This window comes from Pristiophorus japonicus, chromosome 4, assembly GCF_044704955.1.
Source record: "Pristiophorus japonicus isolate sPriJap1 chromosome 4, sPriJap1.hap1, whole genome shotgun sequence".
Lineage (NCBI taxonomy): Eukaryota > Metazoa > Chordata > Chondrichthyes > Pristiophoridae > Pristiophorus > Pristiophorus japonicus.
Window position 1 is genome coordinate 185,924,577 of NC_091980.1, and position 72,089 is coordinate 185,996,665.

The 72,089-nt window shown below is 44.7% G+C and overlaps 2 protein-coding genes across 6 annotated transcripts; both read right to left on the reverse strand.

The window, feature by feature from the left end:
- Positions 1–789: 789 nt before the first annotated feature.
- LOC139263194 (serine/arginine-rich splicing factor 5-like) lies at positions 790–9,018 on the reverse strand. Of its 4 annotated transcripts, none has more exons than XM_070878910.1 (9): positions 8,918–9,014; positions 8,616–8,799; positions 7,213–7,356; positions 6,694–6,764; positions 6,486–6,590; positions 5,492–5,561; positions 3,024–3,097; positions 2,457–2,567; positions 790–1,294 (listed from the first exon to the last, which is right to left on the reverse strand). In XM_070878910.1, exons 3-9 carry the CDS (start codon positions 7,333–7,335, stop codon positions 1,075–1,077), a joined length of 774 nt encoding a protein of 257 aa, XP_070735011.1. In that variant the 5' UTR covers positions 7,336–7,356; positions 8,616–8,799; positions 8,918–9,014; the 3' UTR covers positions 790–1,074. The 4 variants fall into 4 exon arrangements, 3 of the variants coding, with proteins under 3 accessions (XP_070735011.1, XP_070735013.1, XP_070735012.1); XM_070878912.1 differs by having other exon boundaries at positions 8,599–8,799; XM_070878911.1 differs by lacking the exons at positions 8,616–8,799; positions 8,918–9,014 and adding an exon at positions 7,873–8,199.
- Positions 9,019–56,889: 47,871 nt separating this feature from the next.
- LOC139263191 (serine/arginine-rich splicing factor 5-like) lies at positions 56,890–69,564 on the reverse strand. Of its 2 annotated transcripts, none has more exons than XM_070878896.1 (8): positions 69,479–69,564; positions 66,693–66,830; positions 65,307–65,377; positions 65,096–65,233; positions 64,018–64,087; positions 62,137–62,210; positions 61,316–61,426; positions 56,890–60,932 (listed from the first exon to the last, which is right to left on the reverse strand). In XM_070878896.1, exons 2-8 carry the CDS (start codon positions 66,813–66,815, stop codon positions 60,632–60,634), a joined length of 888 nt encoding a protein of 295 aa, XP_070734997.1. In that variant the 5' UTR covers positions 66,816–66,830; positions 69,479–69,564; the 3' UTR covers positions 56,890–60,631. The 2 variants fall into 2 exon arrangements, with proteins under 2 accessions (XP_070734997.1, XP_070734998.1); XM_070878897.1 differs by having other exon boundaries at positions 69,460–69,529.
- Positions 69,565–72,089: the final 2,525 nt, after the last annotated feature.

Genomic DNA, 72,089 nt, shown 5'->3' on the forward strand with positions numbered 1-72,089 from the left:
TGTTTACAAGTAAACCATACAGACTAGGTTCAATTCCCACTATTATTGAGCTTAATAAGGGCACAGCAATTGGCTTCATCAGTTCTCCTGTTTCCACAACCTTACGGCAGTCCAATGACCCTTGCTAGAACAAAAGCAAAATACTGTAGATGCTGGAAATCGGAAATAAAAACAGCTAGAAAGTTGGGGGATAAGAGTCAGGCTCCGCTGTGATGGAAAGGACCTAAAAGAAGCATAGACCTACTTAAACAGGTTTTGTTTGAGCCTGTAAATGCAAGTAAGCCAGTCACATTAAAATGATTCTATATATGTCAATTTGTGGAGTTTTAAATGCCTAGTTTGTCATTGTAAAATAACAAGACATTTCAAAGATAACAAATTCCTACACATTGTAGCAACTGAATGTGGGTGGGAGAGGAGGTGGAATGTAGATGAAATTTTAAAATTTGTCGTCATGACTAGCCACTTACAACAAGGATTGATTCTGTACAATCATTTTGGTAGAATTTTATAATTAAGATTTTGAGAGACAAATACACAGCAGGCCAATCAACAGCTGAGAAAAAGAGGTGCAACACCTGAACTATTACCTTTCTCTTTCATTGCTAAAGATAGTTACAGCATTCTCTTAAAATTTCAGATTCCCAGCATTGGCATAAGTTTTTATTGTCATCTTCACTTTTGGATCCTAGCACCAGTGTCATTTCTTAAGAGCACCAGTGTTTGTGAAATTCTGATGCCCCTTAGTGCAAAAGTTCAGACACATGAAATGTGAAACCCACAACAGAGTAGTAACTATGTACAATCTTTATTTAAAAGGAGTACATAAGAGAAATGTAATTTACACCATTACATTTAATACCAAAAGTAAAAAAAGATTTGGATTCATTGCCAAAGAAACCAATGTCAATGAAGAAATAAATGAGCAATTCAACTCTGCAAGTGACAAATTAAATGAATACAGCTCAGTAAATGTAAGTACTGCAGTTTTAACAAATTTAAGATTTGCGTTCCTCAAATTCATTCCTTTACATCAACTTTCACTCACTCTAGTAAAAGTCCACATTAACATGCTTAGTCTGTACTATCACCAGAAGGTGATCGTGTGCGTGATCTTACATGATCCCCAGATGCCATAGAGGAATGGCCTCTCTGCTCCTTGGCAGGAATAGGTGATCTACTCTCCGATCGGGATTTGCTGCGGCTCCTACTCCTGGAACGACTATAAGACTTACGGCCCCTGGAACGAGATCTGGAAGAGCTTCGACTACGGGAACGAGACCTGCTACGAGACCTGAAAAGAAAAAGCAATCAAAACTATGAATGGTCAAGTACAAACACTATTTTACTACAACTAACTCTAGAAATATGTTTTGAGTTTTGTTTCAATTCAGTTCTATCCAGTTCACATCCAACCAAATGTTCCTGATTTGGCATACGATAAGAGTAATAGAGGCTTTACAAAAAGCTGCCATAAAATCAAACTATTAGCATAGGCTGTTCAACTCAAACTTTTGCTTGAGAGTTCAAGCTATAACCAGCTGTTTTTAATTTTTTTATATATATAATATATATATTATGTGTGTGTGTATATAAGCACTCAAGCCCAAAAATGGTACAAGCTGAGTTAGTTAATAATCAATTATGCAGATTGGGTGACCGCTTTGCAGAACACCTTTGTTCAGTCCATAAGCGTGACCCCGAGTTGCCGGTCGCCTGTCATTTTAATTCTCTGCTCCAACTGCACTCGGACATCTCTGTCCTCGGACTCCTGCACTGTTCCAATGAAGCTCAGCAGAAGCTAGAGGAACAGCACCTCATCTTTCATTTCGACACTTTACAGCCTTCTGGACTCGACATAAGAGTTCAACAATTTCAAACCATAACCCCTGCCCATATTTTTTTTCTCTTTCCTCTTTTTTGTTTACAAACTCCACCCCTTTTTTTCCTCTTTCAAGGCAGCTGGTGATGATTCCTTAATTCATATCCCATCTAGACTCATCTTTTTTTTTTTCTTAACTTATGCCATTACCATCTCATTTTGGCCCATCATCCCTTTTGTCTCTTAAATCTCTTCTGTCTTCCACCCGATCACAGACCTTTCCTTTTGTTCTTTGCTCCCCTCCCCCCTTTCAGGGCCCCAGCACTTCCTTAAGAATCTGTTACATCTTGAACTTTTGCAGTCCTGATGAAGGGTCACAGACTTGAAACATTAACTGTTTCTCTCCACAGATGCTGCCTGAGCTGCTGAGATTGCCAGCACTTTGTTATTTCAGATTCCAGCACCTGCAGTATTTTGCTTTTGTTCTAGTTAATAATCAAGATTCTCTATCTTATAAACTTTTAAAATGGTGAATTAAGCCCACGATTCGTGGTTTCAATGTATTTCAAGTTTATTTGGGATTGAGGATCAATCTATGCAACAATAATCCTGAAATGCGCCCTGGGGTAATTACCTGCGCTGTTTACGTTCTTCAACCACCCTGATCTTTCTTCCATTGAGCTCTGTGCCAGAGAGCTTCTCAAGAGCATTCTTCACATCACTGTAGGATGCAAATTCAACAATTCTAGGGAAAGGAAAAGCAGAGTAAATTTTATTAAGTTTGTAATCACCAAGATTGGGCTTCCTTTCTTAGCATAATACCCAGAGAAATGTCCAAGTTTATTCAGAATGGCCAGGGCAGAAACCAGATGAAGCAGTACAGTCGTAAGTCAACTGTGCAAATGTTAAGATTTCTTTACAAAGGTTGCCAGAGCAATATGACATACTAATCATTTATTTCAAAACCATTTAACTAAACAGCTTTCCACAACTGTCCAGGTGTGGTGAAACATGAAACTTTTTAAAGATATGTATCATAAAGCTGAATATGATCTTAGTAATTGGTCTGCATCGACTCCCAAACCAAAGGTTCATCTCTCTGACAGTTTCACAGCAGCATTAGTAGAGATTTCTAACACTTCCTTTCCCCACCCAGCAACAAATTTCAGGCTGCAGCTATTTAAAACTTCTTGCAACTTACCCTTCATTCATTTTGTGCCTGTGTGCATCCGCAAAAGTAACTTCTCCAGCCTGTCTCATGAAATCTTTCAGATCCTATGCAAGATCAAATCAGTTAGGTAAATCAAAGCATAGTAACATATTTCTTTATTAATTTCCAATGTACATCACTGGAAAAGCAAGCAAAAAAAATTACATAAATCTAATTTCATCAAAATTTGTATTACCTTCCTGTACAATTCCCTAGGCTATTCAACCAGCCAAATGTAACAAGTGTTCGCAGAGGCACCACGACTGAAGACCAGATGGTTCTCTTCACCACCTGCTTGACTGACACTACCCAGTCGAGGCGAGCCTTCCCGGACATCACCCTCCCTTAAAGGCAGACTCTGGCTTTGCCATAGGAACGGGGATTGCTACTCTTGCGCCGTGACCAAGGACTTCTCGCCTCACTCCAATCGAGCTTCCAAACAACCCTACCAGCGAATTTCTCCCAATCGAGGACCTCGCATTTTACAGCAGGCTCTCAGAACTCTCGACTTTAGGACACCTTGTTATCATTTTCAGGGACGCAGCAAGGTAAATGGCACTAAACCCAGTGCCCACCAGTGTTGGTCAGACCACCACAACAGAGATTTAGATCACCAATTGACAAAGGTAGGAGCAGATTGGCATTTCAACTAGGCCCAAGAGACCAAGGCACAGCGATTAGGAAAACCAACGGCACTCCACGTCACAAGGCCAACGACACGAGAGGCTGGTAAATAAAGGTTTTAACACTTGGTTAAATTTCAAAAACACAAAAACTGAGTGAACACACAATTTAGTTTCAAGGTTAGTAGGCAATCAAGGTTATTTTTTTTTTGTATTTAAAATTAGCTACTCAAGTTAAAGGAGCAGTACTTAATTTTGGAAGGCAATTAAAGCTTAACCCATTCTTTTATAGGATGGGGCCTTCTGTTTTATGTGGATTACCACATTTTCTTTTTCCCATTGAGGCCAACTATAATTTTTTTTAAACACCAAGACAAAGCCAATTATACTCCAAAAATAAAAAGGGAATGAAACGAAATAACAAGTCTCAAGTATTCCCTTCTTCATAATGATGGTGAACTTAATAATTCCCTAACCCAAACTTCTTCCACTTCTGTCAAAGTTGCTGACTCTTTCTGGAGTGCAGTTCTTCAGGTACTGGTAGTACCCCAGCTAACCATTTCTTATGAAAGCCTGGACAAGTGTTGGCAAGCAATTAGATCATGGATCTTTGGGTGGGGGGTGGGGGGTGGCGGGGGGTGCTTATATCAAAGCCAATCCCCCATCAAGTTCTCACACATCTACACATGCACTTTCCAGAAGTCAGAAGTGACTACAGGACCAAGAACCCTGACTCCCCCACCCACTCTCTAGACTAACAGCAGACGCCAAAGGTCGCCTTACTCGATGCCCTGGCTGAGATCATCTAACTTAACGCAGACCAGGTATCTTCATCGGTGTTGCTTAAAAGCACACGACATGATAACCTTCCATAATGAGCCCTTGGGTCAAAACATAAAAAATAGGAGCAGGAGTGGGCCTTTTGGCTCCTCAAGTCTGCTCCACCATTCAATAAGATCATGGGTGCTCATAACATTTTTAAATGTTGTTTCTTTAAGGGGAAAGAACTCAGCTTGGTACACGGAAGTGGAAAAATCCTTAAAATACCACAGGACTATAAACAAGTTGAAAGTCAGAATCACTGCTTTCAAAAAGATTAAAGAAAAGGAAGCACATATGGACTCCTATATAAAAATAAGAGTTTAAACCTCCCACTTTACCTTAGACCCAGACATTGACATTAAGTATAGCACCTTTGACTGCAGTTTTTCAATTTATGGAATAACTTGGCGAAATTATAACTATTATCAGTCAACTGTAGATAACTGGTAACACTTTATTAAGAGTCATTTTCACAATAAAAGGTCACATTATATTAAATATAAATCAAATGGACATTTTAGAATTGTTGCATATGTTTGGAGCAAATTTGGTGACTTTTTTTTAAATTTAAAAACTCCCACTCTAGTTTATCTTTGTCAGCAGCTCAAGTTGTTGTACTATTCTGTCACAATTAGTCACATTACATATAATGTTTCCACTGCTGGCTAGTTACGTGTCTTTTGGAAGGAACTGTTCTGACACATTTAATGCCAACTTGTTGGGAACCACTTCTTTTTGTTCTCCTACATCATGTTACTGTGATTCTTTGTAATTTTACATTTCTTGGACATTTTTTTGAGTGGTTCTTTATATTCGGTTGAGATTAATTGTTTGAATGCAACGTTTGTGGCAAAGATACAGTATTACACCTGTGCCCTACACTGTAAAATGACTCTTAAGTTAACCTTGAAAGCTCTACTTACAATTAAACAGTGCCAGTTTCATTGCATTTCATTTGTTTTAACAAATTACACAAAAGTAGTCTCACATAATTAGATATTACATGCAACATACCTGCCAGCTAACTCTGGAAGACAAGTTCTCAACAATCACTCTGTTTTCTGTACGAACTGGAGGCCCATTTCTGAAAAGGTTAATAAATTATGATCTGTGCATTAGAGAAGCTGATTCAACAGGTATTTTGTTCTGGAGACACCTCGGTAAGCAAATATTAAACAGAACACAAGATTTTCTGCTTTTCTGTAGTTCCCACTATTTTTAAAAACACTAGGATTAAACATTTTCGCCACCCTATACAACTCAAATACATGAATTTATTTTTATTTAAGATACTGAATAAGGCTCAAAGAGAGTCTTATTTTCAGTTGATGAATCATGCATATTATTCAATAAGAAAAGTTTGAAGTTTATCAATGAGTAATATTGATTGACCCTTTTTTTGCCCTGCAGAGAACTCCGCTTTCAAAAGGATATATTTATGTTGTTGTCACCCCACACAGCATCGCTGATGGGTCCGTGGGAACAAGCAACCCTATCTAGTGAGAGCCTTGAGACCGCATGTCACCAGGCTACTCAATTAAAACAACTTAGCTCTTTCTGTATTCATCCAACATCGAGTGTTCAGTTTCTAGTAGTCATTTGAGCAAGAACCAATGTTTTTGTCCTCCTATTCCAGAGGATTGTAAAAGTAACAGTTATAGCCGCCACAACGGAGATCAGCATTTCCAAGGATCTTTCACATCCATGTGGCTCAGTACCACACTAATCCTTGAATGATCACAAGCAACATCTCTACTTTGCTAACTGACAAATGAATATGGCACTCAATTTAAACATTGGGCAAAAATGTTTGGCACTTACTATTTTTGAACCAGAACAGCATAAAATCAGGTAACAAATTCAACTCGTCAGATGTGAAATTAAATTCGGTGCATTATAATTAATGTCAACCAAAATCTACTTAAATAAACTGATTTTACATACAAGACAATATTTGTTCATGTTACTGTAATATTCTCAATTTAAGAAAACAGGTCAATGGACTCACCTTCCTGCAGTGCGTTGATAGCTTTGGCTAAAGCGACCTTGATACCGTCCCCCTCCTCCTCCTCGTCCTCCCCTATTGCGTGCTCTGGCATGCTCAACCGTCACTCTGCACAAACAAAATGCTCATTTATGTAGCTGAAAGTATCGCACAACAATTACCAGCCTTCTAGTTTATTTTGGGAATATGGAGGTGGGAATGGAGCGCTTACCTTTCATTACACAACTCTTTTCCATCCAGTTCATAAACTGCATCCTCTGCATCTCTGTAATCTTCAAACTCCTGAAGACAAAACAACAGATTTGTATCTTGTCCAAATGATTTTTGTGCTCAATAGTGGAGATTTTAAACCTTACCTAGCAGCAAACTAATCCCAAATTACTGGATAGGCTTCATACAAAGGATTGATGGCAAAATCACATTTCTACCTGTATGGGGAGGAGCAAAAGGCTTCAGCTACTCATGCTAGTAGTGTCTACACCTCTGGTTGTTATCTCTGCTTTTCACAGAAAAAATTACAAGGACTGAAGACAGGTTTAGGTTTGCACCTCCAAAGAAGAGCTGCCTCACCAGAAAATCAACAGTAACAAAATCACATTCACCATACTAATCTGTCACTGATATCAAGTTAGGAAAGCATTGTAAATATTCAATTGGTTACAGGAGGAGTTAAGTCACTCAACACACACTAACAATTACAACTTACCTGTGCATTTTTTTAAAAACTTACCACAAATCCAAATCCATTCTTCAAATCAATTTCCTTAATTCGTCCATATCCTCTGAAGAATCTCTCCACATTTTTTTCAGTGGCGTAAGGGCTCAGTCTGCCAATGAATACCCGGGAACTCATCTTTGCTGACCTAGAATACAACTGTCAAAACAAACAATAAAGTCGAAGCTGGCCAACACAACTTGCATTTGTATACCTGTAGCACCTTTAATGTAGAAAGACATCACAAAGCACTTCAGAGGCACAATGGTAATAACAGACAGAGCCAAAGAGGCAGATTTTAAAGAACATCTTAAAGGAGAGAGAGGCAAGGCAGTGTGTTTAGGGAAAGTGCATTGGCAGATAAAGACATCTGAATGGAGTGGTGAAAGGATGAGAAGCCACAGTTAGAGACATGATGCGTTCAGCGGATGGGGGGGATGTTACTGCTGTAGGTTACAAATATAGGAAGGCGCAAGGCCATCAAGATTTAATCACGAGAATGAGAATTTTAAATGAGATGTTGGAGGATGGGGAACCAATGTAGGTCAAGAATAGAGTTAGGGATGAACGGGACTTGGGTAGCAGAGTTTTGACAGAGCTGTAAAATACTTTTTTGAAACTGGAACACACAACAGACATACGTCAATCACTTCCCTCACTCCCTTCAAAACTCACCAGCTATACAACATCCAAATTTGTGCAAGATTTCCTTACTGCTCCTCTATCCTGAACAAAAAAAATACTGTTCTGCTTAAAAACCAAACTTTTCTGTAATTTAGAAACATTGATTTTAAAGTTATACAACTCAAATTGTTGATCTTTTAGAAAATTAAATGGCATATTTCTGAGCCTATCAGCCCTGAAATTTTGTTCAAATATATTTTAGGGATAAAGTAAACGAATTCTTTTAAATTACGTATTTCTGATCATTTTTTCTTTTGTCAACTCAAATTAGATTCTAATCAAATTCAAAACAGAAGTAACACCACAATCTACACCAATTCTCCCTCCAATCCCCCCTCACTCTCTCTACCCCCATCCCCCAGACAGAAGCTTTGTTATTTGTATTTAAAACGGGCCAAAAGTAGCCGCGACGAGGGGTTGAGGAGCGGCCCTGGTTTCCCCGGCTGCAAACAATCGACGGGCAGACAGCCCAGCGCCTCTTGCCCCGCGCGGGCGCCAGTCCGGCAACCGCCCAACAATAAACGCCGCCAGCTGAGCCTCGGCGCCTGCAGAGATGATCGGACCGTTGCTTCTCCCCCACCACTCTGCTCTGCTCCGGATCTGGATCTGGATCTGGGCCTCCTAGGCCTGGATCTGGGCTTGGGCTTGGGCTTGGCCCGGCCCGCTACCTTTCTGATTATTTTAGCGACTGGCTGTGGAAACGACGCGGTCGCTTACCCCGAAAGCTAGCTCACCTCAAAATGGAGCCCGACCGTCCGCACGCAACCAATCCCGCAACGACACTGTGCCGTCACTTCCCGGATGCTAAGCAACGAGTTCTCCCGAGTGGGCCATCACCATGGGAACCGCCGCCGGGGGAGGGCGTGTGATGAATCGTTTCGGCTCCCCCAGTCCTCAGAGGTCCAGCTGCAGCGTGCTCTGCACAGGGTAAAAAAACACACACACAACACGGTGAGCCATTGCTCCGCCAGCCCCCAACTAAACAACCGAACTGCTCTTCTGCTAGCGCAATTTCCTTCATCACTTTCAGCCTCACCATCTCCTCGGATCTCCAGCGCGACTCCCACATCTGGTCCACTGGCCCAGCTTCCTCTCTTATGTCAATCACTTCTTTCTTTGTGCCTTCCCCTCCGACAAAGCCCTCTAGTGAGACGAACTCCAACTCTACGCGAGATTTCCCGACTGCTCCGATATCCAGCACCCCTCCACCCCTCAAGGAAATACAAAATACAATATAAAGTCTAATTGGACTATCCAGCCTGCAACCTTTCCCCTCGCAATCTTTGTGTCCATTTTACTGATACTACTATGGCCATTTCTCCTCCTCGCACCTTTTATTGTTTCTACTAAGCTCCAAATATGCTGCGTCACATGCTTTTAATCCTTATAATGAAATCAAGATTCATTGCACCATCTCCGAATCTAACTGGCTACTTCCCAGGATTTCAAAACTATGAAACTTCTAACTTACTTCACTTTTCTCTTCCTACAATATATAAGCTTTAAACCCCAAACTTGGTATCACCTAAACATTGCTTTGTGATTCACCTCGTCTTCTACTTTTTTGAATCTTCGTAGTGCTCGGCACAGTGGGCCTTATCACGTCACCATGGCTCCATCAACAAAATCGCCTACTTTCACTTCTGTAACATCACTCATCTCCTCCCCACCTCAGCTCAACTGTTGCTGAATGCTTATCCATGCCTTTGTTACCTCTGGACGTAACTATTCCAATGCTCTCCTGGTTGGCGTCCCATCTTCTACCCTCCATAAACTTGAGCTCATCCAAAGCTCTGCTGTCCGTATCCTAACTCACATCAAGTCCCATTCACCCATCGCCTCTTTGCTTGCTGACCTACATTGGCTCCCGGTCTGACAATGCCTCAATTCTACAATTCTTATCCTTGTTTTCAAATTCCTCCATGGCCTCACTCCTCCCTATTTCTGTAACCTCCTCCAGCCCTACAACCCTCCAAGATCCCTGTGACCCTCTAATTCTGGCCTGTTGCACATCTCTGATTTTAATTGCTCCACCATTAGCGGCCTTCAATAGTCGAAGCCCTAAACTCTGGAAAACCTCTCCACCTCTCTACCTCCTTTGGGAGGAGAGGTGGAGAGGTTTACCTGAGCTCCTTAAAATCTATTTCTTTGACCAAGCTTTTGGTCGCCTGTCCTAATATCTCCTTATTTGTGCCTTGGGATATTTTACAACATTAATCATCATCATCATAGGCAGTTCCTCAAAATTGAGAAAGATTTGCTTCCACTCTAAAAGTGAGTTCTTAGGTGACTGTACAGTCCAATACGAGAACCACAGTCTCTGTCACAGGTGGAACAGACAGTCGTTGAAGGAAAGGGTGGGTGGGGAGTCTGGTTTGCCACATGCTCCTTCCGCTGCCTGTGCTTGCTTTCTGCATGCTCTCGATGACGAGACTTGAAGTGCTCAGCACCCTCCCGAATGCTCTTCCTCCAATTAGGGTGGTCTTTGGCCAGGGACTCCCAGGTGTTGATGGGGATGTTGCACTTTATCAAGGAGGCTTTGAGGGTATCCTTGAAACATTTCCTCTGCCCACCTGGGGCTCGCTTGCTTTGGGAGTCACGTGTTGGGCATGCGGACAGTGTGGCCCGCCCATCAGAGCTGGTTGAGTGTGGTCAGTGCTTTGATGCTGGGGATGTTGACTTGATCGAGAACACTGACATTGGTGTGTCTATCCTTCCAAGGGATTTGCAGGATCTTGCGGCGACATCATTGGTGGTATTTCTCCAGCGATTTGAGGTGTCTACTGTATATGGTCCACGTCTCTGAACCATACAGGAGGGCGGGTATCACTACACAACAATTTGTCATTACAACATTAAAGGCGCTTTATAAATGCAAGTTGTTGGTTTCTCAGTTTTAAATTATTATTGTGCTCTGCACTGCAGCTGGACCTCAATCATTACGTACAGAACATTAACCAGGCTATAATTTGATACAGAATATCATATTTGGTACAGAATAACACATCCAGTGATTGAGATAACATTGTAATGTGGAAGAACAAAGCTTGGAGTGCGTTCGTGCCAGGCTTCAGACGTGGTAATGTTTTGTAACATACATCAGGCTATGATTTTTTTAAATAATTTGTACACACCTAACAAAAAACATTTTTTTTGAACAAAAAGCAAACAGACATAAATACAAACATTTTTATACAATGTTCAGCAAGAAAAGCTGTGAACATTGTGCATTTCGGCTGTTAGTTACGAATCTCCAGAACTTGCTGATCGATCCTGCCCTCTTATTTTTAAGAACTTGCTGGATTTGCACATTAATTGTCCATTAAACTGGCCGCAGAAAATTAGGGCTGGAACTTATCAGTGTAAGTATCTTTTTTAACAACGTGATAATTGTTAATGCAATGCCAATCAACCTCACAGGTCCAGAAAGGGAACAATTTAAACTGTCCAATTTTATTTCTGCATGTAGTAAATTGTTATTGGAGATTTTTAAAATGTCAAATTTAAATGTAATTTTTTTTCTTACTTTTCCTTTCTTCCCCTTTTTTCTCTTTCTCTTGATCCAATCCAACTTTCCCTCTCTTTATTTCTCTTACTGTACCTAATTTGACTCTAATTCTTAGGAACATTGGAACAGGAGTGGACCATTTAGCCCCTCAAGCCTATTCCGTCATTCAATGAGATCAAGGCTGATCTGTATCCTAACTCCATCCACCCGCCTTGACTCCGTATCCCTTAATACCCTTGGCTAGCAAAACTCTGTGGGAAAGAGTTCCACACTTCCACCACCTGTAGAAGTGTTTCCTAACCTCTCTCCTGAATGAACTGCCTCTGATTTTAAGGTTATGTCCATTTATCCTGGACTTCCCCCACCAGTGGAAAAAGTGTCCCTCCATCTACCCTATCAATACCTCTCAAAATCCTAAAAACATCAATAAAATCATCCTGTAATCTTCTCTGTTCCAGGGAATACAAGCTTAGTTTATGTAATCTCTCCTCATAATTTAACCTTTGGATCCCTGGTAATATTCTGGTGAATTTGCGCTGCACTCCTTCCAAGGCCAATATATATATATAATATATATATAGAGAGAGAGAGCCCTAGTGAGACCACACCTGAAATATTGTGTACAGTTTTGTTCTCCTTACCCAAGGAAGGATATACTTGCCATAGAGGGATGGAACAAAGGTTCACCAGACTGATTCCTGGGATGGGGGGTTGTCCTATGAGGAGAGATTGAGTAGACTAGGCCTATATTTTCTCGAGTTTAAAAGAGTGAGAGGTGATCTCATTGAAACATACAAAATTCTTACAGGGCTTCACAGTGTAGATGCTGGGAGGATGTTTCCCCTGGCTAGGGAGTTTAGAACCAGGGGTCACAGTCTCAGAATAAGGGGTTGGCCATTTATGACTGGGATGAGGAGAAATTTCTTCAGTCAAGAAGGTGGTAAATCTTTAGAATTCTCTACCCCGGAGGGTTGTGGTGCCTCAGTCGTTGAGCATATTTAAGACAGAGATTGATAGATTTTTGGATATTAAGGGAATCGAGGGATAATCAGATAGTACAGGAAAGTAGAATTGAGGCAGATGAGTCATGATCTTATTGAATGGTGGAGCAGGCTCGAGGGGCCGAATGGCCTACTCCTCCTATTTCTTATATCCTTTCTAAGGTGTGGTGCCCTCCTCTTTATATTCTAGCCCATTAGATATAAAAGTTTACATCCCATTAGCTTTTTTAATTATTTTTTGTTCCTGACCACTACATTTTAGTGATCTGTGTACATGGATGCCAAAGTCTCTTACCTGCATTGAAATCTATCTGCCAGTTTTGCCCATTCACTTAATCTATCAATGTCTCTTTGTAATTTTATGCTCTCATCTACACTACTTACTGCATCACCAATCTTTGTGTCATTGGCAAACTTGTATATTTGGCTCTCTATTGTGTCATCTAAGTCATCAATTAAATATAGTGACGAGTAGAGGCCACAGCACTTACCTTTGCGGGACATCACTAGTAACTTCCTTCCAGTTCAAGTACATACCCATTATCCTTACCCTCGGTCTTCTAGAGCCTAACTATCTCCTAAGCAGGTCAATAATTTGCCTTCAATTACATGAGCTTTAATTTTAGCCAACAGTGGGACCTTATCGAATGCCTTCTGGAACTCCATATAAACTATATCCATAGGCATCCTATCTGCTACTTTTGTTACTTACTCAAAGCAATTGCCCATTCTAATTCACCCTCTTTCTCCGTCGTGTCTTTGTTTCTCAATCCTTAAATCTCACTGGTTAGGGAATTACACTGTTGGCCCTGCCGTTCACTGAGGTCCCAGATGCTCCGTTGCCCTCGTCGCACCGTTATCAGCTCACACTTCCAGCAAGTTATCCTTTTAGATGTCAACTGTGGCTCTGTAGGCAGCACACTCACCTCTGAGTCAGTAGGTTGTGGGTTCAAGTCACACTCCAGGGACTAGAGTACATAAACCTGCAGTGCTGAGGGAGTGCTGCACTGTCGGAGGTGCCGTCTTTCGAATGAGACATAAACCAAGGCCCCGTCTGCTCTCTCAGATGGACGTCAAAGATCCCATGGTACTATTTTGAGGAAGAGCAGTGGAGTTATCTCTGGTGTCCTGACCAATATTTATCCATCAATCAACATACCAAAAACAGATTATCTCATCATTATCACATTGCTGTTTGTGGGAGCTTGCTGTGCACAAAAATGCTGCTGTGTTTCCCATATTACAACAGTGACTACACTTCAAAAAGTACTTTGTTAGTTTTAAAGCACTTTGAGATGGCCAGTGGCCGTGAAAGGCGCTATATAAATGCAAATCTTTATTTATAATAAAGAAAAGGGTGCAGTCAGTCAGTCAGCAGTAACAAAGCCACCAGAGGGAGCATCAGAAATCAAGTGATGATCAAAAGTGTCAACTGCCTTCAGCTGTCAGTTGAAGATGAGGACTTTAGTGAGTATGCCAAAAGGGGGGGGAAAAAAAAAGGGCCTTGTAAATGTCTGGAGTGTCACCCAGGTCGGGTGGCACCGTTTAATGTTTTATGTTTTGCAGGTGAACTCCAAAAAGAGTTTAGTGAGTATGCCAAAAAAAAAACTTTAGTGAGTATGCCCAGAATCTGAAGCAGTGACATCTCTTACTCTCTGATATCTCATAAATTTATTTCAGGATTTCATACTGTTTTGAGCATTCCAATGATGAAGGCAAGGCTTTTAATACTCAGATTTGAAAAACAGAAGAAAGGTTATTTTGTGTGTACCCTAAAATGATACTGTACTTTATGATTTGACCAATATAAAGGGATTTATTTTGTGAAATACTACAGGGCATATTTTGCATATTACAGAGTTTAATTTAAAACAAGCTATATGAATATAATAAAATATATATTTAAAAATCAGCACATGCCATTGCTCATAAAAGCAAATCTTCCATACTATTGTTCATGATGAGTCAGAAAGACATGCTGTTTTCCAAAACAATGGGGTATTATCAACTAAGTGTGATAGAGAAACTGTTACAAGAAGTGTGAAACCAGAAATGCACACTATACACAAGACTTGTAATATCTTATAGATAGATACAAGCAAACATTTGGAGAACTAATTTCTCCTTGTGGAGGAAGTCTCATGCATACTACTAGAGCAGGTACATAGAAACATAGAAAATAGGTGCAGGAGTAGGTCATTCGGTCCTTCGAGCCTGCACCACCATTCAATAAGATCATGGCTGATCATTCACCTCAGTACTCCTTTCCTGCTTTCTCTCCATATCCCTTGATCCCTTTAGCCGTAAGGCCCATATCTAACTCCCTCTTGAATATATCCAATGAACTGGCATCAACAACTCTCTGCGGTAGGGAATTTCACAGGTTAACAACACTCTTGAGTGAAGAAGTTTCTCCTCATCTCAGTCCTAAATGGCTTACCCCTTATCCTTAGACTGTGTCCCCTGGTTCTAGACTTCCCCAACATCGGGAACATTCTTCCTGCATCTAAACTGTCCAGTCCCGTCAGAATTTTAAATGTTTCTATGAGATCCCCTCTCATCCTTCTAAACTCCATTGAATAAAGGCCCAGTCGATCCAGTCTCTCCTCATATTCAGTCCAGCCATCCCGGGAATCAGTCTGGTGAACCTTTGCTGCACTCCCTCAATAGCAAGAACATCCTTCCTCAGATTAGGAGACGAAAACTGAACACAATATTCCAGGTGAGGCTTCACCAAGGCCTTGTACAACTGCAGTAAGACCTCTCTACTCAAATCCCCAAACTATGAAGGCCAACATACCATTTGCCTTCTTCACCGCCTGCTGTACCTGCATGCTAACTTTCAATGACTGATGTACCATGACACCCACGTCTCGTTGCACCTCCCCTTTTCCTAATCTGCCATTCAGATAATATTCTGCTTTCGTGTTTTTGCCCCCAAAGTGGATAACCTCACATTTATTCACATTATACTGCATCTGCCATGCATTTGCCCATTCACCTAACCTGTCCAAGTCACCCTGCAGCCTCTTAGCTTCCTCCTTACAGCTCACACCACCATCCAGTTTAGTGTCATCTGCAAACTTGGAGATATTACACTCAATTCCTTCATCCAAATCATTAATGTATATTGTAAATAGCTGGGGTCCCAGCACTGAGCCCTGCGGCTCTCCACTAGTCACTGCCTGCCATTCTGAAAAGGACCCGTTTATCCCGACTCTTTGCTTCCTGTCTGCCAACCAGCTCTCTCTCCAAAGCAATGAACAGTCACAGTAACTTGCTGCAACAAGTAACTGCATAATAACAATAGACTGGTATGGCCGATGTTTGATCTATCATGTCCTTCGATTAGGCAGGAAAACGACCAGTTCCACCAAGGGCCGAGGTTAATGGCCGCCTGCAAAAAGAGTGCAGCATTGGTATTTTGGTGCCTGCTAATTTACATGAGTGCAGAATCTCTTGTGCATTGCTCTCTTTCCAACGGTAACCTCAGCAGGAGGCCGAAGGTCGTATCTAAAGGATCGATGTGGTGCTCTCGGACAATATGCTGTTTGGGATCATTTGGTGACGGCTTCTGGCTTTTGCTGGGTCAGGAAGTATCAAGTCCGCTGATGGCCCTTGTAGGGTTGGAGCATTGTCCATTGTGGCACATTAGGAGGCATTTGTTTGTCCACGGCTCCCCTCTGACTTTCTCACACATTTGTCTGGGTCTTGAATGGTATCCACAAATGGGTACCAGACTGCTTAGTACTCCCACCTTCGCTGGTTGCCATGGGTCCAAAGATGTTTCACCCAGATGTTTGCTGTGTGGAGGTTTGTACTTCACCCTGGTGCTGGAGGGGGATGGGGCTACACCGTCTTGCAGCTAGCAGTGACAGTGCACTAGCCTGTATATCGCACAGGGGATTCATTCCCTGTGAGTGGGACTTAAAGCACAGGCTCAGATCTGGAGGAACTGTGACTGGAAACACCTTTTGGCAGATGTTGTTAAACCGTTGCATGAGAAATCAATTGAAATTCATATTTTAAAAAGGGGAACACGAACCTCTTGGTCAGGAGTTTACTGGTGTATATCGTGCAGAAGAGAGTGCAATTATATTTTTAACAATAGCAGACTTTTGATGAATTTTTGCTGAGAATATGGTGTTAAGCCTTTTAAAAGCATACTTCCATACTTTGCGTATTATTTTATCAGTTCCTAAACTAGAAAACCCAATGTATAAAATTTAAGAAAATGGAGCTTTGATTTTTTTTCCTGAGATTATTACAACTGTAGTACAGTTATAGTTTATTTTCAAAGTATTTGCCTCCTGCAATGTTTGACCGAGGGGAAGATTTGATGCATCTCATTGGAAGCAGTTTTCACTCCAATTACATAGTCTGAGCTCCCCATAGTTACCAGTTATTACAGTAACTGTTTACTGCATGGTTTATAGCTCGCTGCTGCTTTCTCCAAACTCTACACACTGTCAACGACTGCCGCACAGGCGTGCTTTGGAAAAGGCGGTAAAAGGAACGGTGAACTTCAAAATGGATGACCGTGCGTCAATTCAGCGTTGTATGCTGATTGACATCATGCTCCTGGTAATTAAAATAGTTGCAGCGAGCGCAGGCAACGGCAACACTGTCGACCTGCACAATATGGCGTCTGCCGTGTTCCACGCGGAAGTGGGCGGAAGCGAGGCAGCTGTCATTTTTTCTACAAAGCCAGCCTTAAAGCATTGAATTTCTAGACCTTATAGCCCGTGCATGAATTCTTCAAGGATTACATTTATTGATTTTGAACATGGTGGAAATTCTGCACAAATTAAAAGATACTGAATCAATTGTTTAGATTGCAGATCTGGTCTGAAAAATAAATGGCTCAATTTCATCATCAATACTATGATCAGCTTGGTCTAAGAAAGAAAGACTTGCATTTATATAGTGATGTTCAGAGAGATTTAGGTGTCCTCGTACAGGAAACACAAAGTTAGAATTCAGGTACAGCCAGCAATTAGGAAGGCAAATAGCAGGTTGGCCTTTATTGCAAGGGGATTGGAGTACAAGAGTAAGGAAGTCTTAGTACAATTGTTCAGGGCTTTGGTGAGACCACACGTGGAGTACTGTGCAGTTTTAGTCTCCTTATCTGAGAAAGACTTGCATTTATATAGCACCTTTCACAACCACCAGATGTCTCAAAATGCTTTACAGCCAAATAAAGTACTTTTGGAGTGTAGTCACTGTTGTAATGTGGGAATGTCTTTATTTAAATCCATATTAGGTCATACCATAGTATTTTATGCTACGACCACATTCCCTGGCCAAAGACCGTCCGAAGTGAAGGAAGTGCATCCAGAAGGGCGCTGGGCGCCTCGAGTCACATCGCCGAGTGCATGCAGAAAACAAGCGTAGGCAGCGGAAAGAGCGTGCGGCAAACCAGTCCCACCCTCCCTTATCATCAACGACTGTATGTCCCACCTGTGGCGGGGACTATGGCTCTCGTATTGGACTGTTCAACCACCTAAGGACTCATTCTAAGAGTGGGAGCAAGTCTTCCTCGATTCCGAGGGACTGCCTATGACGATGATAATGAAGATGATGACATTCTCTTGATGCCCTATTGCTGTTTTTTTTTACTTCATACCATATTAATCACATACTTCTGATTTAGTGTGCCTGATGCTCTTAAGATCAACAACTCCAATCTGGTCTGGTGCCTCTGAACAAAATTCTGCTCACAAAACCAACTCAGGCAGAGAGACAGTAACATCACTTGTAGTTACTATGGAATAAATATGCTAAGTTTGGCCTGTTTCATAGTCTTAGTGTGTTGTCAGTGATTTCAATGCTAAAAAAGTTAAAAAAGACTGGAAAAAATAAAAGCATTAATCCTCCTAGTGGCTCATATAATGAATCCTCGTTGAGTGCAAACAATACATATTGAAGAAAAAAGATTTGCATTTATATAGCACCTTTAATGATCTCAGGACATCTCAAAGCGCTTTACAGCCAATGATGTACTTTTGAAGTGTAATCTGGTGTAATATTCTCAATATGTTTCCACATTGAAACATTATTGCAAGCCTGCGGTGAACATAATATATTTGACTACAGTGATATAAAGTATTTCCCACCTTCAATATCGTGTATTATAAAACATTAAGTAATTTTGGCAATAATTATCTAACACCACTGTCATTGCCAGCAGATACGCATTTCTTGATTATAGATACTCAAGTAGAGCTTGGACTGAACAATCTCAGATTGTCTTGATACTTGCAGGCTCTATTCAAATTGATGTTCTCTGTTTCTGCTAAGTGAGATCAAAGGCAATTGCTGGGCAGGTTGCTGCTGTTTACTGGTGTGCAAATGGTGAGCTCTTCCTTAGTGTGCCAAACATAACCAAGTCAATGGATGATCAATGAGAGAAATGGCAAGGAAAATGGACAGCCGAAGCCACCACTTTTCAGCTCTATAAATAATGTTATCAAGAATCAAGTCTACCAAGGAAAGCACTGAAATTGCAACACAGCCCCCAATGAAAGAAGCAATCAAAACTCAGAAGAAAATGATAATTGATCAGCTGGAAGTTATTCTCCAGGAGGTGAAAGAAGTGGCAAAAGAACTCGAGGAGGTAAAGTGATTTCTGTTTGAACAATTCCCCCCAAACCAGTTGCAAAATAACCACACAGATCATTCTAATTATACTTCAATACAAGGAGCAGGAGGCCTGGGTATAGATAGCGAGTCGGTTGCAACTTGCAACAAGGAGCAGCTAGGGTGAGGGGGCGGGTGAGAAGGAAATGGGGAGGAGGCGGGAGAAGCAGAGAGGATGGGAGGAGAAGAGGGAAAAGGGGCAAGGGAATAGGTGAGGAGGTCAAAAATTCCTTAGTTGGGAGGGTGAGGAGTACAGATTTTGAGGGGCAAACTCCAGAACACTATTCAGTACAGGGGAGGGCAGAGGAGGCTGGACTCTTACACAGCTGGGTCTGTGGCTACATCCTGTCATGTATTCATGCCAACAATGTTATAATGTACTGTAACACTGAATGTACCTGCACCCTGTATACACCTTACCTGTACACCAGAGGGTGCTCACCTCTTGGTGTCCTCACTCTAGGAGCGGCAATAAAGGACTACAGTCTTCACAGTTTAAGTGCCATACCCCTGCCTCATGGAGTCATTAACAGAGTGCCTACATATACAATAACTGGCGACGGGGTCACGAACTATATGCACAACATGTCGAATCTCAGCAACTTCCAACAATTCACCGATGGGGAAGATTGGGACGTCGTCGTGGAAAGGGTAGAACACTTCTTCATCGCCAACGACGTGGATGGGGACACACCGGCCACACTGGCAAATAAGTGCAGGGCCATCCTGCTTAGTAGTTGTGGGCCCACTATCCATGGCCTTGTCAGGGACTTGCTAGCCCCAGCGAAGACAACAACCAAGTGCTATGGGGAACTCGTAACCTTAATACAAGAGCATCTAAAACCCAAAGAAAGCATCCTCACAGCCAGGCACCGGTTTTACACTCACCAGCGACCTGAAGGCCAAGAAATTGCTAAGTATGCTGCAGATTTAAGAAGATTGGCTGCACCATGTGATTTTGGCGACCACCTTACCGAAGCACTAAGGGCCATGAGGACCTCCTCCACAAACTGCTCTCTGCGGACATCACAGTCACCCTGCAGAAGGCAATTAAAGTGAGCCAAGCCTATATGATTTTGGTCGGCGACTCCAAGCGAATGATGACGTACACCCAGGACTCTAAACTAACGAGCGCAGTGAACCGAATGATGACTTTTAAAGGCAGAAATGCTGCCCCGAGACCCGCAACCCTGAGTCCGCCACATGGGGCCAACCGGCTAGCCCCATGCTGGTGCTGTGGAGGAAACCACAGGGCCCACTAGTGCCGCTACAAAGACTATACCTGCAAAGGCTGCAAGGCGAAAGGTCACCTTCAGAGAATGTGCAGAAAAAGCTTTACTCACCGCGTCGCTGAAGAGTTGGCTGATCACCTGGGCTCTGACACAGATGAAGACGAAGCTGCTCAACCTCTGGATGAAGAGTATGGAATTTATACCTGCTCCACTGAGAGTTCCCTGTAGAAGATGGAAGTAGACATTAACGGAGTTCCAGTTCTGATGGAGATCGACACAGAGGCGAGCCAGTCTTTGATGAGCCAGACTTTGGATCAATCCAGCCAAATGACCAAAACTGTCTCCTGTCTAGGCGAAGCTGCTCATCTACACCAAAGGCAAAATCCCAGTCATTGGCAGCATGGACGTCAAGTTCTCCCAGGGCAGCGTGATGAACAAGCTCCCCCGTGGATCGTTTCCGGCGATGGTCCAACGCTGCTGGGAAGAAGTTGGATGAAGCAGGTCCAAGTTGGTCAAAGTGACGACGGCCTCCGGGCTCCAGCAATCGACATCCCACACAGTCCCGAACTTGGATCCATCGCTGCACCTAGAAATCCTACCGTCCAGCTTGACTGCGTGGCGACAACTCCACAACACCGTGGCGAGATCACCAAAACCGAACGTCCAGACTTCACCTTCCGGGCCATGGCAGGACTCCAAGGAAAGAAGATCGCGAAAAAAGTGGATTCCCGATGTCTGTGGCTGAACCCGAGAAGGAAAAGATCACCACAGCCGACCTGGAGGAGAGCGAGAAGATGCACCACGAGGCGAAGAACCTAAAATCAAAATGGCTGCGACCAGACCACGAGGGGCAGCGTTGGAGGAGCGACACATGGCACCGAGCAGCGAACCGGATTGGAAGGCCCCCTTAAAGGAGACCGGTAACCCAAAGAAATTAAAGGGACAGTTTCAATCTAAAGATGACAAGAACTTTAAAGTTAAAAGTGCAGTTAGCAAATGCAGGTATGCTAATGTAACGTTGATGCCGGAGTAACTGATGAACAAAATGTAATGAATGCTTATGTAAGTGATGTTAAAAACAAGTTTGTAATGTTAAATGATGATGATAGAAATTTTTAAATGACAAATGTAACCATGTATGGAGACACCGAGATACAAGAAAGTGATGTAAACGCTGTTAGTAACAATGTAAAGAGAGATAACAGTGTAGATTTGACTAAGTATGATCAGAGCCAATGTGTCTTGTATGCATGAAGTAGACTGTTAAAGGACACTGAGTTCTACAGGTACAATGTAAATGCCAGAGGAATCCCCCCGTGGAAGATCCCCAGGTCCAACGGGCTACCTGACCATGTAGCCTGGACTTTTGGGACAAATGTGATGCCCCAGCAAGGGCTCACGCACACCCAGTGGGAGCAGACCCACTGCAGGGACAGCGGTCAATAGCCACTACCACTGGCAACCTGCCCCAAATCGGCCCTACAACCCCTGGCCACCAGGGCCAACATCAGAAGCGAGAGGCCAGTACCCTCCAGCTTCCCTGGCGGACCCTGGGATTACCAGACTTTCATCACCAATGGAGGACAAGGAACCCACACAATCCTGTGGCCCTGCCCACCACCACTTACCCACTCTACAGAGTATGTACCCTACCCACTGCACTGGCTCCCCCACTGAGGGATCCCACAACAGTGACACCCACATGGTCTGTATGTGAGGGGGTGGGGGGGGAAATGTATGAGGCCAGCCTCAAGCACAGGGATCACACCTGGCACCCACACAACCACCACAACCTCCCACAGCCCACTACTGATCACCTCCCCAGGTCGTGGCAATAAGGACTTGAAAAATGCTTCGGGGGGAGTGTTGTTATGTATGCATGCCAACAATGTTATGATGTACTGTAACACTGAATGTATCTTCACCCTGTATTCACCTCACCTGTACACCAGAGGGTGCTGCTGCTGGAGACCTAACGGTCACCTGTACATTCAAAAGGGAGTTAGATGAAGTCCTTACTACTCGGGGGATCAAGGGGTATGGCGAGAAAGCAGGAAGGGGGTACTGAAGTTTCATGTTCAGCCATGAACTCATTGAATGGCGGTGCAGGCTAGAAGGGCTGAATGGCCTGCTCCTGCACCTATTTTCTATGTTTCTATGTACACTGCAGGTAACCCAGTATAAAAGGGAGCACTCCTCTTGGTGCCCTCACTCTAGGAGCTGCAATAAAGGACTACCGTCTTCACAGTTTAAGTACCATACTATCTGCCTCGTGGAGTCATTAACAGAGTGCCTACATATACAATATATCCAAAAATTCTGAGAAAACTAGGGGAACAAATAATAGTGGCCATAATGATATTTAGGGTTCTATTAAGAGTAGATGTGTGCCAAAGAACTGGTGAATGGCCAATGTAATAACCTGGTTTCAAAAAGGGAAATAGTGCTAACCCACGTAATTACGAACCAGTTAGTTTAAAATCTGTAATTGAGAACATTTTTGAATATTTAATTAAAGTTGAAATGACTAAATAGCTAGGTAAATGGAAAATAATTAGAAACAACTAACCTGAATTTCAGAAAGGAAGATCTTGCTTGACAAACCTGATCAAGTTCTTTGAGAAGGTTACAGATATGATGGATGAGGGAAATCAATGGATATAAGAACATAAGAAATAGGAACAGGAGTAGGCCATACGGCCCCTCAAGCCTGCTCCGCCATTCAGTAAAAGCAAGGCTGATCTGATCATGGACTCAGCTCCACTTCCCCGCCTGCTCCCCATAACCCCTTATCCCCTTATCGTTTAAGAAACTATCTATTTCTGTCTTAAATTTATTCAATGTCCCAGCTTCCACAGCTCTCTGAGGCAGCGAATTCCACAGATTTACAACCCTCTGAGAGAAGAAATTCCTGATCTCTATTTTAAATGAGCGGCCCTTATTCTAAGATCATGCCCTCTAGTTCTAGCCTCCCCCATCAATGGAAACATCCTCTCTGCATCCACCTTGTCAAGCCCCCTCATAATCTTATACGTTTCGATAAGATCACCTTTCATTCTTCTGAATTCCAATGAATAGTGGCCCAACCTACTCAACCTTTCCTCATAAGTCAACCCTCTCATCCCTGGAATCAACCTAGTGAACCTTTTCTGAACTGCCTCCAAAGCAACTATATCCTTTTGTAAAGATGGAAATCAAAACTGCACACAGTATTCCAGGTGTGGCCTCACCAATACCTTATGTAGCTGTAGCAAGACTTTCCTGCTTTTATACTCCATCCCCTTTGCAATAAAGGCCAAGATACCATTGGCCTTCCTGATCACTTGCTGTACCTGCATACTATCCTTTTGTGTTTCACGTAACGTACAAGTATCCCCAGGTCCCACTGTACTGCGGCATTTTGCAATCTTTCTCCATTTAAATAATAACTTGCTCTTTGATTTTTTTTCTGCCAAAGTACATGACCTCACACTTTCCAACCTTATACTCCACCTGCCAAATTTTTGCCCACTCACTTAGCCTGTCTATGACCTTTTGCAGATTTTTTGTACCCTCACACATTGCTTTTCCTCCCATCTTTGTATCGTCAGCAAACTTGGCTATGTTACACTCAGTCCCTTCTTCCAAGTTGTTAATATAGATTGTAAATAGTTGGGGTCCCAGCACTGATCCCTGCAGCACCCCACTAGTTACTGATTGCCAACCAGAGAATGAACCATTTATCCCGACTCTCTGTTCTCTGTTCGTTAGCCGATCCTCTATCCATGCTAATATATTACCCCCAACTCAGTGAACTTTTATCTTGAGCAGTAACCTTTTATGTGGCACCTTGTCAAATGCTTTCTGGAAGTCCAAATACACCACATCCACTGGTTCCTCTTTATCCACCCTGTTCATTACATCAAGAAAGAACTCCAGCAAATTTGTTAAACATGACTTCCCCTTCAATAATCCATGCTGACTCTGCCTGACTAAATTTTGCTTATCCAAATGGCCTACTACTGCTTCTTTAATAATGGACTCCAACATTTTCCCAACCACAGATGTTAGGCTAACTGGTCTATAGTTTCCTGCTTTTTGTCTGCCTCCTTTTTTAAATAGGGGCGTTACATTTGCAGTTTTCCAATCTGCTGGGACCTCCCCAGAATCTAGGGAATTTCAGTAAATTACAACCAGTGCATCCACTATCCCTGCCGCTACTTCTCTTAAGACCCTAGGAGGCACACCATCAGGTCCAGGGGAATTATCTGCCTTTAGTCCCATTATCTTACTGAGTACCACCTCCCTAGTGATTGTGATTGTGTTAAGTTCCTCCCCCCTCCCCCCCCCCCCTATAGCCCCTTGACTATCCACTGTTGGAATATTGTTAGTGTCCGTAAAGACTGATATAAAATATTTGTTCAGAGTTTCTGCCATCTCCATGCTCCCCATTACTAGTTCCCCGGTCTCATCCTCTAAGGGACCAACATTTACTTTAGCCACTCTTTTCCTTTTTATATACCGATAAAAACTCTTGCTATCTGTTTTTATATTTTGTGCTAGTTTACTTTCATAGTCTATCTTCCCTTTCTTAATCATTATTTTAGTCATTCTTTGCTGGCTTTTAAAAACTTCCCAGTCTTCTGTCCTCCCACTAGTTTTGGCCTTGTTTTTAATTGAATGGTGAAATGGGCAAAATGTACCAAATAGAATTAAATGGCAGTACATTTTGGATTTTAAAAAATTGTTTTCCTTGAATATCAAAGAAGTAAGGACAAGTATAAAAGAAAGTTAAGGATAACTAAAGCTAGTATTAGGGATGCTAAAAAGACACTAGAAAAATGATGGAACAGCGGTTTTCACTTATAGAAACATAGAAAATAGGTGCAGGAGTAGGCCATTCGGTCCTTCGAGCCTGCACCACCATTCAATAAAATCATGGCTGATCATTCCCTCAGTACCCCTTTCCTGCTTTCTCTCCATACCCCTTGATCCCTTTAGCCGTAAGGGCCATATCTAACTCTCCCTTGAATATATCCAACGAACTGGCATCAACAACTCTCTGCGGTAGGGAATTCCACAGGTTAACAACTCTCTGAGTGAAGAAGTTTCTCCTCATCTCTGTCCTAAATGGCCTACCGCTTATGCTAAGACCATGTCCCCTGGTTCTGGACTTCCCCATCATCGGGAACATTCTTCCCACATCTAACCTGTCCAGTCCTGTCAGAATCGTATAAGTTTCTATGAGATCCCCTCTCATCCATCTAAACTCCACTGTATAAAGGCCCAATTGATCCAACCTCTCCTCATATGTCAGTCCAGCCATCCCGGGAATCAGTCTGGTGAACCTTCGCTGCACTCCCTCAATAGCAAGAACGTCCTTCCTCAGATTAGAAGACCAAAACTGAACACGATATTCCAGACGAGGCCTTACCAAGGCCCTGTACGACTGTATTAAGACCTCCCTGCTCCTATACTCAAATCCCCTAGCTATGAAGGCCAACATACCATTTGCCTTCTTCACCGCCTGCTGTAATGCCAACTTTCAATGACTGATGAACCATGACACCCAGGTCTCGTTGCACCTCCCCCTTTCCTAATCTACCACCATTCAGATAATATTCTGCCTTCGTGCTTTTGCCCCCAAAGTGGATAACCTCACATTTATCCACATTATACTGCATCTGCCATGCATTGGCCCACTCACCTAACTTGTCCAAGTTGCCCTGCAGCCTTTTAGCGTCCTCCTCACAGCTCACACCGCCATCTACTTTAGTGTCATCTGCAAACTTGGAGATATTACACTCAATTCCTTCATCTAAATCATTGGTGTATATTGTAAAGAGCTGGGGTCCCAGCACTGAGCCCTGCAGCACTCCACTAGTCACTGCCTGCCATTCTGAAAAGGACCCGTTTATCCCGACTCTCTGCTTCCTGTCTGCCAACCAGTTCTCTATCCACATCAGTACATTACCCCCAATACCATGTGCTTTGATTTTGCACACCAATCTCTTGCGTGGGACCTTGTCAAAAGCCTTTTGAAAGTCCAAATACACCACATCCACTGGTTCTCCCTTGTCCACTCTACTAGTTACATCCTCAGAAAATTCCAGAAGATTTGTCAAGCATGATTTCCCTTTCATAAATCCTTACTGACTTGGACTAATCTTATCACTGCTTTCCAAATGCGCTGCTATTTCATCTTTAATAATTGATTCCAACATTTTCCCCACTACTGATGTCAGGCTAACCGGTCTATAATCACTTGTTTTCTCTCTCCCTCCTTTTTTAAACTGTGGTGTTACATTAGCTATCCTCCAGTCTATAGGAACTGATCCAGAGTTGATAGACTGTTGGAAAATGATCACCAATGCATCCACTATTTCTATGACCACTTCCTTAAGTACTCTGGGATGCAGAATATCAGGCCCTGGGGATTTATCGGCCTTCAATCCCATCAATTTCCCTTACACAATTTCCCGCTTTATAAGGATATTCTTCAGTTCCTCCTTCTCACTAGACCCTCGGTCCCCTAGTATTTCCAGAAGGTTATTTGTGTCTTCCTTCGTGAAAACAGAACCAAAGTATTTGTTTAACTGATCCGCCATTTCTTTGTTCCCCATTATAAATTCACCTGAATCTGACTGCAAGGGACCTATGTTTGTTTTCACTAATCTTTTTCTCGTCACATATCTATAGAAGCTTTTGCAGTCAGTTTTTAATGTTCCCAGCAAGTTTCCTCTCATACTCTATTTTCCCCCTCCTAATTAAACCCTTTGTCCTCCTCTGCTGTATTACAAAATTCTCTCAGTCCTCAGGTTTGCTGTTTTTTCTGGCCAATTTATCTGCCTCTTCCTTGGATTTAACACTATCCTTAATTTCCCTTGTTAGCCACGGTTGAGCCACCTTCCCCGTTTTATTTTTACTCCAGACAGGGATGTACAATTGTTGAAGTTCATCCATGTGATCTTTAAATGTTTGCCATTGCCTATCCACCGTCAACCCTTTAAGTATCACTCACCAGTCTATTCTAGCCAATTCACGTCTCATACCATCCCCAAGTTCAGGACCCCAGTCTCTGTATTAACTGTGTCACTCTCCATCTTAATAAAGAATTCTACCATATTATGGTCACTCTTCCCCAAGGGGCCTCGCACAATAAGATTGCTAATTAATCCTTTCTCATTACACATCAGCCAGTCTAGGATGGCCAGCCCTCTATTTGGTTCCTCGACATATTGGTCTAGAAAACCATCCCTAATACACTCCAGGAAATCCTCCTCCACTGCATTGCTACCAGTTTGGTTAGCCCAGTCAATATGTAGCTTAAAGTCGCCCATGATAACGACTGTACCTTTATTGCATGCATCCCTAATTTCTTGTTTGATGCTGTCCCCATCCTCATTACTAGTTTGGTGGTCTGTACACAACTCCCACTAGCGTTTTCTGCCCTTTGTTATTCCGTAGCTCCACCCATATAGATTTCACATCATCCAAGCTAATGTCCTTCCGTACTATTGCATTAATTTCCTCTTTAACCAGCAACGCCACCCCATCTCCTTTTCCTTTCTGTCTATCCTTCCTATATGTTGAACACCCCTGGATGTTGAGTTCCCAGCCTTGGTCACCCTGGAGCCATGTCTCCGTGATGCCAATTACCGTATATACTCACGTATCATGCGACTTTTGAAGACCTAAATTGTAACCTAAATTTGGGGGGTAGCATGATACGCGAGATACAAAATTTGTGGGTGTGAAGTGCTGGCCAAGATTAGGCTGTTAGGCTGTTAAGCAGACCGTATCCACGCTGAATCTCGGCAGGTATCTCCTGGGCTGGATTGCAGCCTCTATTGTCACTTGTACTGTATCTTTGCTGTGGTCTCGAGATCGCCACCCACAACTCCCTCTGAAGTTTGCTGCATTATTAGAGGCTTTAACAATCAAATCTCCATCTATCTCAGCCCATGCTTCTTTTACCCGCAAACACAGTAGAGGCAAATCCGGAGCCTTCATATTCCCTCCCTTCGTAAATGATTTCTCTCCTTCCATCATCCAGTCATTCCATTTCTTTCTTATATTGTCTTTAAATGGCTTATTAATGGATACGTCAAGTGGCTGAACGACACTAGTCAAGCCAGCTGGAATGATTGCTATATCGGTGTTCGATTCGCAAACAGCTTTCACAACAGAATCCACTCGATGTTTCATGATTCGGTTGTTAAGGTCTGTATTCGATCGTTGTTATGTGTTAGGGTACTTGTTACGTGTTGGGTACTTGTTAAACTTGTTTGAAAGCCTAGCCTAGTGGCATCTGGTATCTCAAAAAAGTGACTCGCATGATACATGAGATATATGATAAAATCATGTTTTGGGGACGAAAATTTAGGGGTCGCATGATACGCGAGATCGTAGGATACGCGAGTATATACGGTACATCATATCCGTTAACTGCTATCTGCGCAGTTAATTTGTCCACCTTATTCCAAATACTCCTCACATTGAGGCACAGAGCCTTCAGGCTTGTCTTTTTAACACCCTTTGCCCCTTTAGGATTTTGCTGTAATGTGGTCCTTTTTGCTTTTTGCCTTGGGTTTCTCTGCCCTCCACTTTTACTTTTCTTCTTTCTATCTTTTGCTTCTGTCCCCATTCTACTTCCCTCTGTCTCCCTGCATAGGTTCCCATCCCCCTGCCATATTAGTTTAACCCCTCTCCAACAGCCCTAGCAAACACTTCCCTTCGGACATTGGTTCCGGTTATGGTAGAAATCATAAAACCATTAAAGATTACATTGTTCTGTTGATGGATTTCCAGGGCAGGTTAAATAAGAAGATAAAAATATGGTCAATGAGGAAAATATTTGCTTAGTATTAATTTTCACTTCGGGAGATAGAAACATAGAAATTTACAGCGCAGAAAGAGGCCATTTCGGCCCATCGTGTCCACGCCGCCAACAAAGAGCTGCACGGTCAGCAGCCCTAAATATTACATATGAGCACACAGCCCAACCAGTCTGCCTCACACAACTGCGACACTGCTTATACTGAAACATTCTACACTCCATCCTAACCGGAGCCATGTGATCTCCTGGGAGAGGCAAAAACCAGATAAAAACCTGTCATGTTTGTAACCTTCACATAACTGTAACCCTTATGTAACAACACTGTACACTGTATACACCCGAGTAATGCACACCTTGACCACAGGGGATGTACTTGTGGGAGACACTCCTCACCTAGTCATCCAGGTATATAAAGGGAGGTCCCACGCAGGGTCAGCACACACTTCTTGGTCCTGGAAATAAAAGTTTCAGGTCACGTAGTGACTTTGTCTGCAGTACATGCCTCGTGTGATTCTATAGTAAGGTGTAAGGTCACCACATTTGACGATGAGAAACGGGAATCAACGACCCATGAGGATGGCCACCGGTAGCACAGAGGAACAGTACTGTGTTGGTGAGGGCTGGGACGATTTCATTGAGAGGCTCCAGCAGAGCTTTGTCACGAAGGACTGGCTTGGAGAGGAAGCGGCTGGCAAGCGGAGGGCGCATCTACTGACCAGTTGTGGATCCAAGACGTATGCGCTGATGAAAGACCTGCTCGCACCCGAGAAGCCGGCGACAAGTCTTTTGAAGAGCTCAGCACTCTGATCGGTGAGCACCTCAAACCGGCAAGCAGTATACACATGGCCTGGCACCTTTTACAGCACAGAAGGAGGCCATTTTGACCCATCGTGTCCATGCCGCCAACAAAGAGCTGCATGACCCTTGGTCAGCAGCCCTAAATGTTACATATGAGCATCCAGCCCAACCAGTCTGCCTCACACAACTACGACACTAGAGAGGGACGTAGAGAGGGACAAAGCATATCGGACTTCGTTGCAGACCTTCGGCGTTTGACCAGCCTCTGTAAGTTCAGAGACGCCTGCAGGGGGGAGATGTTAAGGGATTTCTTCATTGAGGGCATTGGTCATGCCGGGATTTTCAGGAAGCTTATTGAGACCAAGGACTTGACTTTGGAAAGGGCAACTTTGATAGCTCAGACCTTCATGGCAGGGAAAGAGGAGACCAAGATAATTTACGCGCGCAGCCCTGGTTCCAACGTGGCGATGGACCAGGGAGTTAACATTGTTAACGAGACACAGAACCCCGCAGGTAGACAAGGGAAATTCGACACCGCCCAGGCAGCAACAGGCTCTCGGGTGGGCCGGCAACAGAGACAATGGCAGGGGGATCGGCAGTTCACGCTATCACAAGGGACAATGCGTCCCGGGATGGGACCATTGACACTCATCAACAGAGTGCTCAGGAGTAATCAAAGAGACAATCAGAGAGGAATGCCTGTTAACAGTTCCTTTGTTCACAACAATCTCAGCTCATGCTGGAGGTGCGGTGGCAAACATGCTGCGAGAACCTGTAGGTTTCAGCAATTTATCTGTAGAAACTGTAACTTCAGTGGACATCCGGCCAGAATGTGCAGAAAGCCAGTAGCGAGGCTAGTTTACGAGGTAGAGGAACCAGACGAGGGGTCTGCAAGGCAGGGTGATGCTTGGGGCAAAGCTATGGACGCTGAAGTCCAGCGGGTTCAAGTGGCAGGCGTCCACAGCTCGTATACCAAAACGCCACCTATGATGATGAAAGTTCTATTAAATGGCATCCCGGTACGCATGGAGCTGGACACAGGAGCCAGCCAGTCACTTATGAGTGCCCAACAATTTGAAAAACTATGGCCACTCAAAGCTAACAGGCCCAAACTGGAACGCATTGACACACAGTTACGGACGTACATCAGAGAGATCATCCCAGTACTAGGCAGTGCAAATTTGGTGATCACACACAATGGATCAGAGAACCGGCTGCCACTCTGGATTGTCCCGGGGAATGGTCCCACGCTCTTGGGGAGGAGCTGGTTAGCCGAGATGAACTGGAAATGGGGGGATGTGCATGCCATTTCATCTGTGGAGCCAAGTTCATACTCACAGGTCTTACAGAAATTCGAGTCACTTTTATAACCAGGTGTCGGGACTTTTAAGGGCACCAAAGTAGTGATACGCATTACCCCGGATGCCCGACCAGTGCACCAGAAAGCCAGAGCCGTGCCGTATGTGATGCGTTAGGGAATTGAGAGTGTGTTGCACAGGCTGCTAAGAGAGGCATAATTTTGCCTGTTGAATTCAGTGACTGGGCAAGCCCCATCGTTCCTGTCCTTAAAGCGGATGGCTCAGTCAGGATTTGTGGCGACTACAAGACCACCATCAACCGACTGTCACTACAGGACACAGGACCAATACCCGCTTCCATAAGAACATAAGAACATAAGAATTAGGAACAGGAGTAGGCCATCTAGCCCCTCGAGCCTGCTCCACCATTCAATAAGATCATGGTTGATCTGGCCGTGGACTCAGCTCCACTTACCCGCCCTCTCCCTGTAACCCTTAATTCCCTTATTGGTTAAAAATCTATCTATCTGTGACTTGAATACATTCAATGAGCTAGCCTCAGCTGCTTCCTTGGGCAGAGAATTCCACAGATTCACAACCCTCTGGGAGAAGAAATTCCTTCTCAACTCGGTTTTAAATTGGCTCCCCCGTATTTTGAGGCTGTGCCCCCTAGTTCTAGTCTCTCCTACCAGTGGAAACAACCTCTCTGCCTCTATCTTGTCTATCCCTTTCATGATTTTAAATGTTTCTATAAGATCACCCCTCATCCTTCTGAACTCCAACGAGTAAAGACCCAGTCTACTCAATCTATCATCATAAGGTAACCCCCTCATCTTCGGAATCAGCCTAGTGAATCATCTCTGTACCCCCTCCAAAGCCAGTATATCCTTCCTTAAATAAGGTGACCAAAACTGCACGCAGTACTCCAGGTGCGGCCTTACCAATACCCTATACAGTTGCAGAAGGACCTCCCTGCTTTTGTACTCCATCCCTCTCGCAATGAAGGCCAACATTCCATTCACCTTCCTGATTACCTGCTGCACCTGCAAACTAACTTTTTGGGATTCATGCACAAGGACCCCCAGGTCCCTCTGCACCTCAGCATGTTGTAATTTCTCCCCATTCAAATAATATTTCCTTTTACTGTTTTTTTTCCCAAGGTGGATGACCTCACACTTTCCGACATTGTATTCCATCTGCCAAATCTTAGCCCATTCGCTTAACCTATCCAAATCTCTTTGCAGCCTCTCTGTGTCCTCTACACAACCCGCTTTCCCACTAATCTTTGTGTCATCTGCAAATTTTGTTACACTACACTCTGTCCCCTCTTCCAGATCATCTATGTATATTGTAAACAGTTGTGGTCCCAGCACCGATCCCTGTGGCACACCACTAACCACCGATTTCCAACCCGAAAAGGACCCATTTATCCCGACTCTCTGCTTTCTGTTAGCCAGCCAATTCTCTATCCATGCTTATACATTTCCTCTGACTCCGCGTACCTCTATCTTCTGCAGTAACCTTTTGTGTGGCACCTTATCGAATGCCTTTTGGAAATCTAAATACACCACATCCATCGGTATACCTCTATCTACCATGCTCGTTATATCCTCAAAGAATTCCAGTAAATTAGTTAAACATGATTTCCCCTTCATGAATTCATGCTGCGTCTGCTTGATTGCACTATTCCTATCCAGATGTCCCGCTATTTCTTCCTTAATGATAGTTTCAAGTATTTTCCCTACTACAGATGTTAAACTAACCGGCCTATAGTTATCTGCCTTTTGTCTGCCCCCTTTTTTAAACAGAGGTGTTACATTAGCTGCTTTCCAATCCGCTGGTACCTCCCCAGAGCCCAGAGAATTTTGGTAGATTATAACGAATACATCTGCTATAACTTCCGCCATCTCTTTTAATACCCTGGGATGCATTTCATCAGGACCAGGGGACTTGTCTACCTTGAGTCCCATTAGCCTGTCCAGCACTACCCCCCTAGTGATAGTGATTGTCTCAAGGTCCTCCCTTCCCACATTCCTGTGACCAGCAATTTTTGGCATGGTTTTTGTGTCTTCCACTGTGAAGACCGAAGCAAAATAATTGTTAAAGGTCTCAGCCATTTCCACATTTCCCATTATTAAATCCCCCTTCTCATCTTCTAAGGGACCAACATTTACTTTAGTCACTCTTTTCCGTTTTATATATCTGTAAAAGCTTTTACTATCTGTTTTTATGTTTTGCGCAAGCGGAATCTTTTTGCCACGCTGGCAGGCGACAAGCTGTTCACCAAGTTGGACCTCACTTCGGCCTACATGACTCAGGAACTGGCTGCAGAATCCAAGCTTCTGACCACCATCACTACGCACAAGGGGCTATTCATTTACAACAGGTGTCCGTTTGGCATTCGTTCAGTGGCCACTATCTTCCAGAGGAACATGGAAAGCTTGCTCAAATCCATCCCTGGAACAATCGTATTCCAAGATGACATCCTAATCACGGGTCGAGACACCAAGGAACATCTCCACAACCTGGAGGAGGTGCTACGCCGACTGGACCGGGTAGGCTTGCGACTAAAGAAGTCCAAGTGTGTGTTTTAGCCCCAGAGGTCGAGTTTTTGGGCAGGAGGGTTGCCGCAGACAGGATCCGGCCCACCGAATCCAAAACGGAGGCGATCCATCGTGCGCCCAGGCCCGGAAACACATCAGAGTTGCGGTCATTTCTGGGACTATTGAGCTACTTCGGGAACTTTCTGCCAAACTTAAGCACATTGTTGGAGCCGCTGCACATGCTCCTGCGTAAGGGTTGTGAATGGTTTTGTGGGGACTGTCAAGGACGGGCTTTCAATCGGGCGTGGAATCTGCTTTGTTCTAACAAGCTGTTGACCTTGTACAATCCCTGTAAGAAACTGGTTTTAATGTGTGATGCATCCTATGGGGTTGGGTGTGTGTTGCGGCAGAGTAATGATGAGGGCCAACTCCAACCTGTGGCTTATGCCTCCAAGTCGCTCTCCCAGGCAGAACGGGGATATGGGATGGTTGAAAAGGAAGCACTCGCATGTGTTTACGGGGTGAAAAAGATGCACCAGTACCTTTTCGGCAGAAACGGACCACAAACCGTTAACATCCCTGTTGTCCGACAGCAAGGCTGTCAATGCCAATGCGTCAGCTCGCATACAGCGGTGGGCTCTCACGCTGGCTGCATATGACTACACCATATGGCACCGGCCAGGCACGAAAATTGCACTGACGTGCTCAGCAGGCTCCCACTGGCGACCACCGAGGGGGCGTCGGAGCAAAGCGCGGAGATGGTCATAGCCGTCGAGGCTTTCGACACCGCAGGCTCACCCATCACAGCCCGCCAGATCAAAATCTGGACCAACAGAGATCCCCTCCTATCCTTGATTAAGAAATGTGTCCTGACCGGGGATTGAGCACCCGCACACGGAGCGTGCCCTGAGGAGGTCAGACCGTTTCACAGACGGATGGACGAGCTCTCCATCCAAGCCAACTGCCTGCTATGGGGCAGCCGGGTAGTCAAGCCCCAGAAAGGAAGGGAAGCATTCATCAGGGAACTCCACAACGAGAACCCCGGCATCGTGTATGGTGGCCGGGAATTGACTCAGACCTGGAACACTGGGTTCGCAAGTGCACGACATATGCTCAGCTGGGAAATGTCCCCAGGGAGGCCCCACTCAGCCCGTGGCCCTGGCCCTGGCCCACCAGGCCATGGTCATGTATTCACGTAGACTATGCGGGCCCGTTCATGGGAAAAATGTTCCTGATTATTGTCGATGCATACTAGAAATGGATGGAGTGCATCATATTGAATTCGTGCACGACATCCACCACCATGGAGAGTCTGTGTACGGTCTTTGCGACCCACGGCTTGCCAGACATCCTGGTTAGCGTCAACGGCCCGTGTTTCCCTAACTATGAATTCCAGGAGTTTATGTCGGGTAATGGTATCAAAGACGTCAGGGCAGCACCATTCAAGCCGGCTTCCAATGGACAGGCGGAACGTGCGGTCCACGTCATAAAACAGGGCATGCTCCTGATTCAAGGACCCTCTCTTCAGTACTGCCTATCGCGCCTCCTGCTGGCCTATAGGTCCCACCCGCATTCGCTCACAGGAGTCCCGCCCCAGGAATTACTCATGAAACGCACGCTTAAAACACAGCTGTCCCTCATTCATCCAGCCCTGTCAGACATTGTTGAGGGCAAGCGCCAGTCCCAAATCGAGTGCCATGATCGCAACTCAGTGGGAAGATGCATAGGAATCAATGACCCTGTATTCGTTCTCAATCATGCTTTGGGACCCAAGTGGCTTGAGGGTACCGTAATTGGCAAAGAGGGGAATAGGGTCATAGTGGTCAGACTTAACAATGGGCAGATATGCCACAAACATCTGGACCAAGTAAAGAAAAGGTTCAGCATGGACACTCATGAGATGTCACCCACACCACTGCCAGTGAACGAGCAACAAGGACATTCACCAACATGCACAGTCCCTGCGGCCAGCCCGGACAGGCGACAGAGACGCATGCCAAGGCCCAACCACCAGAGCCCCAACTGCGGCGCTCCACGAGAGAGCGTCGACCGCCTGAAAGACTCAATCTTTGACCCAAAGACGTTGGGGGAAGGTGATGTCATGTTTGTAACCTTCACCTAACTGTAACCCTTATGTAACAACACTGTACACTGTATACACCTGAGTAATGCACACCTTGACCATAGGGGGTGAACTTGTGGGAGACACTCCTCACCTGGTCATCCAGGTATATAAAGGGAGGTCCCATGCAGGGTCAGCACTTCTTGATCCTGGAAATAAAGGTTCAGGTCACATAGTGACTTTGTCTGCAGTACATACCTCGTGTGATTCTATAGTAAGGTGTAAGGACACCACAAAACCCAGGTCAATTTAGGGAGAAAAAATCTGGGAAAATTCCTCTGCAACCTATCCAGGCGATCAAAACTAGTCCACCCTGGCCGTATTAGATTCCCTGCAGTACTTACCATTATATCTGCGCCATCCAAAAAAGGTCATCCAGACTAATCCCAGTTGCTAGCTCTAGGTCCATAACCCTGCAGGTTACTGCACTTTAAGTGCCCATCCAACCATCTCCTAAAAGTGGTGAGGGTTTCTGCATCCACCGCTCTTCCAGGCAGCGAGTTCCAGATCATCACAACCCTTTGCTTAAAGAAGCCCCCCCCACCACTCAAATCTCCTCTAAACCTTCCACCAACCACCTTAAAACTATGCCTCCTCGTAATAAACCCCTCCACCAATGGAAATAGGCCCTTACTATCCACTATGTCTAGGCCCCTCAATATTTTATGCACCTCATTGAGGTCTCCTCTCATCCTCCTCTGTTCCAATGAGAACAAACCCAGCCTATCCAATCTGTCCTCGTAACTAAGATGCTCCATTCCAGGCAGCATCCTAGTAAATCTCCTCTGCACCCTCTTTAGTGCAATCACGTCCTTCCTATAATACGCCGACCAGATCTGCACGCAGTACTCCAGCTGTGGCTTAACTAAAGTATTATACAATTTAAGCATAACCTTCCTGCTCTTATATTCTATGCCTCAGCTAATAAAGGCAAGCATTCCGTATGCCTTCTTAACCACCTTATCCACCTGGCCTGCTACTTTCAGGGAATCTGTGGACTAATGGTGGAGCTGTTGGAGGCGTGGCCTATTCACTTGGAGCTGGGCTGCAGTGAGAGAAGGAGCTCCCTGCTGTTGCTCCTGCCTGGAAGGCCTTTGTGAGCCCTGTGAAACAGCCCAGGAAGAGGAGGAAGGGGCTTACTACAATTCCAATTCATCCAGAGGGAGAGGAGGAGAGCAGAAAATTCAACAACTTCATTACTTCTACAAAGAGTTGGAGAGAGGGGAAAAAGAACAACTATCCAATGTGGAAGGATGGAAAGACTTCATCATCAAAAGGTGGGTGTATTGGTGCATTCCCCGAAAGACTTTGTTTTATTGGTGGGGGGAGAAAAGAATATTTCTTCGAGGCCCGGAACATCGCGGGGTGTGTGTGTGTTTGGAAGTGTGTGTGGGGGTCTTGCTTACAGCTAGGCCCCACACACCACTGAAGCACCCCTCCCCCATTGCCTAGCCTGGGATAGCTGGAGCTACCTGGCTGAAGAATCATTAATTACCCTATTTAACATCGTTGGGAGTGTGTGCCTGGGTGGCTCCAGCTGCCCCAGGTGAAGACATCTTCTCCCCCCACCCGAAGACCATCTACAAAGACTGTGTTTTTTGCCATCTGGGGAGTGCACCCCAAGAAACACCCACCCATCGCTGTGAGGGGAGACCTGCCCTCGCAGCTTCCCTCTTTCCCATCCCCCCTCTCTCTTTCTCTCTCTCTCTCTGTCTCTCCCCTCTCTCTCTGAGAGCCCTTTCCTCCTAATTGAAAAAAAAACAATTAAGACAACTGAGCAGAGGGAGCAAGGCCCCTCCCTAATTGTCAACTAGGGGAGAGGTGTGCCTCATTGTGAGCTCCTCTGCTCATACATTTAAACGAGGCCAATTTAAGAACATTAAGGCCTGTGACTTTGGGGTGGGTGTAGCCCTTAATGGGACCCCGTGATGGCGACCCCATCCACGCCGGTGGCAGGGCCAGCTGAGACGTACGCGCAGGCGGCGTCCACATCCACGGCGCCTCCTGCTGCCCTGCCACCGTTCAGACTTACAACAAAAAAACACGGGGTCAAGAGCTACACTCACCCCACAATGAGCATTGAGGAGTGCGTGCGGGCGATGACTGGGGTAGTCGGCCCCTCGGCCATTGTCGCAGCCTCCAAGATGTCTGGGAAAGCCGTGTTATTCCTGGGGTCGGAGCGGGCGGTGTCCCTGGCCCTTGAAAAGGGGCTCACGGTGGGCGGGACGTTCCTGCCGGTGGACCCTCTCGAGGCCACCGCGCAGAGGGTCATCCTTTCTAACATCCCGCCCTTTGTTCCCGCTGGGCTCCTCCTCCCTCACCTAGACCAACTGGGGGAGGTAAGGTCAGGGATCAACCCCATACCGCTCGGCCTCAGGGAGAACAGCCTGCGCCATGTGTTCTCCTTCCGCCGCCAGCTTTTTGTCCGGCTGGCGCGGGAGGAGACAACGGAGGGTAGTTTTAATGTGGTGCACGAGGGGACTGCCTACCGCGTCTTCTGGACGTCGGACAGCGTGTGGTGCCATGCCTGTAGGGAGGTGGGGCACGTTCGTAAGAACTGCCCCGCCTCCAAGGCCGCCAAACCACCGAGGGCGGCCAAGGCTGGCGCCGCCGCCACCCCTCCCCCTAGTAGCATCCGCGTGCCGGGAGCCATGGGTGCGCAGGCATCGTCGGGGGCCTTTGTTTTCACGGCCTCTGGCGGGGGGGGAGGGAGAGCGTCCGATCGGAAAGAAGGCGCGGAGGAAGGCGAAACATCTCGAGACGGGTCCCCTCAGTGCGCCAGAAAGTTTGATCACCGCGCTCAGCCCAACCCAGTCATCGGCGAGCGCGGGGTGCCCTGAGCCCGTGCCCGAGCCCTTGACCAATACCGCAGAGGGGCTCGGGCGCGGGCAAGATAAGAAAAAGGGGGGAGTGGAGCGGGAGGCCTCGGCAGACATGGAGGTCTCCCTGCCTCCACGCACTCCCAGGAACAAAAGGAGGTGCTGCTCCAATGAGGCGGAGGGGGAACAACATCCCTCCATGGAGGAGTCGGTGCCCGCCGCGTGTCCCACGTCCCCCACCAGCGCCCCCAAACTGCGCCGTAGGCAAGAGAAATCTGTCCCCGGGGAGGGTGGGGCAGTCGAGGCTGCTCAGCCTCTGCCTCCCGGGGATGGCGTGGAAGATCTGCCTGTCGTGGGGGGCGCGGGGCCAGTGGAGGAATGCGTTGCCGCCGGGTCGAGCATCCCGGGGACTGAGGCGGGCGGGGCCGAAAAGGCCGAACCTGAGCCCGCCCAGCCTTTATCCACCGGGAGCTGGCGGCGGGGAGGGGGAAGAACACCAACCCTCGCCCCCTACTTTGGAGCTGGGGGACTGGGTAGACCTGGAGAATTTCCTAAACCAGGTCTCTCCGTGTTCCCCGGTTCCTGGGGCGGAGGAGGAACCCCTTCCGCTGTCGCTTCCCGACCCAGCCCAGTGGGGACTCCTCTGCCGACGATCCTGGGGGTGGGATCGGGGTGGAGCCAGGGCCGGATGCTGTACCTCATGCGGTCGACGGGCCGGCTGCTGGCGGCGACCTCCCGGAGGGGGACGGGGACTCGGTGGGGGACGAGGGAGAAGATCTCGAGTCCATCGCCGCTGAGTCTCCCATCATTCCTGTAAAGGAACTCCGGGACTTTTTGGTCCAGAGCCAGAGTCGCCGCAACCGAGCCCATCTGGCCTTGGAAAGATGGTTCGAGCCGGGGCTGCTCATCGCGTCCGTCCGCGCCGCCACTAAAACCATGGCCGCGGGCGGGCCCTTATCAAAGGCGCAAGGCCTTGATCTGCGCCGGCCCAAAAGGTTCCTCGCTGGGCTGCTGAAGGAGTCGAGGTCAACAAACGACAATAGGTTAGGTAGAGGTTGCACTATGCTTTTGTCATGAAGATAACCATAGCCAGCCTCAACATCAACGGCGGCAGAGAGGCACGCCGTAGATTTAACAATTTTTCGCTCCTGCGGGAGGGGAAATATGCGGTGTGCTTCCTGCAAGAAACCCACACCATTCCGGGAGATGAAGCCACGTGGCTCCTGGAATGGCAAGGAGAGGTCCGCATGAGCCACCTCACCGCCACTTCTTGTGGGGTGGCCATCTTGCTGGCCCCGCATTTTCAGCCAGAGATCTTGGGGGTCGAGGAGCCCGTGCCAGGCCGCTTGCTGCACGTCACGGTTTGCCTGGGGGACGTGCCGCTCATCTCGTGAACGTGTATGCCCCTCAGCCCGGCCCGCAGCAAACGCGCTTCTTCGAAGAAGTGTCCGCTCTTCTTGGCTCCGTCGACGTCGGCGACTGCATTGTCCTCGGGGGGGATTTTTACTGCACCCTCGAGGCGAGGGACCGCTCCGGTGCCCCGCAGTGCATGACGGCAATGGAGAAGTTGAGGGACCTGGTCGGGTCCTTCGACTTGGTGGATGTCTGGCGAAATCTCCACCCCGACTCCAGCGCCTTTACTTGGGTGAGGCCTGGAGTAGGATGGTCCAGAATCGATCACCTTTACATGTCTCGGGCGTACGTTTCCTGCGTCCCGGCGGCCTCCATGCGGCCGGTGCCGTGTTCGGACCACCACCTGGTATGGGCGGAGCTCGCTTCGCTCCACGCGAGGACGGGGTCCGCGTACTGGCACTTTAACAACCAGCTGCTGGAGGACGAGCGGTTCCAGGACTCGTTCCGTCGATTCTGGTCCGACTGGAGAAGGAAGCAGGGGTGCTTCCCCTCCTTGAGGCTATGGTGGGACGTGGGCAAGGCTCACGTCCGCGTCTTCTGTCAAGAGTACGCGAGGGGGTCGACCAAGAGGCGGGCGGCCAGAGTCGGGCGCCTAGAAAAAGAGGTGCTCGACCTGGAAGCCCGTCTCGGTCAAGTCATCCAGGACCCGGCCCTGCGGACGGTGTACGAAGCGAAGAAGGCCGCGCTGAAGGACCTGCAGCTCGTCGGGTCCCGAGGCGCGTTCGTGAGGTTGCGGATCCGGTTCCTGCGGGATCTGGACCACGGCTCCCCCTTCTTCTACTCGCTGGAAAAAAGACAGAGTGTCCGTAAGCAGCTCTTGACGCTGCTGGCTGATGACAGCTCTCTCGTCTCGGATCCGCAGGGCGTCAACAACAGGGCCCGTGAATATTACGGGGCTCAGTTCTCTCCGGAGCCGTCCAGCGAGGAAGCGCGTAGAGTTTTGTGGGAGGACTTGCCGAAGGTCAGCCCGGAGGGCGCCGAAAATCTGGAAGCTCTGCTAAGCCTGGCGGAGCTGACCGGCGCCCTCGACCGGCTCTCGAGGGGAAAAGCCCCGGGGCTAGACGGGCTGACCGTGGAGTTCCACAGGGCGTTCTGGGATGTCCTGGGGGGCGACTACGCGCGGGTCCTGGGGGAAAGTCTGGCGACCGGGGAGATGTCCCTCTCTTGGCGCAGGGCAGTCATCGTCCTGCTGCTTAAGAAGGACGATCTCCACCTCCTTAAGAACTGGCGCCCGGTCTCCCTCCTCAGCACGGACTACAAAATCTTCGCCAGGGCGATGTCTGCTCGCCTTGGCGCCGTGCTGGACCACATGATCCACCTCGACCAGTCCTACACGGTCCCGGGCCGGACAATCCACAATAACATCCATCTGGTCCGGGACCTCCCATCATTCCCAGGAGGCTAGTCTGTCAGTCACCTTCCTATCTCTCGACCAAGAGAAGGCGTTCGACAGGGTGGATCACGACTATCTGTTCGGGACTCTGCGCGCTTTCGGGTTCGGGACGCATTTCGTCGCCCGGATCCGACTTTTGTACACTGCCGCGGAGTGTCCGATTAAGGTTAACGGGTCCTTGACGGCGCCCCTTCACTTTGGGAGAGGGGTGCGCCAGGGATGCCCCATGTCCGGCCAGTTATACGCCGTTTGCGTGGAGCCTTTCCTGCGCCTCTTGCGGACGAGGTTGACGGGACTGGCTCTGCAAGGGCCGGGCGTGGAAGTCGTCCTCTTGGCTTACGCCGATGACGTGCTCCTCACGGTAGAGGATCCCTGAGGATGCGTGTGTGCCAGGAGATTTACTCGGCCGCATCCTCTGCCAGGATCAACTGGGAGAAATGTTCCGGACTCCTGGTGGGTCAGTGGCTGGTGGACTCCCTGCCGGAGGAGCTCAGGCCTTTTGCCTGGAGCACGACCCATCTCCTCTATCTGGGAGTCTACCTTAGCCCCGACGAGGAAGCCTGGCCAGCGAACTGGCAAGAGCTGGAGGCCAAGGTCGGCGCTCGCCTAGGGCGCTGGACCGGACTGCTCAGAGTGCTGTCCTACAGGGGTCGAGCGCTAGTCATAAACCAGCTGGTGGCTGCCATGCTGTGGTACCGGCAAGTCACTTTGACCCTCCCCCTGCGTTTGTCACCAAGATACAGAAGAAGCTGATGGACTTCTTCTGGAACAACAGGAAGCACTGAGTTTCCCGCTTGGGGAGGGCGGTCAGTCGTTGGTGTGCGTCAGCGCTCAGCTCGCGACTTTCCGTCTTCAGACCCTGCAGAGATACCTTTACATCGAGCCCCCTCCTAGGTGGCGTGCTCTGGTGACGTATTTCTTCCGCCAGCAGCACGGCCTCAACTACGACACGCAGCTCCTGTTTGTGAGCTCGGGGGGCGTCAGGACCGCCTTCCAGGGGCTGCCTGTCTTTTACAAGGAACTCATCAGGGTCTGGAACAAAGTCTCCACCAAGCGCAGCTCTCCACCGGCTGGAGTGGCGGCTGTCCTGCAGGAGACGCTGCTCCGGAATCCGTACCTCCACGACCGAGGTTTTAGGTGGCAGTCGGATGAAAGGGCTGTGGCTGGTGAGGTGACCAGGGTCAGGGACCTGCTCGATGGCGGAGGAGCGGGCTGGATGGCGCCAGACGCGCTGGCGCGGTGCCTAAATTCGGCCGACGTCCGCCATGCAGCCGATGCCATCGAGTCGCTAAAAACAGCTCTGGGCCGTGACTCTGTTAGGTGCATCGAAGAGGCTCAAGCACATGGGGAGATCCCGTCCGAACTGACCCCCATCTGGACGGAATTCCTCATCGGCGCCAAACCCCGGAACCTCCCTTGGGAGCCGGCGCCTCATAACTTGAGCCGCCTCGGGGAAATCCCCTCCGTGCCTTTCAGTTCTGCGCGGAGGGGTTTCCTGTACGGGCTGCTCCTGCACACTCTCAACTTTGCCATCCTCGCCTGCCGTCCGGACACGCCATGGCGTACCATCTTGCCGTCCGGAGGAGGCGGGGGTCCCCGATGGAGGGCACTCTACGCGGGAGTCCTCCCACTATTTATCGGGGACTTGGCCTGGAGGGTGGTGCACGGAGCAGTGCCGTGCAATAAATTTTTAAGCCGGTTCACGGGCTCCCAGGCCGCCTGCAATTTCTGCGATCTGGAAGAGTCTGTGTTCCATGTTTTTATTGAATGCACGAGGTTGCAGCCCCTGTTTTATTATTTAAAGGGGCTGCTCCTGAAATTCTGGCTGCACTTCAGTCCCACACTCCTGATCTTTGGGCACCCTGTGCGGAGGGGAGCGGGTAGGTCCGAGGGCCTCCTCGTAGGACTGCTCCTGGGCACGGCCAAGGGTGCCATCAGCCGGTCCAGGCAGCGGGCGGTTGAGGGGGTCGTTCAGCCTGACTGCCTGCCTCTCTTCCGCGCATACATCCGCGCCAGGGTGTCCTTGGAGATGGAGCACGCGGTGTCCACCGGTACACTCGCGGCCTTCCGCGAGAGGTGGGCACCAGAGGGACTGGAGTGCATCATCACGCCCGGCAACCAAATTTTAATTTGATTTTATGTTTTAAAGTTTAATTTGTTTTAATTGCCGGTGTTTTTTAGTGTCCCCCTCCCCTTTTATAGGGGGCACTTGGAGAAAAAAAATATATGATTTTAGTGCCCCCAAAAAAACTTCAAAAAAAACAGAAACACAAAAAAAAAAAGGGCCTTGAAAATGTTTGGTGTGTCCCCCAGACCGGGGGGACATGATTTAATGTTTTAGTTTCCTCCCAAAAAGAGTTCTGTGGACAAGCACTCCAAGGTCCCTTTGTTCATCTACACTATTAAGTGCCCTACCGCTTAATGTGCATACCCTTTCCTTATTAGCCCTCCCAAAGTGCATCACTTCACAGTTCTCTGAATTAAATTCCATTTGCCACTGTTCTGCCCACCTGACTAGTAGATTGATATCCTCCTGCAGCCCATGACTTTCCTCTTCATTATCAACCACACAGCCAATTTTAGTGTTGTCTGCAAACTTCTTAATCATACTCACTATATTCAAATCTGAATTGTTAATATATACCACAAAAAGCAAGGGACCCAGTAGTGAGTCCTGCGGAACCCCACTAGAAACATCCTTCCAATCACGAAAACATCCATCAATCATTACCCTTTGCTTCCTTCCTCCAAGCTAATTTTGGATCCAACTTGCCACTTTGCCTTGGATCCCCTGGGCTTTAACCTTCATGACCAGTCTACCATATGGGACCTTATCAAAGGCTTTGCTAATGTCCATATAGCACTATCCTCATCAACCCTCTTGATTACCTCCTCAAAAAATTCAATCAGGTTAGTCAAACACGATCTTCCTTTAACAAATCCGTGCTGACTGTCCCTAATTAATCCTTGCCTTTCCAAATGTAGATTCATCCTGTCTTTCAGGATTTTTTCCAATAATTTTCCCACCACTGAGGTTAGGCTGACAGGTCTGTATTACTCGGCCTGTCCCTTTCTCCCTTCTTAAACAAGGGTATTACATGAGCAGTCCTCCAATCCTCCGGCACCATGCCCAGATCCAAAGAGGACTGGAAAATGATGGTCAAGGCCTCTGCTATTTCCTCTTTTATTTCGCTCAACAGCCTGGGATGCATTTCATCCGGGCCTGGGGACTTATCTACTTTCAAAGCTGCTAAACCCCTTAATACTTCCTCACTCACTATATTTATTTCATCCTCCTTGATAGCAGTATCTGCATTGCCCCTTTCCTTTGTGAAAACAGATGCAAAGTATCTGTTAAGAATCTTACCAACATCTTCCGCCGCCACACAAAGATTACCCTCATGGTCTCTAATAGGCCCTACCCTTTCTTTAGTTACCCTCTTACTCTTAATATATTTATAGAACGTCTTAAGGGTTTCTTTAATTTTACTAGCCAAGAATTTCTCGTGCTCTTTCTTAGCATTCCTAATACCCTTTTTAATTTTGCCTCATAACTTTTTATATTCCTCTAAAGATTCTATAGTATTTAGCCATTGGTATATGACATAAGCATCCCTTTCTTTCTTTATCCTCCCCTGTAAGTCCCTAAACATCCAGGGGGCTCTAGAATTATTATTCCTAACCTTTTTCTTTAAGGGCACATGTTTGGCATGAGCCTTCTGGATCTCCTCCTCGAATGACTCCCACTGTTCCGACACTGATTTACCCACAAGTAGCTGTTTCCAGTCTACCATGGCCAAATCACTCCTTAACTTAGCAAAATTAGCTTTTCCCCAATTCAGAACTTTTATTCCAGGTCTGTCCTTGTCGTAATCCATAACCAACTTGAATCTGACTGAATTATGGTCACTGGCACCCAAGTGCTCTGCCACTAATACCCCTTCAACCTGCCCAGCTTCATTCCCCAAAACTAAATCCAAGACCGCCCCCTCTCATGTTGGGCTTGCTACATACTGACTAAAACCGTTCCCTTGAATGCATTTCAAGAATTCCACACCCTCTATATCCTTCACACTAAATTTGTCCCAATCAATATTTGGCTAGTTAAAATCCCCGACTATTACTGCCCTATGGACTCCACAGCAATTTGCCTACATATTTGCTCCTCTATCTCCCTCCCACTATTTGGGGGTCGATAACATATGCCCAGTAGTGTGATCGCCCCTTTTTTATTTTTCAATTCGACCCATATGGCCTCATTTGATGATCCCTGTAACATATCATCCCTCCTCACCGCTGTAATAGTTTCTTTAATCAGTAACGCAACCTGACCCCCCTTTTTACCCACCTCTCTATTTTGTCTAAAAATCCTGTAACCAGGAATATTGATCTGCCAAACCTGCCCCTCTTTCAGCCATGTTTCTGTAATGGCTATAATGTCATACTCCCAAGTGTCTACCTGTGCTCTTAGCTCATCTGCCTTATTCGCTATACTCCTTGCATTAAAGTATATACCATTCAGCACAGGAAGACCTCCTTGCTTACTACTTACTAAGCCTTGTTTCCTCTGTCTTAGATATTCGCTTTCTAGATTCCTACTATCCAATTTCTGCTTTACTTCCTTCCCTTCTGAATTTGTTCTCAGGTTCCCATCCCCCTGCCAAGCTAGCTTAAACTCTCCCCAACAGCACGAGCAAGATATTGGTCCCGGCGCTGTTGAGGTGCAACCCGTCCGGTTTGTACAGGTCCCATCTCCCCCAGAAGTGGTCCCAGTGCCTCAAGAATTTAAAGCCCTCCCTCCTACACCAACTTTCCAGCCACGTGTTCATCCTCTTTACCCTTCTATTCTTATACTCATTAGCACGTGGCACCTGTAGTAACCCAGAGATTACTACCTTTGAGGTCCTACCCTTTCATTTTCTTCCTAGCTCCCTGAATTCTTCCTGTAGGACCTCATCCCTCATTTTACCTATGTCATTGGTCCTGATATGGACCACAACCTCTAGCTGTTTACCCTCTCCACCCCCTCCCCAGAATGCTCTGCTCTGTGACATCCTTGACCCTGGCACCAGGGAGGCACCAAACCATTCGGGAGTCACGTCTACAGCCGCAGAAACCCCAGTCTGTTCCCCTAACTATAGAATCCCCTATCACGAGAGCTCTTTTATTCTTCATCCCTCCCCCCCTGTGCAGCTGAACCACTCGTGGTGCCTTGAAATTGGCTCTGGCTGCACTCGCCAGAGGCACCATTGTCCTTACCTATACTCAAAAGTGAATATCGGTTTGAAAGCGAGATGGATTCCCGGGGGGACTACTGCGCTACCTGCCTAGCACACTTACTACGTCTGATGGTCACCCAATTCGCCTCTACCTGCATGCCTTTAAACTGCGGGGTGACCACCTCCTGAAACATGCTATCCACGTAGCTTTCAGCCTCGCAGATGCACCACATTGATTCCACCCGCTGCTACAGCTCTGAAACAGGGAGCTCGAGTAGTTGAAGCTGGAGACACATCCTGTACACATGGTTGTCAAGGCTGCATGAAGCATCCAGGACATCCCACATGCCGCAGGATGTGCACTCCACGGGACTGATATCCCTCTAGTTAGACTTATCTAGTTTAAAATCTAATTAAAAAGAAAGAGAGAAGAGAGAGATATTTACCAACTCACCTCACCGATCTCTGATCTCCAGAACTCACCGACCTCTGTGACCTCCCAAACTCACCGACCTCTGTGGCCTCCCGACCTCTCAGACTCCTGACCTCCAGACCTCTCGGACTCAGACTTCCGAACCTCTCGGACTCCGACCTCCCGACCTCTCGGACTCCGAACTCCCGACCTCACAGGGTCTCCTGACTCACCGACCTCCCGACTCGTTCACCTCAAAACTCACCATTATGGTACAGTCCCAAGAGTACTAGATCTACAAATTCACAAGTGGTCCCAATAACACCTTTATCCAAATCATTAATGAAAATGATGACCAGGGATAGTCCTTGTGGAACTCCATTTGTGACCAGGCCCCATTCAGATGCACTTTCATTAATGATAACCCTACAGCTACTAGGATGGTGGCAGTCTTGTTAATGTTGTAAAACTAGATTACCTAAAACCTTCAACAAAGTGATGCATATAAGGTTACTTGAAATGATTAGTTCACATATGGAATATAGGATGTCATTCTGGATAGGAAACTGGTTGAAATCTAGTAGCTGTTTTGGAGACCATTTGTATATTTGCAAATGACAGAAATCTCTGTCCAGCTTTCTCTTGGATGATCGTTCTCTCAATTTGCCTGTGATTTGTTCCCAATCTCTCTGTGCACAATGATATCTGAGTCTTTCTCTCTCTCGCACCCTCTTACCGCCTCTGTGTTTGTCATACAGATCTCTTATCTGTCCGTTAATGTGTCCCTTAATCTTTTGTTGCTGTCCCGGCAAATATTTATAAATTGGGCATACCGGCAAGATCATTGCATAATAGAATAAAAGGCTAGCAGTAGAGAAATGTTAATTTACTTCTATATATGGTGAGCAGGCAGCAGTATTGAATTTAGTTCCTGTCTGGATGAACCTCTGTAAATTATTCATTTCTCATATTAAATTGTAGACAAAAAATTAATAATTCAGCAGCCAGGGAAAGAAATGTTATAACAGTTTAAAATGAAATTAATCTGACTGGGAGAAATACCACAAAGCAGACATAAAACAAATGGTGGGTGACTCCTGTCACAGCACCACCATGAGGGCTGAAAGGCAACAACAGGAAACTATAATGGTAATTTTAACAGGTGTTACAACTTCGCCATTAAAATATAACCAGGCGTTACTTCAGGCATTACCATGTGTCACAGATGTAAGTTGACAACAGGAAGTCTGCACACACTCACAAGAAAATTAATATATTAGTAGATCTTTCTTGGTGTTGCTCCCAGTGAATCCTCTACCCCCATAAATTTGTCATAACTGTGACATCTCTCTTGCCAGAATCTTTCTCTGCCTTTGTTTTTATTTCTTTGTACCAATCTGCCTGTTCCCTGATTTATCATTGCAGTTTTCTCATCATATGTGACACTGATGTCTGTCTCTGATCTCTCACCTACCTGTCTGACTCAGTAATTTTTTCTACCAATTTGTCTTTTGCCAATCTATGGCTGTCATCTCTCAACCTCTCTTTGTCCACCAGATCTCTGATGTTTTTCTTGCCCAACTTGCTCTCTCCCCGATGTTACATTATGATGCCCTCCAACCATCCGTCGCTCTCATTCTTTCATGTCACTTTCTTCCTCCCAAAATTCTGTCGCTCTCCCTGGCTCATCTCTCTACAAATATCCCCCTATCTGCCAGTCCCTAAATGCTCCCCACATTTTTCTGTCCCCATGTCTCTCATTTCTTTGCCCATCTTTCCTTTTTATCTAGCTCTGACGCGTGTGTAAACAAATCTAACAGGCTGTACAGCAAAAGAAGTAGGGCTAGGGCATCAGTTGAAAAGAAAATTCACTGTCTGGTATAGATGAAGGCGCAGGGCCCGGGAACAGAGCTGCGGTGTCCTGGTCAGGCATAAATAGGAGTGAGGGGGCGGGTGGCTGGCTGGCAGACTCTTGAGAGAAAGCTAGAAGTTATCAAAGTGAGAGCTGGAAGGAATGAGCCAGACTGGAAAATACTCCCTTGAAATGTGTGGGGTAGGGTTGGGGGGCTTTCTGAGGAGGGGAGATAGGAAGAGTGAAGGGAAGGGGGGGGGGGCAGAGTACGAAGAGAAAGAGGGAGGAAAGTGGTGGGGGGGGGGGGAAACAAAGGACAAGGAGAGAATGAAGGCGAGCGAGAAAGACAGGGAGCAGAAGAACAATGGCAAAAGGAGGACAGTAGATTGGCTTCAATCAGCTAAATGTGAGTGGCAGGAGGGAACCATGTTCAGGTGAGGAGGATGGGTTCCAGTCTTGACTGAGGGGAGTGAGTTCCAATCACTGAGATAATGCTCACACACAGGGAGTTGGGTCCAAGCACCAAAGTGATCCTTTCCCTGCATTTTTGCTTAATGGGAGGATTATTGAGAGCTTGTTGTGTGATCCAGGAATTACTGCTCAGCTGGGCGGTAAGTGAACAGTTAATGTTTCCGCTCACAAGAGGGGAAGGGGGGGGGGGGTTGCCATCGATGGAGTTGTTATACCAGATGTTTACTAGCTTGAATTTTACCTTTACAGCTCAGATGCCATTCTGAGATCATCTCATTCTCTACAGCAAAAGGCACTGGAAGCCTTTTGAACTTTGCAGGTTTATGTTATTCGAATTCTGCTGTGTCTCAACGGTCACCTGTATTCAATAACAATTCACTGGGCACCACGAGTGCATCTTCGACTAGGTATATATTTATTGGAGAAGTGGGTTGTTTTCAATGAGATAGGGTGGTATCACAATTTATTAGCTTGCCTGTACCTTTACTACTCAGATGCCAGCTTGCAGTGATTTTTGAAAGACTATCTCATGATCCAGTGCGAAAGCCACTCAGTGGCTGTTTTGCTTTGCGTAGAATCAGACGTAGAATCCTCAGGTTCTGCTGAGTCCCATCAGTCTTCCGTATTCCCTGATGATTCTGTGTGCCTACAATTGCATCTTTGGCACAATGTGTTAATGTTTACATTACTGTTTCTCTACACCAACAGCTTTTCCAAATGTACTTGGAGATATCCATTAACTTTGCTAACTTTCAATTGGTTTTCAAATTAATGGCTACCGAGTTCAGACCACACCAGTTGTTTTCACAGTATGGTCAGCTCAATTTACCTGCAATCATGTTAACAGATATGATGTGATTGGGATTAGAGAGATGTGGCTCCAGGATGATCAGGGCTGGGAACTCGTCATCCAAGGGTATTCAATAAAAGGAAAAGGAGGTGGGGTAGCATTTCTGGTTAAAGAGGAGATTAATGCAATAGTTAGGAAGGACATTAGCTTGGATGATGTGGAATTTATATGGGTAGAGCTGCAGAACACCAAAGGGCAAAAGATGTTAGTGGGAGTTGTGTACAGACCTCCAAACAGTAGTAGTGATGTTGGGGAAGGCATCAAACAGGAAATTAGGGGTGCATGCAATAAAGGTGCAGCAGTTATCATGGGTGACTTTAATATGCATAACCAAACTGGAAGCAATACAGTGGAGGAGGATTTCCTGGAGTGCATAAGGGATGGTTTTCTAGACCAATATGTCGAGGAACCAACTCGGGGGAGGCCATCTTAGACTGGATGTTGTGTAATGAGAGAGGATTAATTAGCAATCTCGTTGGGGAAGAGTGACCATAATATGGTGGAATTCTACATTAGGATGGAGAATGAAAGAGTTAATTCAGAGGCCATGGTCCAGAACTTAAAGGAGAGTAACTTTGAAGGTATGAGGTGTGACTTGGCTAGGATAGATTGGCGAATGATACTTAAGGGGTTGACAGTGGATGGGCAATGGCAGACATTTAGAGACCGCATGGATGAACTACAACAATTGTACATCCCATCTGGCGTAAAAATAAAAAAGGGAAGGTGGCTCAACCGTGGCTATCAAGGGAAATCAGGGATAGTATTAAAGCCAAGGAAGTGGCATACAAATTGGCCAGAAATAGCAGCGAACCCAGGGACTGGGAGAAATTTAGAACTCAGCAGAGGACAAAGGGTTTGATTAGGGCAGGGAAAATAGAGTACGAGAGGAAGCTTGCAGGGAACATTAAGACGGACTGCAAAAGCTTCTATAGATATGTAAAGAGAAAAAGGTTAGTAAGGACAAACGTAGGTCCCCTGCAGTCAGAATCAGGGGAAGTCATAACGGAGAACAAAGAAAAAAATCATAACGGAGAACAAAGAAATGGCAGACCAATTGAACAAGTACTTTGGTTCGGTATTCACTAAGGAAGACACAAACAACCTTCGGATATAAAAGGGGTCAGAGGGTCTAGTAAGGAGGAACTGAGGGAAATCCTTATTAGTCGGGAAATTGTGTTGGGGAAATTGATGCGATTGAAGGCCGATAAATCCCCAGGGCCTGATGGACTGCATCCCAGAGTACTTAATGCATCTGCTATTTCCAAGGCCACCTCCTTGTCAGTCATTTTCCAACATTCCATAGACTCTGGATCAGTTCCTATGGAGTGGAGGGTAGCCAATGTAACCCCACTTTTTAAAAAAGGAGGGAGAGAGAAAACAGGGAACTATAGACCGGTCAGCCTGACATCGGTAGTGGGTAAAATGATGGAATCAATTCTTAAAGATGTCATAGCAGCGCATTTGGAAAGAGGTGACATGATAGGTCCAAGTCAGCATGGATTTGTGAAAGGGAAATCATGCTCGACAAATCTGGAATTTTTTGCGGATGTTTCCAGTAGAGTGAACAAGGGAGAACCAGTTGATGTGGTGTATTTGGACTTTCAGAAGGCTTTCGACAAGGTCCCACACAAGAGATTAATGTGCAAAGTTAAAGCACATGGGATTGGGGGTAGTGTGCTGACGTGGATTGAGAACTGGTTGGCAGACAGGAAGCAAAAAGTAGGAGTAAATGGGTACTTTTAAAAATGGCAAGCAGTGACTAGTGGGGTACCGCAAGGTTCTGTGCTGGGGCCCCAGCTGTTTACATTGTACATTAATGATTTAGATGAGGGGATTAAATGTAGTATCTCCAAATTTGCAGATGACATTAAGTTGGGTGGCAGTGTGAGCTGCGAGGATGCTATGAGGCTGCAGAGTGACTTGGATAGGTTAGGTGAGTGGGCAAATGCATGGAAGGTGAAGTATAATGTGGATAAATGTGAGGTTATCCACTTTGGTGGTAAAAACAGAGACACAGACTATTATCTGAATGATGACAGATTAGGAAAAGGGGAGGTGCAACGTGACTTGGTTGTCATGGTACATCAGTCATTGAAGGTTGGCATGCAGGTACAGCAGGCAGTTAAGAAATGGCATGTTGGCCTTCATAGCGAGGGGATTTGAGTACAGGGGCAGGGAGGTGTTACTACAGTTGTACAGGGCCTTGGTGAGGCCACACCTGGAGTAGTGTGTACAGTTTTGGTCTCCTAACTTGAGGAAGGACATTCTTGCTATTGAGGGAGTGCAGCGAAGGTTCACCAGACTGATTCCCAGGATGGCGGGACTGACATATCAAGAAAGACTGGATCAACTGGGCTTGTAGTCACTGGAGTTCAGAAGAATGAGAGGGGATCTCATAGAAACATTTAAAATTCTGACGGGTTTAGACAGGTTAGATGCAGGAAGAATGTTCCCAATGTTGGGGAAGTCCAGAATCAGGGGTCACAGTCTAAGGATAAGGGGTAAGCCATTTAGGACTGAGAGGAGAAACTTCTTCACCCAGAGACTGGTAAACCTGTGGAATTCTCTACCACGGAAAGTTGTTGAGGCCAATTCACTAAATATATTCAAAAAGGAGTTAGATGTAGTCCTTACTACTAGGGGGGGGGGGGGGGGGGAGGGGAAGTGGGTGTCAAGGGGTATAGCGAGAAAGCAGGAATGGGATACTGAAGTTGCATGTTCAGCCATGAACTCATTGAATGGCGGTGCAGGCTCGAAGGGCCAAATGGCCTACTCCTGCACCTATTTTCTATGTTTCTATGCAAGACTGAATATTCATTTTGATTGTCAGTCATTCCAGAACATGAAATTGACAATGATTTTAAAGTGCTTATTAACGAGGAAAAATTACATCGTTAATTCTTCATATTAGCAAAGGCAATATATCACAGAAATCTTTTTAGCTTTCCACAAGATTGAAAAGTGCAGGAAATATCACATAAGACAGGTGTAGTATGGCTAATATTGTATCCAGAATGTTTTCCATACAATTCAAACACTAAGTCTGGAATTCTACTTGCTCAGCTCCAGGTAGCCCTATAAGCCAATATTCAGAGCTGAAGAATGGTTTTTGTCCAATAAGCAAGTAAGCTTACTAGTGCTCTGTGCAGGTAAGCTACATGATTTCAATTGGCTGCACTCCTTTGCAAGGCTGTCTTGGCTCTTGCCAATTGTAACAAAAAATTGATTTTTGGCTATGTTCTCTATTGCTAGAAACAGCACAAGAGGTTAGAAACCTAATCACACAAGGCAATTCTCAAAGGAAAAACCGCAAGATTAGCAACCAGGCAAGCCTGTGGTAAGGTTCATAAAGTTCCAAATTGTTATGTAAACTACAATTGGTAATCTAAGGTGCTAATTGGGTTAAATGCTCCAATTCACAGTACATAACAAGCATCATATACTAGTGCCAAAGACTAGCTATACATTTAATGCAGAGGTAAATGCAGCTCCTTTAGTCATTTTGACAAAGGATGTTGAATGATGTATCCAGATTGACTTCATGCTCGTAAACTGTCAGTTTCAAGGTGAACAGACTGCTGGTCAACCAATGGAAACATTGTGCCGAGTTGAATATTGTTCTAACCAGCAGAGAAGTTAGGCCAGTTTGATAATGGCTAAGCTTCAATGAACTTCTCTTCCAAAGTTTGTGTATATAGAAAGTGAGTAGCATTTTTGTGGTTTTATGTATCAAGAACAGTGTAGTATAGAGTGTACAAAAGCAAAATACTGTAGATGCTGGAAATCGGAAATAAAACAGAAAAAACTGGAAATACGCAGATCAGGCAGCATCTGTGGAGAAACAGTTAATGTTTCAGGTCAATGACCTTTCATCAGAATGTTAACTGTGTTTCTGTACACAGATGCTGCCCAACTTGCTGAGTATTTCCAGCATTTTATTTTTAAGTATATGAAGTACATTGTTTTACTAAAATCATCTGTTGGTTGAGAGTACAAATCTCAGACTGATTGTGAACTTCTAAAATGCAGGAATCCATTATTAAGGAAGTGGTAACAGGGCACTTAGAAAATCATATTTAGACAGATTCAACATGGTTTTATGAAAGGGAAATCGTGTTTAACAACTTTATTAAGAGTTTTTTGAGCATTTAAACTAGTAGGGTAGATACAGGGGAAGCAGTGGATGTAGTTTATTTGGATTTCAAAAAGGCTTTCGATAAGGTGCAACATAAAAGGTTGCTATGCAAGATAGAGGCTCATGGGGTTAGGGGGCAATATATTAGCATGGACAGAGGATTAGTTAACAGACAGAAAACAGTAGGGATAAAAGGGTTCAGGTTAGCAGGCTGTAACTAGTGGGGCACTGCAAGGATCAATACTTGGACCTCAGCTATTTACATTCTATATTAATGACCTTGATGAAGGGATAGTGCAATGTATCCAATTTTTCTGATGATATGAAGCTAGGTGGGGAAGTAAGCTGTGAGGAGGACACAAACAGCCTGCAAAGAAATATAGACAGGTTAAGTGACTGGGCAATAAAAGTGTCAGGCAGAGTATAATGTGGGGTTATTCACTATGGTAGAAAGAATAGAAAAAGTTTATTTTTAAAATAATGACAAACTATTAAGAGTAAGGAAGTCTTAGTACAACTGTACAGGGCTTTGGAAAGACCACACCTGGAAGACTGTGCAGTTTTGGACTCCTTATTGGATAAAGGACATATATGCCCCAGAGGCGGTGCAATGAAGGTTCACTAGATGGATCCCTGGGATGATAGGGTTGTCATAGGAGACATTGAGCCAATACTCTCTGGAGTTTAGAAGAATGAGAGGTGATCTCATTGAAACATACTAAGATTCTGAGGGGGATGGACAGGGTAGATGCTGAGAGGTTGTTTCTCCTGGCTGGAGAGTCTTGAACTAAGGGGCATAGTCACAGGATAAGGGGTCGGCCATTTAAGACTGAGATGAGAAGGACTTTCTTCATTCAGAGGGTTGTGAATCTTTGGAATTCTCCACCACAAAGGGCTGTAGGTAATGAGTCGTTGAGTATATTCAAGGCTGAGAGAGATATTTTTGGACTCCAGGGGAATCAAGGGATATGGGGGTTGGGCTGGGCAGGAGTTGAAGTCGAAGATCAGGCATGATCTCATTGAATGGCAGAGCAGGCCAAATGGCCTACTCCTGCTCCTAATTTTTAATATGATGATCCTTGGGTCATGCTATAATTTACATATGTTTTGGGCAGGAAAAAAGATCCACGGCAACAACAATTTGCATTTTTAAACACATTTAACTTAGTTATTTTGTCAGACGTTCAGGAAGAACGCATTTAAAATAAGCAGACAGTTAACGGGTTAACAGGCTATACCGTGAAGGTAATTTTGTAAATTGACAAGCCTCATATGAACTTGATGATCACAGCCCCACAAAGACTGGAGGGGTTGCCTCACCCTTTTGAAATGCTAATGTTGCAGGAATGAAAAACCTATTATAGATTCGAAATTCCCGATCAAAAACAGTTTGCGTGATAATGGCGTGACAATCAAATATAAGGGCATTTGTGTGATAATGGACTATTCACTGACCCGGGATGGGGAAGTGATCAAAGGGGTGGATTGCGTCAATCATCATCACGGGCAGGACCTTTGTATTACCGGCACCTGGGAATCCCTGGCCCAAGACTGCCCAAAATGGAGGAAGAGCATCCGAGAAGTCTCGTCGCCAAGAGCATGCAAAAACCAAGCGCAGACAGCAGAAGGAGCGTGCAGCAAACCAGGCTCCCCACTCACCCTTTCCTTCAACCAGTTCAACTCATTTGTTAGAGACTGTACAGACACCCGAGAACTCACTTTTAGAGTGGAAGCAAGTCTTCCTTGATTTCAAGGGACTGCCTTCGACGATGATAAAAAGGGTGTTTAGGGATGAACCTTGACAACTTGCAAGGTAACTGCGGTAATATTATGAGGACAGGTTGCACAGACTAGGCTTGCATTCCCTCGAGCTTGGACGATTAAGGGGTGATTTAATTTAGGATGGGGTAGAGAGAAACAATTTTCTCTGGTGGGAGAATTCAGAAATTTAGGGCATCACTTTAAAATTAGAGCTAGGCCGCTCAGGGTGATGTCAGAAAACACTTCCCACCCAGAATTGTGGAAATCTCCCCCAAAAATCTGCTGAGGCGAGGTTAATTGAACATTTTAAAATGGAGGGATAAAATTTTTGTTATGCAAGGGTACCAGGCAATGTTTCCTTTAAGCCACATGGCACTCTGGAGCTCCCATGCATGCACACGGTATTTTGAATGGGCCGTGCATCCCCCAAAAAAATGGGTAGATGGGAGTCAAGATACAGATCACCCATTATCTAAATGAATGGTTGGACAGGCTCAAGGGATTGAATGGCCTACTCCTCTTCAAAAAGATTCCATATAAATGTTAAAAAGATTCCATATAAATATACAAATCAGTTGCCCAATACATGCATGCCTAAATTGGAACATGACAATCTACAGTTTATAGTACTGTAATTGCAATCCAGTATTAGCTATATACACAACAGCTAACTGATAAAGGAATGATAAAGTTTTAAAACCAGAGTAAAGACACTTACAAATTTCAGCTAGACATTTTTATTTTGGTAATAGAACATGATAAAACCACATTTAGCAACTGTAATTGTACAATTAAATATAAGCATATGAAAAATACCAGATTAAAAGGCAATTCTAGTCCTCCCATTGAAGGACAAAAATATTTCCCCAATCTTTGCCAATAATGACAAAAGGCCTGCCAGGAGTGTGTCTTTTTAAACTTTATATATGGTACCTTCAAGGTATACCGACAGTTTAGTCCCTCCACTGTGCTTCTATACAAAACTGACAGCTGAGGATGTATTAATGTACACAGAAGATACATCACAACACAATAGAATTTATTCTATATTAAGTTCTTTGGGACATGAGAGACATGACGAGGTGCTATATAAATGCAAGTTTCTATGCACTGCCACTAGTAATTTTGAGAAATAATTAGCAATTTATATGCAGTATGTACAGACCGTGAAAATGTTTGTTGAAGAAAATACATTAAATAGGTTAATTTTCCCCTTTCCTGAAAATGTTGACTTATGATGGAACAGGTCCATAGACAATTATCCTCCACCATCATGGATAAGTGGCTATTCTTCTCATGCAAATTCAGACACGAGTGCAGGAAGACTGCAATTGTTTGATATGGGGAATGATTACTATGTACAGTGTATTACAATGTACATGGGCCATCCACAATTATATTTCCAAGAACAACAGCAGGAACTCAACAGATTTCTCCCCACTCCCTAGTGCCGAAAGATCACCTCTCATTAAACCCAAGTCCCTCTCCCGTGTTTGGCTTAATTACATATTGCCTTTACAGTTCGTAAATACTCTTCATGATCTGGTGTTTTGCACTGGAAACCAATTCCTGGAGCTCTTGAACTCTCGTGTTCGTGATCAACCTCAAGCACCTCCCTTTCATATCTAGTAACTTTCCTTTAAAATCTTGATCAGCAGTTGATAGAAATAATGTCCCTTTATATAGCAGCTCAACAGGTCTGTCGCAAGTAATTTTATAGGAAACGCAACAGTCAATCATTAATATCCATCAGCTCTGCAATGTGTTCTTCATATTCCATATGTAATAGCAGAGTTTCCCTGTGGTTTAGTTAGCAACTCTAATACGGTAAACAGAAGGTCCCAGATTCAATTCTAATCAGTGCTACATTAGCTCCCAATGACAAGCAAAATGGAAATTTGACTTCAATGGTTGTTGCACCAGTTTTCTTGAAACTTTAATTGCACAACATTCTGATCTATGCTTTTTTTAAAAAAAGGACAGCATGTGGATTCCCAGTGCCGAGTTTAAACCAGGTGCTACATTTGACCCCATCTGCACTGATTTAGCTGCTTTTAATCAGAACTGTAATACAGCAACTACATGGAGAAACAAAACCGCTAAGGTACTCACAGCTACTGGATATAGCAAGTAAGATCGATCATGCTGTATATCCAGCACATGGATGTCAGGCAAGGGTAGGCCCCTGCTGTGGTGTATTAGCCTTTCAGCAAACACTGTAAAGGCTTAGTTATACTTGAATAATGGATACTTAGGACAAGTACCAGAGGGCAAGTAGCAGCTGTGGAATTGCATTCCAGCAAGGAGCAAAAGATCGAGAAAAGTAGCAAGAAAGAAAAACAGTAGCATAATTGAGAGTATAACACTTATCACAATAGATTGGTCTTCAAAATTTCCCAGAAATGGGGGTTGACTACTTAGGCTGAAACCAAGAAACAATTTGCCTAGCCATCTCCTGTGATTAAAGCAGTAGTGTGGAGGGACTTGTTCTTAGGATGTGGTCCTTCTTGAGAGTACTGTATACAAAATAGTGGCTTCAGTAGAAAGCTCCCTAGTATCAAACATTCAATCCTTTCTGGGGATCCAGAGAAATTCTGGAAAGTTTCTTCCCACTCAATTAAAATAGCCGTACCCCTACCTGTGTAGAGCACACCAAACCTACACTTCAAACATATATTATTCACTGCTAGGTCGGTTCCATTGTGACTCAAATTTGAAGCACATTAAAACCGAACCTTTACCTCTATTTACTTAGATCTTTTATTGGTTCCGATTCTCTTATGGGCTTGTTTGCTATAATGGCAACAATTAACTAAAGGTTTTAGATCACATGCCGAATATCTGATCTGTAGGTCATTCATTTTTTTTACTGCATTGAAAATAGTTACAAAAATGTAGCCTGATGTTCACTTCAAGCATCGTGTGTGGAGATTATACTGCTTCAGAAAATAATGTACTTACAAGTGAGAACACATCTGCTTCCCAGAATGCAAGGGAAAATTTATTACAGCTTGCAGCGTTTGTCTGTAAAGCTTTTTCTAAATTTGGGCAATGTCACTGTTCCAGATTAAGTCATAAATTTTGTTCAAGACTACCTATGCCATACACAATATTCTGTGCAATGTGTTCATTATAATTCTGTTCTAATAGATATAAACATATCAATGTTTGTTCGTTTTAAAAACTCACTTCTTTAACCAAATATTAAAGACTTAGTTCAGAGTGAAATAGAAAGTCTTAATTCCCCAATGATCAGCATTATGACTGGTCTCAACAGCCCCAATTACTATCCAGACATCAGCTGAGGACATTGGAGATAAGCCCCTGTTCCCCTTTTTGAAAAGTCCAAGTTCACAACAAAAATAGCCACTTGACCAAGGCTGCTTCCACCCAAGAGTCATACTATAAGCATGAATCACCACTTCCAGGTAAAGAAAAGAAAATTTAGCCAAGATCAGCTAGCTCAGCATAGATGAAGGATGAAACTTGAGCCCTTCTGGTAATTAGAATTCGATCGATCAGGTTTTACATCAAAACTAAGTTCTGGAGCTGCATAGAAACAAATTGATTTATTTTATAATGCAGCCAATGCTATGCCAGCAGTGCATAAAGTAGAAATGCTTCATTACATTGAAAATTCTTCCTCCATCTTAGCTAGGGAAGAGAAACTACATTTATTCTCATTAGCATTGCATTTATCTCTTGGACATAATGAAACAGTACAATTGTAAAGATACTGATAACTTTACCATAAACGCTTCAACATTGCAACTATCTGGGAAGACCGACACGTTCATTCCTTAGACCGCTAAGTATTACAATAAGTTACTCAAATAAAGCACCTCTACTCAAGCAAGACAATTGTTAATTTTCCTCTTAATTTCCTGTACCTAAATACTAAAATTACAGGGGAAAAAAAACCAGCATGTGCACATTCAACATTACACAATTGTTGTTTCTCAGCCCAACTTAAAAACTTAGTGGTGTATTGAAGATTTGCTATAAAAGAATCTTAAACTTACCTAGTGATGAGAAAACACTCACCATCTGTCAGATGATATGCAGGGTAAAGGCCCAATTACAGAAATGTGGTTTGTGTAACCCATTATAAACGCACACCTTTTTTGTGGAATATTTATTTAAAGCAATGCACAAGAAAAACAATTTTATGAAATTGCATTCAATATTACAGATAGATAAAAACTAAACAGAAAGATCAGCTAATGAAATCAATGTCAAAAACAAGCCGCACATTAAGTGGGTAAAGAAATTACCATATTCTGAATAAAAATGTAAACTATAATTAAGTCAAAAGTATTTCCAATAACTACACATATTGTGGTTTTAAGTAAACAAATGAAGATCTGTACTCCTTTGACAGAAATTCACCACTTCCTACTTACCATATTTTACATCAACTTTCACTCACTTGGGGGTAAAAGTCCACTTTATGACATTATCATTTAGTCAGCACTCTCAACGGACGGTGATCTGGATCGGGAACGCGATTTTGATCGTGAACGAGACCTGGACCGAGAACGGGATCTTGCACGCTCCGCGGACACTGGCGATTTGGATGGTGAAGGGGAGCGGCCTTTCTGCTCCTTAGCAGGAACAGGCGATCTACTACGAGAACGGGATTTACTGCGACTCCTACTCTTTGACCTACTGTAGGACTTGCGGCCCCTGGAACGAGATCGACTACGTGATCGGCTACGAGATCTGGAAGAACTGCGACTACGGGAACGGGACCTGCTGCGAGACCTGAAAATAAAAATAAAATGAGAATAGACCAAGTATCTCCGTGCAGGTATACAGAGGGGGAAGAAATTCAATTCAATTCCCACTACATCAATCAGCTTCATAGGATTTTATATTTTTTGGAAACTGTGTTGCTCTGACAGCATACGTACTAACCAGCAAAAAAAATTCAGGACACGCGAGACTTCCTCTATTAAACTACTGGCATTATCATAGGACACGGTCCTCTAAAAACTAACATGCACTGGGTGCTCTATACAGTGTACCACAAAGAGCTCAACTAGAGTTCTTGATTTCTGTACATAAACCTCAAAAGATTGCAAACAGTTGTAAACTACACACTAGGGTTGTCTTTCTGGTATGTAGATAGCATCCCAAACATTTACCTGTACTGTTTACGTTCTTCAATCAGTCGGATCCTCCTTCCATTAAGTTCTGTGCCCGAGAGCTTGTCAAGTGCATTCTTCAAGTCACTATAAGAGGCAAACTCTACAATCCTGTCAAAAGAAAACCAAGTAACTATCAGAAAAATCTGTTCAGACGGGGCTCCAAGAGAAGCACAGATCCAATTTTGTACCATAGCACTACTTCTAAAACTACATACTATTATTTAAACAAAGTTGCACAACCAATAACAAAAGTACCATAAATAGCAATTTGCTAGTTATTTGCCATTGATTTGGACCATTATCTGTAATCAAACAAAAACAAAATTTGCCACAGACTTACAGAATTCTGATCAATTTAATCTATCTCTGCAACAGAACTGAGAAACTGATCAAGATCTGACTGACGTTCTATGTTCAGCAGTCAACGGGTAAGAGATAATCAAAACCAGAATCCATTACAGAATAGCAATTCTGAAGTATCTCATTTGTGAATAAACAAATATTACTAAAATAAACAATTTATATCATATAACTGGAACTATGTGCAGTCTTCACCAAATTCCTAGTAGGTGCAAGCTCACAGCAGAAAACCTAACATTTGCTTCATTTCAGTAAGTAACCTTTGCTTCGAGGCAAAGTCGACATGCCAGCCTAAAATCTGCTCAGGTTGTTTTTTTTTTTCCAAACTTAATACTGATGGTCAATGTATACAATTACATTTCTGTTGGTGAGAATACCAACATTCAGCAGATTGTTCCCATTCAAATCAGCAGTATCAAGCTGTTAAAATACTAACTCAACTCATTCCTGTAACTTACCCTTCATTGAGTTTGTGTCTGTGTGCATCTGCAAAGGTTACTTCGCCAGCCTGTCTCATAAAATCTTTCAGGTCCTAAGTAAGATCAGATCAGTTAGGTAAAAAGGAGCACATTAAGACACTTATTCTGTTATTTTCCAATATACAAGATTATTGGAAAAAATGTTTTAAAAAAACAATTCTAATTTTATCAAAATTTATATTACCTTCCTGTACAATTCCCTAGGCTATTCACCCAGCCAAATGAAACAAGCGCTCGCAGAGGTACCACCACGACTGGAGAACAGATGGTGCTCTTCACCACCCACTTGACCGACGCTACCATTCGAGGCGAGCCTTCCCGGACATCACCCTACCTTAAAGGCAGACGCTGACGTTGCCATGGGAACAAACATTGCTACTCTTGCGCCGTGACCAGGGACTCCTCACCTCACTCCAATCGAGCTTCCAACCAACCCTACTAGCGAATTTCTCCCATTTCTTTCAACCAAGGACCTCATTTTAGAGTGGGCGCCCAGAACTCTCGACTTTAGGAAGACACCATTTTCGGGGTGCAGCACGGAACACTGGCATTAACCAAGTGCCCACCATGTAGGTCAGACCACCACACACAGATCTAGATCACCAAATGACAAACGTAGGAGCGGACTGGCATTTCAACTAGGCCCAAGAGACCAAGCCAGAGCGATTAGGAAAACCAACGGCACTCCTCGTCACAAGGCCAACGACATAACGAGAGGCTGGTAAATAAAGGTTTTAATATTTGGTTAAACTTTGTAAACATTTAAGCATAAAAACCAAACAAATGTCATACTTAAGGCTTTCAAGGTTAACAGACAAATAAGTTAAACTGACTTTACTGTACTTCCAGAAAACTTTGACTAATAGTGCTGAAAATTAAACAGTTCACAATCTCCTCAGTGCCACACACTATTTACCTGCAGAGAGGGCAGGTATGCAATCAGTTCTCCCGCCAATACTGATAGCAATATGCCCAGTACCTTCCTTCATTGTGGGCAAATGTCTACTTCTCCTCCCCAGTCAGCTGAGAGAAGGAACTACCCTTGTGAGTAATCATGAGCACAGACCCACAACTCACTTCAAATATTCCCGTTCCACCTCTTCCCTCAATTAGGCCAACAGGATTAGCATCTCCTCAGACACTCAGCAAATCATATTCAAATGTAATAGGGCTGGAGTGCTGAGAGAAGAATTCAGATCAAAATGAAACCTTCCAAAATGATAAGTTAGCTAAGATTTTTTTTTTTACAAAACTAAAAACATTAAACGGTGCGCAAGAAAATACATAACAGTAGAATGCTTTCAACAGATCACACAATGAATTACAACTAGTTAAGGACAATAGGTTATACTTGACCAAGTCATTTTACAGTAAAGGGAACACACATCTGTTTAATTTCACTTTAAATGCCCAGTTTGAAATATTATATAGATCTGGTAGGATTATATAACTTAGCCTATTTGTAAACGTCACTATCCACAGGCTGGTTTACAATTCTGTGGAAGAATTCAGTTAGCTAATTAAATGCCTTCCAGGAAGACAAATATACATTTTTTTCCCATCTTCAATGCCAATTTAGCAGCAGCTTACTCACTAACAAATTGCAGCCTGTCCAAGTTATTTGTAGCTGCATGACAATTATTTTCATTTGACAATTTTTTCTCCTGATTTGGTGAACTCTTAAGCTAGCCCAGGAAGAGACAGACATATCACAAGTGTGTGCCCTTCACTGTAAATAGTCTTGACTAACCTTGAAAGCCCTATTCATATTTAATCTAAAAAGGAATTACCAGTTTCATTTAATCTTACAATGTCAGCAGTTTACACCATAAAAATACAATTTAATGGTACACAACATACCTGCCAGCTAACTCTAGAGGACAAATTCTCAACAATCACTCGGTTTTCTGTACGAACTGGAGGCCCATTCCTGAAAAACAATAAATGGAGATCTCAACATTATCAAAATAGACTGCTGGGGCATTTGAGTTGAGTCAATTTACAGAAAGTAACGACTTTCTGAACAGTCAATTGACACTGTTCTTCAGTACAGGCTTAGATGTTCTGTCAGTGGTTCAATGATTAACTTCTGAAGACAGTGTGTGCAGAGCCAAAACAGCAGAAAGGTCCCATGATTGGTTCAAATCAAGGCTCAATCTGAACAGTGTTAGCTGTACTCTGGCTGTAATAGAATAACTAACTTAAGTCCACAGCACAGTTGAAAAATAGTATGTTTTAGGGCGTTATGGCTAATGCACATATTTTTTCCCTTCATTTCTCAGTACCTTGTGTGGCCATTCTTGAGTTTGTACATAGTTAGCAGGAATCACCACAGCATATTCTGAATATTTTTGATAGATGACCGTGGATAGAAATGGGTAATGGGAGCAAAACGTGCAAGTTCCGAAAGACATTTGGTACTCAAAAGTACTCTGTGTGCCAACTGGCTTCAGCACCCCATGGGAGAAAAGATCAGTGTTTTGCCACTGGCATACATCATTGAAATAAAATGGCACACAGAGTACTTTTGAGTACCAAATGTCTTTCGGAACTTGCACGTTTTGCTCCCATTACCCATTTCTATCCACGGTCATCTATCAAAAATATTCAGAATATGCTGTGGTGATTCCTGCTAACTATGTACAAACTCAAGAATGGCCACACAAGGTACTGAGAAATGAAGGGAAAAAATATGTGCATTAGCCATAACGCCCTAAAACATACTATTTTTCAACTGTGCTGTGGACAAGTTAGTTATTCTGTTACAGCCAGAGTCAAGCAATTATGAATCACGTTTAATAAATGAAACAAGTTTATGTATTCAAGTATAATCCAATTGCACTAGTCTCTTGCAAAATGGAGTATCTGTGCTATTCGTAAGTTATTTCTATAGGCTACTGTGAAATTCCTGCTGGAAAAACCACAACACTGGGCTCACCTTCCTCCACCTCCACCTCCTCCTCCACCTCCTCCACTACTACCACCACCACGAGACCAACGTTGGTTAAAGCGACCTTGAAATCGTCCCCCTCCACGTCCTCCTCTAGGGCGTGCTCTGGCATGTTCAACTGTAACTCTGAAGATATTAAACCATTAATATCTGTAATTAACACAGGCACATTGACTAGAAATGATTTTTTTAAATATACCTTTCATTGCACAACTCCTTTCCATCCAGCTCATAAACTGCATCATCTGCATCTCTGTAATCTTCAAACTCCTAAAAACATTGTATTTTTCCATTAAAAAGGCTAAATGTGTGTCCTCACATCAATAAAATGTGCTACCATTTATGTACACAACAGTAAAATAAAAACAGAAAGACACTTCCAAATATTGGGCAGTCAAAAGATTGTGACCAATATAAGAAAGCCCAGAAGCATTGGCATGAATTTGGCTGCAAATATACAGAAATAAAAAAACAAAATAGCAAGTTTGGATCATATTTCCCAGGCAAAACCTTGCTGTCATTAGCCAGGTCTTGCATCAGTTGGCTTACCAAATGTCCGTTACTCCTTGCCCCTCAACAGCAGCAACTCTGCCCACAAATTGTGTTTTGTATAAAATGCAAGTGAATTTCCCCTTGGCTTTGCTTGTAATTGCAGGAGTGTTAACGTATAATAATGTATTAATCTGCTGCAGTGGCAATATTGCACATAACTTGGCTATTAAAGCCAGTATCAAAATGCTGCAAAAGGCACATCCCGAGGTTTTTACTCAGCGGGAAAGATTATTCTGATTTGGCCCTGTTTTATTATGGAAGCTGTGCTTCCCTTTCCTGCCAATTGTTTTCCCTGCCTGTTGCCTTTCATCCTCATTTCAATTGCTGGAGCTCCCCGATGTTAATTGTGAATCTTAGTCATATGCTGAGCGCCAATCATACCTACCTTTGGACAACCATAAAATTAGCTAAACTGATTTTTCAGCCTAGACAGGACATGTATTATAAACTAAATTCCCAAACAATAAACAGGCTGGGTTCTTAAAAAAGAGGCTGAGGGGTGACCTAATAGAGGTCTTAAATTATGATGATACTTTATAGGTTAGGCAAAGATGCTTCATCTGGTGGGGCAATCCAAGACTAGAGGCCATAAGGCAGTCAAAATAAATCCAAGAGAATTCAGAAGAAACTTCTCTAACCAGAGGGTCGTTAGAACTTGCTACCTCAAGGAGTCATTGAGGCAACTAACATAGATGCATTTAAGGGGAAGCTAGATAAACAATTGAAGGAGAAAGGAAAAAAAGTGTATTTTGATGGAATTAGATGAAGACGGGGGCAGAAAGCCTGTGCAGCATAAACACCAGCATAAACCTATTGGCCTTTTTCTGTGCTGTAAATATGCTACTATGCAAGTTACTCTGACCAGTTTGTGAAAAGAAAATGCCTCAAATTTGTTAATCCTACACAATGCAAACATTCCAGTAACTGTTTGAATCTGACCGCCAACAACAAACACTTGGATATGTAGCAAGAATAATCAAGAAATGGCTCTTAGCAATTTTATTCTACAGCTATACATCTGTAGAAAACTTACCACAAATCCAAAGCCATTCTTCAAATCAATTTCCTTAATTCGTCCATATCCTTTGAAGAACTTCTCCACATTTTTCTCAGTGGCATGAGGGCTCAGTCGACCAATGAACACTCGGGAACTCATTCTGAACAATGAACACTGTTAAAAAGGTGAAAACAATGCTTTTTAAATCCTTCTGTTGAGTTTCCAATTGGAATTACATCAGTTATGCATCAGCCTTCTCATTATTCAAGGATACAGACACTTCACATAGCTGAGCCTAATGGGCCATAAATTGCAACCTCTCCGGGTGTGTAAGGAGGCCTTGCAAATGCCGGTTCTCGGCACATTTGCAGTCTGTTAAATCGCACACTTCCCGGGCGAAGGACATTCATGTGCAGAGATTTGGGCTAGCTCCCCAGCGAATGTCCTTTAAACTCAGAGCAAGTTTTAAAACACAGAAAAATTAAATGTTATCACAAATTTTTATATTAAAAACCCTGTCCATTAAGGAAAGTTTATTTTTAAACCCATTAAAAAAATTTTTTAAATGCAATAAAAAAATTGCTATTACATTTAATTTAATCTCAATTAATTTTAAATATGCAAGGAGTTTTTTTTTTTAAAATGAGTGTTGTGGGAGCATTCTCATTCATAATAATAGGAGCTCATTATCATAAATGAGAATTATCCATGTTCATTGGTGGTCCAGGCCCACAAGGAACCCAGGTTGTGCTTACGTTCCTAGGATGCGCATCTAGGCCTCGGACCGAAAGTATACATTCCTCCATAACCACCCGGTACTTTCAGAATTTTTTTTTTGGCCAGAGACGTCGGCCCGCAGGAAGCCTCCGACCGCAATTTTCAGGCAATTATGAACATGGTCATTTGGGCATGATACTTAAGAGAACAATAACTCAGTAACAAGTTAATACTGTAAAGAACTGGAAACTTTTCCATAGATTTCTTTGGGGGCAAAAAGCACACCCAAAACCTTGCTAGTCTTGTTCATTTCTCAACTCCTCCAGCAGGAGGGTCATGATGTATAGTCAAACTTTCGACTCAAGAGTAAGGAATCGCATGTAATGCATCCAAGTTTGCTGATGATACAAAGCCAGGTGGGGAAGTGAGTTGTGAGGAGAACGCAAAGAGGCTGTAATGAGATATAGGCAGGTTAAGATGGCAGATGCAATGAGAGAAAATGTGAAGTTATCCACTTAGATAGGAAAAATAGAAAAGCACAATCTTTTAAATGGAGATTGGGAAATGCTGGTATTCAGAAGGACCTAGTGTTCTTGTACACCCCCAGAGGGCTGTGGAAGCTCAGCTGCTGAGTATATTCAAAACCGATCGATAGATTTTTGGATACCAAAGGAACCACGGATATGGAGATAGTGCAGGGAGGGGAGTTGAGGTCGGAGACCAATCTTATTGAATGTCAGAGTGGGTTCGAAGGGCCAAATGGCCTGCTCCTATATCTTATATTAATCAGTGATCAACACACTGGAGAGCAGCCAACTCAAGCTCCTACAAAAAAATGACAAGTCTCAGCAAGATCCAGCAAATATTTCCATATACTTAAAGGAAATAAAATTTAAATACATCACAGATCAATCATTTTAAAAACTTCTACGGTCCAAAAACCCTCAAGTGACTACAAACTCCTTCAAAAATGTTTAATATATTGCAAAGTTCCAATAAACCACTTATAACGCTGTAACAACTTTAATCAGAAGTCAAAAAGTAACAGAAAACAAGACATACTTTTCAGATGTTGTGCAAAAAAACACAAATTTTGCTTCATCTATGCACGTCACCAAAACGGCTTCAAAAAGAAATGTATTGGGGAAATTCGAGACATTTTTAAGGGCGCTTTTAACTCGTGGCCTTTCCCCAATGGCTGTCACCATTTTAACCCATTGGGAAAGGGACCAACAGACCATCAATTTACATCCGAATGTTGCTGTCCTCCATCCTGGGAAATAGTAACTACTATTATTTGTATTTATATAGTACCTTTAAATCTACCCGAAGACGAACACGCTGAAAATTTTAACGGGAAAAATGAGGGTGGGGAAAACAGCAAAGGCCAAAGAGAGAGGTGGGCTGGGGTTTCGGCGCAGTAGCCTCAATACTTGTGAATGTGAATACTTGGGTTACGGTGTGAGTAGGGGGGCGGTGGGGGAAGAGAGCCAAGCCCAGGGGGAAGTCAGCAAGTGCTGGGAGCTGACGTACAGACTCGACAAAATGAGGGAAGCTGACACCGAGCAGTCCCGTGGGAGGGCGAAAGAGAATACACGGTAACAGAGAGAATAGGGCGACAAGGCGGGAGCGATCGCCACAAACTCGCCCTGCAGACGCTACCCACCCACCCAGTGAGTGAGCGAAAATCGCGGGCGGGCGGGCGCTCACTCAAAATGGCGGCGCGGCTCGCAGCCAGCCGCTCCCTGGCGGCGGCGGCCTCCGGCTCTCCGGGCCCCGCTGTGGCAGCGCCTGCGGGACGCAAGCCCAACTCTCGCTTGGTTGGAAGCCACGTACGGACCAAGTCGTTGTGCAGCACACAGTGCAAACGCGGACATTTATAACCAAATACGGAGAGTTTAATTCCGCCCACGTAGCAACCTCAGCACGGCCAGCTGCGGCTAATTACCGGGGGGCGGGGGGGTCAGAAAGAGGACATTTAATAAAACCTCCAGCTCCTCAGCAACATTTCCCAAATGTTTTCATTTCATTTAGAAAATGCAACAGCAACCAAAGAAAAGCACTTTTTTTTTTGAACATGACATACATTTCCCCCTCGCCGTTACCTGCACGGAGCCTCTGTTCGAATGACGCAGTTAAAATAAAAACTGAGCACAAAATGGAGCCTGCCTGCCAGTCCCGCTGCTGCGTCACTTCCTGCTCCTCACCCGGTGGGGGAGGGGCACACTGTAGCCAGAGGGGAGGGGAACTGTTCCTTTCTGAAAAAGCCCATAAGCAGACAATTGCCCAGTGTCATGAAACAAACTAAAAACTAACAAAAAGTGCCCCCCTTTTTAGAGGCGCGCACTAAATCATAAAAAAAACAAAAGAAACTTATCAAATTAAATAATAAAAGAAGGACTTGCATTTATATAGGGCCTTTCACAACCACCGGACATCCCCAAGCGTTTTACAGCCAATGAAGTACTTTTTAAAGCGTAGTCACTGTGGCAGCGCCTGCGGGACAGCATTGGACCGAATTGCACTTGAACTGGAAAACAAGGAAATGTAACGAACGGAACTGCCATCAGCACCCAAATAATAGTGTATGGGATTGCTGACCGCAGCTAAATGTATTGAAATGCCTTTGAATGTACTGTACAGATTTTTTTATGAATAAAGTATATTTTGAAATATAAAAAAAAAATCCCACAAACAGCAATGTGATAATGACCAGATAATCTGTTTTAGTGATGTTGATTGAGGGATGAGTAATGGCCAGCACACTGGGGATAACTCCCCTGCTCTTCTTTGAAATAATGCCATGGGATCTTTTACATCCACCTGAGAGAGCAGATGGGACCCTCTGAAGTGTAAATGGACCCTATACCACGGTTTGATGGGCCAGGACCATAAACTTAGTGGCACCTCCCTGGGTGCGTTGCTTAACTCTGAGCATGTATTACATTTGTGCACGCAGGACTCTTAAGTCTGCATCGATACCGGGCCACCACACGTGGGATCTGGCTATCGCTTTCATCAATACGATGCCCGGGTGGGTGCTGTGGAGATCACTAATGAAAGTGTCCCTGCCCTTTTTTAGCACCACTACCCGATTGCCCCATAGGAGACAGTCTGCCTGTATGGACATTTCATCTCTGCGCCGCTGGTACGGCTTTATTTCTTCCTGCATCTCTGCAACAGGACACTAGACCAACTCCCATGGAGCACACAGTTTTTTTACTAAGGACAGTAAGGGGTCCTGGCTCATCCAGGTTCTGATCTGTCGGGCAGTAACAGCTGATTGCTCACTCTCGAATGCTTCCATTACCATAACTAAGTCTGCAGGTTGTGCCATCTCCATCCCTGTGGCGGGCAATGACAGCCTACTTAGAGCATCGGCACAGTTTTCTGTGCCTGGCCTGTGGCAGATGGCATAGTTGCAGTGGGAGGACAGAAGATTGGGAAGCTTTTAAAAGCCAGCAAAGAATGACTAAAAAAATGATTAAGAAAGGGAAGATAGTCTATGAAAGTAAACTAGCACAAAATATAAAAACAAATAGCAAGAGTTTCTATAGGTATATAAAAAGGAAAATATTGGCTCAAGTAAATGTTGGTCCCTTAGAGGACGAGACCGGGGAATTAGTAATGGGGAACATGGAGATTGTAGAAACTCTGAACAAATATTTTGTATCAGTCTTTACGGTAGAGGACACTAACAATATCCCAACAGTGGATATTCAAGGGGCTATAGGGGGGGAGGAACGTAACAGAATCACAATCACTAAGGAGGTGGTACTCAGTAAGATAATGGGACTAAAGGCAGATAAATCCCCTGGACCTGATGGCTTACATCCTAGGGTCTTAAGAGAAATAGCGGCAGGGATAGTGGATGCACTGGTTGTAATTTACCAAAATTCCCTGGATTCTGGGGAGGTCCCAGCAGATTGGAAAACTGCAAATGTAATGCCCCTATTTAAAAAAGGAGGCAGACAAAAAGCAGGAAACTATAGACTAGTTAGCCTAACATCTGTGATTGGAAAAATGTTGGAGTCCATTTTCAAAGAAGTAGTAGCAGGACATTTGGAAAAGCATAATTCGGTCAGGCAGAGTCAGCATGGATTTATGAAGGGGAAGTTAAAAGTTCACGGGGTTGGGGTTAATATATTAGCATGGATAGAGGATTGGCTAACGCACAGAAAACAGAGAGTCGGGATAAATGGTTCATTCTCAGTTTGGCAATCAGTAACTTGTGGGGTGCCGCAGGGATCAGTGCTGGGACTCCAACTATTTACAATCTATATAACGACTTGGAAGAAGGGACCGAGTGTAACGTAGCCAAGTTTGCTGATGATACAAAGATGGGAGGAAAAGCAATGTGTGAGGACACAAATAATCTGCAAAAGGACATAGACAGGCTAACTGAGTGGGCAACAATTTGGCAGATGGAGTATAATGTTGCAAAGTGTGAAGTCATGCACTTTGGCAGGAAAAAAATCAAAGAGCAAGTTATTATTTAAATGGAGAAAGATTGCAAAGTGCTGCAGTACAGCGGGACCTGGGGGTACTTGTGCATGAAACACAAAGGGTTAGTATGCAGGTACAGCAAGTGATCAGGAAGGTATGGCAAAGGGGATGGAGTATAAAAGCAGGGAAGTCTTGCTCCAAGGTATTGGTGAGGCCACACCTGGAATACTGTGTGCAATTTTGGTTTCCATACTTACGAAAGGATATACT

Bases quoted from the DNA above. Each gene is read 5' to 3' on its own strand.
- LOC139263194 (XM_070878910.1), bottom strand. From the start codon at position 7,335: ATGAGTTCCCGGGTATTCATTGGCAGACTGAGCCCTTACGCCACTGAA. The intron at 6,765-7,212 runs GTAAGTTTTTAA...TTTTGTCTTCAG, and splicing joins AGAATGGATTTGGATTTGTG to GAGTTTGAAGATTACAGAGA. The intron at 5,562-6,485 runs GTGAGTCCATTG...TAACCTTTTCAG, and splicing joins TATCAACGCACTGCAGGAAG to AAATGGGCCTCCAGTTCGTA.
- LOC139263191 (XM_070878896.1), bottom strand. From the start codon at position 66,815: ATGAGTTCCCGAGTGTTCATTGGTCGACTGAGCCCTCATGCCACTGAG. The intron at 62,211-64,017 runs GTATGTTGTGTA...GATCTTACTTAG, and splicing joins CCTCTAGAGTTAGCTGGCAG to GACCTGAAAGATTTTATGAG. The intron at 60,933-61,315 runs GTAAATGTTTGG...TTTTATTTTCAG, and splicing joins GAAGAACGTAAACAGTACAG to GTCTCGCAGCAGGTCCCGTT.